Genomic DNA, 72,089 nt, shown 5'->3' on the forward strand with positions numbered 1-72,089 from the left:
ACATAAAAAGTAAGCTCATCTTAAGTGTACAGCTTAGTCATTTTAAAACACATTTATAGCCATGAATCATCACCTTGATTACGATGTGAAGCGAGTCTAGCACTGTAGACGTTTCTTTTATGTCTTTCCAGTCGGTACTAGTCCACTCCCACCCAGAGGCAACCACTAGTGGGGCTGGATAATTGTCACTTAGTGCTGTCTGTTCTGGAGCTTATAAATTCAATCATACAGTGTATATTCTTCTTTTTAAAAATCTGCTTCTCTGCTCAACATGATACTTGTGAAATTCATTCATGTTGTAACAGATCTTTTCCATCCTTGTGTTATAGTACATTGCTCTTCCTTTTTTAAATTGAAGTATAATGGACACGTAACAGTTTCACATGTGCTACATAATGATTTCATATGTATATGGCAAAATGATTACTATAATGAGTCTAGTTAACATCTGTCTCTATACATAGTTACAGGAAAGTTTTCTTATAATAAGAACTTTAATCTATTCTCTTAGCAACTTTCAAACATGCAGTATAGTATTATCAACGGTTACCATGCTATACATTACATCCCCATGACTTATTTTATAACTGGAAGTTTACCTTTTGACCCCATTCATCCATTTCTCCCGCCCCTTACCCCCTACTTCTGGCAACCACTATTCTGTTCTCTATGAGTTTGTAGGTATATGTGTGTTTTAAGATTCCATATAGAAGTGAGATTATACTGTATTTTGTCTTTCTTTCTTTGACTTATTTCACTTAATACAATGCCCTCGGGGTCCATCATGTTGTCACAAACGGCTGTATTTCCTTCTTTTTATGGCTGACTAATATTCCGTTGTGTGTGTATACCATACTTGGTTTATTCATTCATCCACCGAAAGACACTTAGGTTGCATTGCCGTTTTGGCTATTGTAAGAATGCTGCAGTGAACGTGGTGGTGAGGATGTGAAGATAGTGTTTTAATTTTCAAGTTAGTGTTTCAATTTTCTTCAGATCTACACCCATGGAATTTCTGGATTATATGGCAGCAGTAGTTCTAATTTTTTGAAGAACCTCCACATCCTGTTTTCCATAGTGGCTGCACAAATTTACACTTCCACCAACTGTTCATGGGCAATCTTTTCTTTCCACGTCATCGCCAACGTTTATTTCTTGTCGTTTTGGTAAGAGTCATTCTACCAGGAATGAAGTGATATCTCACCATGGGTTTGATTTGCACTTCCCTGACAATGAGTGTTGTTGAATACATTTTCATGTACCTGTTGGTCATTTGTCTATTTCCTTTGGGAAAATGTCTATGCAGATCCTCTGCCCGTCTTTATTTTTTTTAAATAATTTTTTATTACATTATATTAGTCACCATACAGTATATCCTTAGTTTTTGATGTAGTGTTCCATGATTCATTGTTTGCGTATAACACCCAGTGCACCATGCAATACGTGCCCTCCTTAATACCCATCACCAGCCTATCCCAATCCCCACCCCCCGCCACTCTGAAGCCCTCAGTTTGTTGCCCAGAGTCTATAGTCTCTTGTGGTTCATTCCCCCTTCTGTTTACCCCCCCTTCATTCTTCCCTTCCTTCTCCTACTGATCTCCCTGCTATTTCTTATGTTCCATAAATGAGTGAAACCATGTGATAATTGTCTTTCTCTGCTTGACTTATTTCACTTAGCATTATCTCCTCCAGTCCCATCCATGTTGCAGCAAATGTTGAGAACTCGTTCTTTCTGATAGCTGAGTAATATCCCATTGCATATATGGACCACATCTTCTTAATCCAGTCATCTGTTGAAGGGCATCTCGGCTCCTTCCACGATTTAGCTATTGTGGACAATGCTGCTATGAACATTGGGGTGCATATGGCCCTTCTCTTAACTACGTCTGTATCTTTGGGATATATACCCAGTAGTCTCTGCCTGTCTTTAAGTCAGATTGCTTTTATTCTATTGAATTGTATGAGTTCTTTATAGAGTTTGGATATTAACATTTTGTCTGATATAAGATTTGCAAATATTTTCTCTCAGTAGGTTGTATTTTCATTTTGTTGACGGTTACTCTGCTACGCAGAAGGTTTTCGGTTTGATGTAAACCTAGTTGTTTACTTTTGCTTTTTCTGCCTTTGCTTTTGGTGTCGAATCCAAAGAATCATTGCCAAAATTTATGTCAAGAAGCTTACCACCTTTTTTTCTAAGAGTTTTATAGTTTCGGGTTTAACATTCAAGTCTTTAAATCATTTTTAAAATTGGAGTTAACACACGAACGTTACATTAGTTTCAAGTGTACAACATAGAGATTTGACCACTCTGTATGTTATGCTATGCTGACCTCAAGCGTAGCTACCATCTGTCACCACACGATGCAGTACTACAATATAACTGACTATATCCTTGTACCTTATATCCCATGATTTAGTCATTCTATAACCGGGAGCCCAGTTTTCCCATCTCCCCACCCCTTCTCCTCTGGCAACCATTAGCTTGTTCTTTGTATTTATGGGTCTGTTTCTGCTTGTTTGTTGGCTCCACATATAAGTGGAATCAGATGGTATTTGTCTTTCTTTGCCCGATTTATTTCACTTAGCATCATACCCTCTAGATCCATCCATGTTCTTGCAAATGGCAAGATCTCATTCTTTTTGATGGCTGAGCAATATTTCAGTGTGTGTGTGTGTGTGTGTGTGTGTGTCCTGTATCCATGGACACATGGGTTGCTTACATATCTTGGCTGTTGTAAATAATGCTGTAATAACATAGAGGTCCATATATCTTTTCAAATTAATGTTTTCATTTTCTTTGAGTAAATACTCAGTAGTGGAATTCCTGGATCTTATGACATTTCTATTTTTAATTTTTTGAGGAAACACATACTGTTTTTCATGGTCACTACACCAATTTACATTCCTACCAACAGTGCACAAAGGTCCCTTTCCTGCACATTCTCGCCAACACTTGTTATTTCTTGTCTTTTTGAGTCTAGCCATGAAAACAGGAGTAAGGTGATAGCCCACTGCGGTTTTGATTTGCATTTCCCTGATGATGAGTGATGTTGAGCCTCTTTCTTGTGTCTGTTGGCCACCTGGATGTCTTCTTTGGAAAAGTGTCTATCCAGGTCCTCTGCCCATTTTTTAATCAAATTGGTTGTTTTCTTGGTGTTGAGTTGTATAAATTCTTAATATATGTTAGATAGTAACCTCTTGTCAGATATATCATTTGCAAATACCTTCTCCCATTCAGTAGGTTGCCTTTTTGTTTTGTTAATGGTTTCCTTCATTGTATAAAACCTTTTTATTTTGGTAAAGTCCCAAGGGTTTATTTTTGCTTTTGTTTCCCTTGCCTCTTCGAAGAGACATATCCATGAATATGTTTGCCAAGTTTGATGGTAAAGAGATTATTGCTTATGTTTTCTTCTAGGAGTTTTATGGTTTCCGGTCTCACATTTAGGTCCTTAATCCATTTTGAGTTTATTTTCTATATGGTATAAGAAAGTGGTCCAGTTTCATTCATTTGCATATGGGTGTCCAGCTTTCCCTTTCTTTATTGAAGAAACTTTTTCTCCATTGTATATTCTTGCCTCTTTTGTCATAGATTATATAAGAATGGATTTATTTCTGGACTTTCTATTCTGTTCCATTGACCTATAAGTCTGTATTTGTACCATACTGTTTTGATTATTATAGCTTTGTAGTATATCTTGAGATCTGGGATTGTGATACCTATAGCTTGTACTTCTTTCTCAAGATTGCTGTGGTTACTTGGCATCTTTTAGTATTTTTTGTTCTATTTCTGTGAAAAATGCTATTGGTATTGTGTTGAATCTATAGATTGCTTTGGGTGGTATGGACATTTAATGATAGTAATTTTTCCAAGCCATAAGCATGCTAGGTCTTCCCATTTGTTTGTGTCATCTTCAATTTCTTGCAACAGTGTTTTGTAGTTTTCAGAGTACAGGTTTTTTACCTCCTTGGTTAAGTTTATTCCTAGGTATTTTATTATTTTTGGTACAACTGTAAATGAGATTATTCTCTTGATTTCTCTACTTCATTGTTAGTGTATGGAAACACAACCTATTTCTGGGTATTAATTTTGTATTCTGCAACTTTACTGAGTTCATTTATTACTTTGAGTAGTTTTTTTGCGTGGAATCTTTAGGGTTTTCTATGTATGGTATCTGTCATCTGCAAATAGTGACAGTATTACTTCTTCCTTACTAATTTTGATTGTTTCTATTTCTTTTTCTTGTCTGATTGCTGTGACTAAGACTTCCAGTACTATGTTGAATAAAAGTGGTCGTTCCTGATCTTAGAGGAAAAGCCCTCAGTTTTTCCATCGAGTATGATGTTAGCTGTGGGTTTTTCACACATGGTCTTTACTTGTCGAGGCATGTTCTCTTTAAACCTGTTTTGTTAAGAGTTTTCATCATCAAAAGATGTTGAATTTTGTCAAGCTTTTTCAGCATCTGAGATGATCACATGATTTTTATTTGTTTTGTTAATGTGGTTAATTGATTTGAAAATATGAACCATTCTTGCATTCTTGGAATAAATTCCACTTGATTGTGGTGAATGATCCTTTTAAAGTATTTTTGAGTGCAGTTTGCTAATATTTTTGTTGAGGGTTTCTGCATCTATATTCATCATGGTTATTGGCCTGTAGTTTTCTTTTTCTTTTCTTTTTTTTTTTGTAGTGTCTTTGGCGTTTATATCAGGGTAATGTTGGCCTATAGAATATATTTAGAAGCTTTCTTTCCTCTTCTATTTTGGAACAGATTGAGAAGAATAGGTATTAACTCTTTTTCAAATGTTTGGTAGAATTCACTTGAAAAACCGTCTGGTCCTGGATTTTTGTTTGTTGGGAGTTTTTTATATACAAGTTCAATTTTGTTATTAGTAATTCGTTTATTTAGATTTTCTATTTCTTCCTGATTCAGTTTTGGAAGATTATACATTTCTAGGAATTTATCCATTTTTTCTTGGTTGTCCAATTTGGTGGCATATAGTTTTTTGTAGTATTCTCTAATAATCCTTTATAGCAATTGTTATCTGTGGTATCAATTGTTATTTCTCTTTCATTTATGATTTTATTTATATGAATCCTCCCTGTTTTTTTCTTGATGAGTCATCTAAAGATCTACCAATTTTCTTTATCTTTTCCAAGAGGTAGCCCTTGGTCTCATGGATCTTTTCCATTTCTTTTGAAAGTCTCTATGTCATATATTCCACTCTGTTTTTTATTATTTCCTTCCTTCTACTAATATTGGGTTTTGTTCTTGTTGTTGTAGCTCCTTTAAGTTTAGATTATTTGAGATTTTTGTTTCTCAAGGTGTGCTTGTATAAATTTTCCTCTTAGAACTGCTTTCACTGGATCCTAAAGATCTTTAGACTGCTGGGTGTTCGTTTTCCTTTGTCTTGATGAATTTTTAAATTTCCTTTTTGATTTCTTGGTTGACTTGTTGTTTAGTAGCATGTTGTTTAGCCTCCACGTTTGTGTTTTTTTCCAGTTTTTTTCTGTAATTGATTTCCTGTTTCATATCATTGTGCCATGAAAAGATGCTTGATATGATTTTAATCTCCTTAAATCTACTGAGACTTGTTTTGTGGCCTAACATGTGATCTCTCCTGGAGAATGTTCCATGAACTTGAAAAGAATGTATATGCTGTTATTTTTGGATGGAATATTCTGCATATATATGTTAAGTCCATCTGGTCTAATACGTTGTTTAAAAACACTGTTTCCTGGGGCGCCTGGGTGGCGCAGTCGTTAAGCGTCTGTCAGCCTTCGGCTCAGGGCGTGATCCTGGCGTTCCGGGATCAAGCCCCACATTGGGCTCCTCCGCTGGGAGCCTGCTTCTTCCTCTCCCACTCCCCCTGCTTGTGTTCCCTCTCTCGCTGGCTGTCTCTCTGTCACATAAATAAATAAAATCTTAAAAAAAAAAAAACACTGTTTCCTTCTTTATTATCTGGCTGGATGATCTTTTTTTTTTTTTCCTGTAGTAGTCTTGCAATCTAATATTTTTTTTAATATAATTTTTTATTATGTTATGTTAGTCACCATACAGTACATCCTAGGATGTTTTTGATACAGTGTTCCATGATTCATTGTTTGCCTATAACACCCAGTGCTCCATGCAATACATGCCCTCCTTAATAACCATCACTGGCCTATCCTAATCCCCCACTCCTTCCCCTCTGAAGCCCTCCGTTTGTTTCCCAGAGTCCATAGTCTCTCGTGGTTCATTCCCCTTTCTGTTTACCCCCCTCCTTCATTCCTCCCTTCCTTCTCCTACTGGTCTTCCTGCTATTTCTTATGTTCCATAAATGAGTGATCATATGGCTTCACTCATCTGTGGCTGGATGATCTATTCACTGATGTAAGTGGGATGTTGGAAAGTCCCCTACTATTATTGTATTACTGTCAATTTCTCCCTTTATGTCTATTAATATTTGGTTTCTGTATTTAGGTGCTCCCTCTTCTCTGATCAATCTCTTTATCCTTATGTAATGCCCTTCTTTGTATCTTGTTGCAATTATTGTTTTAAAGTCTATTTTGTCTAGGTATTGCTAACTGGTGTTTTTTCTTTCCCCTTCCATTTGCTTGGAACATCTTTCCCATCCCTTCACTTTCTGCTGCATTTGTCTTTCGGTTTGAAGTGACTCTCTTATAGGCAGCATATAAATGGGTCTTATTTTTTTATACATTAAGTCATCCCATGTCTTTTGATTGGAGCATTTAGGGCATTTACATTTAAAGTAATTATTGATAGGTATGTATTTAACTGCCATTTTGCTAATTGTTTCTGGTTATTTTTGCAGTTCTTCTCTGAATTTTTACTCCCCCTCTTGCATGCTTTATGTATGTTGTCATATTTTACATCTTTTAAAAATCCCCTTAACTAATGTTTAGATATAACTGATTTCACTACTTTGTCTTTTAACCTTCATACTACCTTTGTAAGTGATTGGTCTGTTACCTTTACTGTATGTTTGCTTTTACTCATGAATGTTTTTCCTTTCATAATTTTCTTCTAATCGTGGCTTTTTCTTTTCCACTTAAAAAGTCCCTTTAATATTTCTTGTAAGACTTGTTTCATAGTGATGAACCCTTTAAGTTTGTTTTGTTTTGTTTTGGTCTGGGAAACTCTTTATCCTCGCCTTCAATTCTGAATGATAATCTTGTCAGGTGGAGTATTCTTGGTTGTAGATTTTTTCCTTTAGTACTTTCAATATATTGTGCTATTTTCTCCTGGACTGCAAAGTTTCTGCCGAAAACTCAGTTGATAGCCCTATGGTATTTCCTTATATATATAACCAGTTGCTTTTCTCTTGTTGCTTTTTAAGTTGTTATCTTTAATCTCTGACATTTTAATTATCACGTATCATGGTGTGGGCCTGTTTGGAACTCTCTGTGCAACCTGGATGTCTATTTTCTTCCCCAGATTAAGGAATTCCCAAGCTATTATTTCTTTCAGTTTTCTGCTCCTTTCTTCCTCTCTCCTCTTTCTTGGACCCCCTATAATGCGAATGTTTGTGTTTGATGTTCAAGAGATCTCTTAACCTGTCTTCATTTTAAAAAATTCTTTTCTTTTTGCTCTTCAGTGTGGGTGCTTTTTATTACTCTTGTCTTCCGATTTGCCGACCCATTTTTCTGCATGCTCTGTGTTGATTCTGTGTAATATATTTTTATTTCAGTTTTGTATTCTTTCTTCAGCTGATTGGTTTTTTTAAAAAAAATATTTTCTATCTCTTATTGATGTTCTGAGTTCATCCACTCCTCTCCAGTCCAGTGAGCATCTTTATGATTACTTTAAACTCCTTATCAAGTCGATTATCTGTTTCATTTACTTCTTTTTCTGAGATTTTTGTCTTGTTCTCTCATTTGGAGCATATTCTTGTCTCATTTGGCTTTACTTCTTGTGTTTCTGTGGATTAGGTGGGAGAGCTACTTCTAAATGTGAAAGAATGGTCTTGTGCACGGTTGTCATCTGTGTAGATTGTGTGTGCTTGGTGACTTTGGCTGGCTGGAGGTGTGGATGGCAGGAATGGTGGCTGGCATGAGTAGGGGGTCCCAGGATATGCCGAGAGCTGAAGTGGGCACAGGCTGGGCAGTTTCAGGGCTCTCTGGAAAGAGTGTCCCCAACAGGATAGCTGAAGTGGGTGCAAGCTGGGGTATCTCCACCTCTTCCTCTTAGGAGGCATTCGGGTGGGTGCCTGGGGCCCAGGCAGGGCCCAGGCTGGAGGAATCCCAGAGCACTCCACACAGGGGGTGTGCTGGCCGGGCAGCTGGAGGCAAAGTGAATGCAGGTTAGGTGTCCTGGCAAGTTATGGGGAGCTGAAGTGGTGCATACCTGGAAGGTTTTAGGACGCTTTGTGCCCGTGTCACCTTTGTGAGATGGCTAGAGCTATGTGTGTTCACTGGTAGTGTCCTGGTGTGTGCCACCTTGGGGGCCACTTTGGTGGAAAGGCTCAATCTGGTATGGCCTAGGGGCTGGGGCTCCGAGGTGGTGGACTGGGTCTGGCCCTGCTCCCGCTCATACTATGTAGGTGGAAGGGGAATGTAAACCAGAGAGAGTTCCAGCAGCTCCCCCCAGCGTTTCTAGGGCTGGAGCCTTCATACTGCAGTTGTTCTTATAAACTGCAGCTTTTTTCCCTCTGCCCTAGAGCACCCAGGGCTGCTGGGGGCTAGGGTCCCAGGGCTCACTGAGGCAGTAGGCCGGCTCGGGCCTGGAACCCTGCTCCCATCCACACTATCAAGGTGGAGGGGTAATGTAAACTGTGCTGCTCACCAGCCTCCCACCCAGAGAGTTCCACAGCTCTCCTGTCATTTGGCAGGATTCTAGGGCTGGTTCCTTTATATTCTAGTTCCCTTTTCACACCAGTTTCTTTTCTGCCCTAGAGAAGATCAATCTGCCCCCGGTCCCTCAGTACTGTCCTTCCCCATTGCAGTTTGCAGCATCAGGGGTGGCCTTTCCCTTGTTACGGTGTCTCTGTTGCTCTTGCTGTTCTCCATGTGGCCTCCCTAGCTTTGGTGGTGCCACTGCTCAGTGAGCCCCCAGGTCTTCAGGGAGGAGTTGCTCTATAAATAGGTGTTGATTTGGTTGATTTCCTGGAGGAGGTAAGTTCAGGGTCTTCCATCACCATGCCGTCTTACACCAGAAATTGTCTAGTCTTTAATTCGAGTTAGTAATCTAGTTTCCTTCTTTTGCATGTGGCTGTTCAGTATTCCCAACACCATTTATTGAAGAGACTGTCCTTTCCCCATTGTATATTCTTGGCTCTTTTGTCATAAATTAACCAGATATGCATGGGTTAATTCCTGGCCTAGTCTGTTCCATTAATCTGTGTTTTTATGCCAATACCATACTGTCTGGATTCGCACAGCTTTGTTATATAGCTTGCAATCAAAACAAAGCTGGATGCACCATTGCCCTTTCTTAATCCATCTTCCATACTTAACTTTGTAATATTTCATTTTATAGAATGTTAAGAGTGAGTGGGGCTTCAGGCATTACCCAGCTAGTTTCAGCCTTCACTTACAACAAAAACACCATTAGTCTGAGGAGTGTATTCCTCCCAGCAAAGGTCACCTACCCACGTCTCTGCCTTTCCAACTCAGACCTCATCAGCTACCCTTGTAATTCACATTTTTCTAAGTATCTCTTGGCCTGTAAGTTCAGCACTGTTTACAAGGAGTGTTAAAACATTTACACAAAAGCATAATGGAAGAGAAAGCAGCCGGTAGAACTCAGTCGGCTTAAGGAAAGGGAAGGAAGCCTTAAAATAAATGAAAAGCTTATTAACAGCACCTATAAAAAAAACCTTGCAATTAAGCAGTCTATTTATAGCTCTGAAAGGGCCCCTTATCTAAGCCCACACCACATCCTGGATTTCCACACCTTTCGTGGTTCATGTTTGTGTAGGGGGGTGGTTTAGAAAGCAGTGGCCAAGGCAGGCTTTCTCCATTTTGAACAGAAAGGCTCACCAACAGCCTCAGGGATGAGCCAGATGGCAGGGTCAGAGGCATCCTGGGACCAGAAGCTGACCTCTTACTCATCCAGGAGACCTGACGGGTAGGAAAAGCCGCCTTTGGGTTAAGTAACAGCCAGCTGTATTCTAAGTGAGTGAGAGTCTGGGTTCGGCTGTAACTGTTTCCACCAGGGAGAAGGCCCTTCTTGCTCTTCTCGGTGCTTATAGTTCTATTCCTAAAACCCTGAATTCTGTTGTGCTCAGGTGGTAAAGCTCAGGGAAAGTGGTGGTCTGGTTTTCAGGAAGAGAAGAATCCAGCCACAACACATTAGAACTAAAGACAAGTGTCATTTGAGACTTAAATTGATTTGTCTGTAACTGAGGTACAGAAGAAATCTGGGCTAATTACAACAACCCCCACCACCCTCCTTGTAGCTGCGGAACTCACACATCCGAGAGTTGTCAGAATGCTAATTCCATTCGTTTATTTCCTCATACCACAAACATTTTAGTTCATCTGCCTTTTTACAATCTGATTTACACAAGCAAACTGCAAATGAAAAACAGGCATTCTTTAATCCCCCAAAATACATGTATGAAACATCGCACAAAGCGTAGTATTTATACACAAACAGGCTTAGCTGAAGCTTTATCGCGGCTTCTTAAAATTAGCATTACAGTTTAAATATTTATGCCTGTAGAAGTTTGCATAATCTACTATACATAGTTATTTCAGAAGCAGTTAGGACCTAACTAATTGGCGTGGAAAAAAAAAAACCTTCAACAGAAAGCGCTAACAATTATGTAAACTTAAATTATTTACAATTAAACATGGAGGGTCCTGATTCACAAAACTTAGTGCACATCATGATTCATTCATGGTTTTCATAGAGAAGGTAAGCACTATGTGGAATATTCCCCAGGTAAAATCTAGAATGGTTTTTAGGAGAATGTCAATCTGTTTACTGGAAACTAGAGAAAAAGTAAAACAAAGACTTCAGCAACTGCCTCTGATTTGAAAATTGAAGTATATATATATGGCAGCGATCAGCACCAACAGTGGCCACAAGAGAAGGGCTGGTGCCATTTCTGACCTTACTCTTACTATGTACAGGACGAGAAACAATTCTGCCCCTTTTTTTAAATAAAAAAATCACAGCCCCCTAATCACCACAGGTGAACTCAAAGAAATAGTCTTTCTTCCTACAGACTTCTCTTTAAACTTAAGGCCTAAATCAGCAAATTTAAACAAAGCAGTACCTTTTATAACAGCCTTCAGTTCAATGGATTTTATTTAGAGGTGAAAGCTTGAGGCAGGGTGACCAAGCTGGTAGCTATTCCAGTTACACAAGAAACATCATAGACAAGGTGCCAGAAACCCAAGGTTACCCTTGAAGCGTTTCAAGGGATTCAATAGTGATTTTAAGTATACGACAACGGAGGGGGCTCAGAAAATTAACGAGAACAACTGTTTTTAAAGTGATAAATTTCAGTGAATCAGGTCCCAGGTAAAGTCTTTTAAAAAACCAAACATTTACAGTAAACATCTTAAACTCTGGAATGCAGGTATAGTACAGTTACCAGTTCGTTACATTTACAAAACTGCTCGGACAGTAGGTATTCCAGAGTAAGAACTGAGAAATGTACACGCCGTTCACAATGACTTTAGATACAATGTTATTAAAATACGTTGTTAATCATAAAAATACTTTACTATGTACATGTACACTGTATAAACTCTAGCTCCACCTACCGAAGGAAAGCCCCTAAATCCATCTCTGGCCGACTGGCCCGACAGACAGTGCTGTTCTAGGTTTGGTCTTCATACCACACACGGGCTGAGGGGTACTGCAGTCAGTTCCTCAATGAAACAGTCATGTGCGTTTCCTTCTGCAGAAGGTCTAGTTGGAAGAGTCAGTTTTACTTCCACTATATTTTACTTTCCTAAATGCTGGTCCAAGTAACTCTGGGCATTCACATAATTCATTTGCGATTTGGTTACACTTTAAAATAAGGCTATAGTTCATTTCATCAGTTATAACACTGTCTTGCTTGTAGTCAGGATGGTTTGCAATAAACTCTCTCATCCACCTGGCAACTGTCATTAGTTCTCCTGGGGGAAAAAAAATTAAGACAACATAAGTTAATAGAAGTACCTTTTTTTTTTTTTTAAAGTTGACATTTAGTGACCAGCATAAACACAGTCCTGAAGAAAAATCAGTAGGACCTCCTGGTGTACCCACATGGCAGAGGCTGGGGGAAAGGTCTTCCAGGGTGTTGGAAGAATTCCTCCAGGGGAAGAATTTTAGGTTGCAGGCAGGCAACTAGAGCACACATCCCAAGGTTCGATGTTACCCACGCAGGGACACTGCCAGCTCTTCAGAAATGGGGAGCCGCTAAGGATGTCACGTACACGAGGACTAGAGCTAATACTGATGTGCGACGTGGAAGTTCGTAAGACAGTAGATCCTAGGAGTTCTCATCACAAGGAGAAATTTTCTTTTTCTTCTGTCTATACAACAAGAGGATCTTAACTGAGCCTACTGTGGTAATCACTTCACAATATGTGTCAATCAAACCGTCATGCTACATATAGGCCTTCCACTTCCACTTTGACGTATGTTAATTATTCTTCAACAAAACTGGAAAGAAACCCAAAACTGGGAGCTAACATGCGTACTAGAGCAGTGTCCTCCCATTTGGCCAAAAAAGCTGCAACTGATTCAGGAACTGTAGGGTCTGAAGTTCCCAGAACCATCTTTGATCAAAGAGGTGGAGAAAATAAGGACTAGTAAGTAGACTGAATGAAAGGAAGAACTGGCAGACACGCCATTTGGGGGTATATCCTTTGTGACTCCAGAAAGTTCATGAAAGTCTCAAGGGAAATGGTGACGCCATTACCATTACTCTTACAGCTGACGGCCCCCTTGTGCCAGGCCCTTGTTAGGCACCATCAATGTGATATCAAAAAAAGAGGGGTTCTGGAGCGCTCACTGGATGGGAAACAGGTTGAAGAGCCAGGCGTCCTAGCTGTGGCTCCTGTAACCTAGAGTTCCTTAGCCCCAAAGAGCAAGCCCAGGACGAGGTACAGCAAACACCGCCGCCCAAAGTGACTACCGGGCAATCTGCATACTCTAGTTCCTTGTCTGTGCACTTACTGATGGCTCGCTGCTTTATGAACCAGTAAGAGGAAAAGCACTGCTAATTAAACGGTCAATGATTTAAAGGTGTATTCCACTGCAGAGACCTCGAATGTGAAAAAGAATGCACTGATGAAATACGGTATACTTGAAAAGACTACGTCAAGAACCGTTAAGATGGTAAGATCGTACGGTTCTGCCTACTTTAAGATTTAAAACAAGAAAGCAAAGGATGCCATACCAGATGCTCTCTTCTTAATCAGCTTCAGGTAGTTCAGAATACTACATCTGGTGTCCACATCCACCTCCATGTTTTCAAGGTAAGAGTTCAGAATCGGGATCAGCCCAGGAAACACACCTTCCTACGAGAAGCAGGACACGTCGTTAGTGCTCCAGCCACGGGCGCAGCCAGTGGGGCGCGCAGCAGGCCCTACCTTCCCGTTGATGATGGTGTCTATGCTCATCAGGGCATACTCCTCCACCGCCAGCTCCGGGCTGTTCTGGGCCTTGCCGTAGCCATCCACCACGGTGTTGCCACCTGCCGAGGACAGGACAGAGGCGCTTGAGTGGCCTGTTGCAGCCCACAGGAAGTGACCGGAGAAATCCAAGAGAACGTAATACCTTTGCAAATATCTTTCCTGAAATAAAACATTCCCTGCAAGACAGCATCTCGCTTCTGTGCAACTTTCATGTTTTCATCAACCTAAGGGAGAAAAGTAATCATGGCAACGTCAGAACATTCTCGATCCAACACAGAAGGTGTGGTGCCATCCTCGCTTTTGCAATTAAGTCTCACCCCGTAAGAACCCTACTTTCCCCTTCGACGCTTTCTGTTGAAGGAACAGACTTTTCACTTTTATGTGGGGCCTGTGTCATCCGACCACAGATCAACATGGGCTTTTTAGTAAGAATGGGCGAATTCTAAGTTTACTTTAAAAAACACCACAAAAACTTACAGGCTGCCTGCACTCCAAAGCACCTTTGTGACTAAGCCTAGTAGGAAATCTCTGGAGGGCAAGGGGTTGGTTCTCTTCACACAGCACAATGACTCACCCAAGATGCCAGGTAACCAAAGGGAGAGAACCCAGAGAGAACTTCTGGTTCGCTGCTGTGCCCTCCCTACCACTGGGGTTTGGCTGCCTCACTGTGGTGAGGAGAGGAAAAGAGTCAACAGGTTGTCAGATACGGAATAAGGATAGCCCTCCAAGAACAGAAGATCCATCTGGTAGTTCTGGCCACATCAACTATACATGAGCCCAAAAAACGTTTTTAAAAACATATACCCAGGAGCGCCTGGGTGGCTCAGTTGGTTAAGCATCCAACTCTTGATCTCAGCTCCGGTCTTGACCTCAGGGTCATGAGTTCAAGCCCCATGTTGGGCTCCATGGTGGGCATGGAGCCTACTTAAAAAAGAAAAGAAGAAAAAGGGAAAAAAAAGAAAATATATATATATCTATATATATACTCAGCAGTAAGGCTGGATCATGTGGTATGCCCAGGCCACACAGCAGACCAGTTAAATCAGAGCCTGCGATTACGGGTCCCAGCTATCCGTATCTTTATTTTATATCAAAGCTTTGTTGACACACAATGTTATATTAGTTTCTGGTGTACAAAACAGTGATTCAACAACTCTATCCATTATGCTGTGCTTGCAACAAATGTACTCCCATCTGTCACCATACAGCGCCACTGCAGTACGACTATGTTCCCTATACTTCATGCTTTCTCTGTCCTCCCTAGGACTTAGTCACTGATGACTGGAAGACTGTGCCACCTGCTGCCCTTCCCCATTTTGCTCTCTCGCTCCCCCACTTCCTTCCCTCTGGCAACTATCAGTTTGTTCTCTGTATTTAAGGGTCTGATTCTGGTTTTTTTGTTCATTTTGCTTTTTTAGATGACACATAGAAGTGAAATCACAAGGAATTTGTCCTTCTCTGACTTGAATAATACTCTCTAGGTCCATCCATGCTGTTGCAAATGCCAAGATCTCATTCTTTTTTACGGCTGAGTACTATTCCATCGTATACATGCCACATCTTTTTTCTCCATCTATTGATGGACACTTGGATTGCTTCCGTGTCTTGGCTACTGTAAATAATCCTGCAGTAAACGTAATAGGGGTGTATGCCTTTCTGAATTAATGTTTTCATTTTCCTTGGGTAATACCCGAGTAGTGGAATTACTAAGTCATACGGTAATTCTATTTTTAATTTTTTTGAGGAAGCTCCATACAGTTTTCCTCAGTAGCTGCACTAACTTACACTCTGACCAACAATGTACAAGGGTTCCTTTTTTTCCACATCCTCGCCAACATTGTTATTTCTTGTCTTTTTCATTCTAGCCATTTTGATGGGTGTAAGGTGAACTCACTGTGGTTTTGATTTGCACTTCCCTGATGGTCAGTGATGTTGAACAACTTTTCATGTGTCTGTTGGCCATCGGAAGGTCTTCTGTGGAAAAATGTCTATTTGGGTCCTTTGTCCATTTTTAAATCAGATTTTTGTTTTTTTGTCTGTGTTTTTAAAATATATTTTGGATATTAACCCTTATCAGACATAACATTTGTAGAGATCTTCTCCTAGTCAGTACATTGCCTTTTTGTTTTGCTGATGGAGTTTCCTTTTCTGTGCAGCGGCTTTTTAGTTTAATGTGGTTCCTGTAGTTGATTTTTGCTCATTTCCCTTGCCAGAGGAGATGTATCTAGAAAAATATTGCTAAGGTACATGTCAAAGATTACTGCTTATGTTTTCTTCTAGGAGTTTTATGGTTTCAGGTCTCACATTAAGGTCTTCAATCCATTTGCAGTTGATTTCTGTGTACGGTGTAAGAAAGTGGTCCAGTCTCATCCTTTCGCATGTCGCTGTCCAGTTTTCCCAGCACCATTGAAGAGACTCTCCCCATTGTATATTCTTGCCTCCTTTGTCACAGATCAACCTCATAAGAGTGGATTTATTTTTCGGCTCTCTATTCTGTTCCACTGACGTGTGTGTCTACTTTTGGGCCAATACCTTACTGTTTCAATTACAATAGCTTTGTAATGTATCTTGAAATCTGGAACTGTGATACCTCCGGCTTTGTTCTTTCTCAAGATTGCTTTGGCTGGTTGGGGGAGGGGTTTGTTGTTGTTCTAAACAAATTTTAGGATTATGCTATGAAAAATACTATTGGTATTTTGATAGGGATAGCACTGAATCTGAAGGTTGCTTTGAGTAGTAAGGACATTTTAACAATATTCTTCCAGTTTAAAAGCAGGGTAGGTCTTTCCATTTGTTAGTGTCATCTTCATCAATGTTTTCTAGTTTTCAGAGTACAGGTTTTTCACTCCTTGGTTAAGTTTATTCCTAGGTATTTTATTCTTTTTGGCTTAATTTTATACAAAATTGTTTCCTTTCTGCTTTGTTATTAGTGTATAAAACTACAACAGATGTCTGTGAATTTCATATCCTGCGGCTTTACTGAGTTCAATTATTACCTCCGAGTTTCTGGTGTAGTCTTTAGAGTTTCCTACGTAGTATCAAGTCATCTGCAAATGAGTTTTATCTACTCCTTACCAATCTGGATGCCTTTTATTTTCTTGTCCGATTGCTAGGACTAGGATGACTTCCAGTACTATGCTGAATAAAAGCGGTAAGAGCGGACATCCTTGTCTTGTTCCTGATCTTAGAGGACAAGCTCTCAGGTTTTTCACCATTGAGTATGATGTTAGCCAGGGGTTTTCATACATGGCCTTTACTAAGTTGAGGTATGTTTCCTCTAAACCCACATTGTTGGGAGTATTCATGAATGGATGTTGAATTTTGCCAAATTTTTTTTTGCATCCACTGAAATAATTATCTTTCACTCCGTTAATGTGGCGTACCACATTGATTGATTCGCAAATCATCCCCAGAATAAATCTCACTTGGTCATGGGGAATGATCCTCTTAATGTGTCTGCTAATATCTTGTTGAGGATTTTGCATCTATGTTCATCAAAGATATTCTCCTACACTATCTTCATCCTCTTCTATTTTTTCCAACAGTTTTAGGGAAATAGGTATTAATTCTTCTTTAAATGTCTGGTAAATCCACCTGTAAATTCATCTAATCCTGGACTTTTGAGTTTTTGGATTATCAATTCATCTTCGTTACTAGTATTTGGTCTGTTCGGATTTTCTATTTCTTCCAGATTCAGTTTTGGAAGATTCTACTTCTACTTCTAGGAATTTATCCATTTCTTCTTGTTTGTCCAATTTGTTCGCATATAATTCTCCGTAGTAGTCGCTTATAATCCTTTGTATTTCTGTGGTGTCAGCTGTTACTTCCCTTTCATTTGATTTTACTTGTGTCCTCTTTTGCTTGAGGAATCTAACAGTGTTTCAATTTCATTTATCTTTTCAAAGAACCAGCTCTTGGTTTCATTATCATCTTTTCTATTTTTTAGTATCTGTTTCATTTATTCCTGTTCTGAGCTGTATTTCCTTCCTCCTACTAACTTTGGGCTTTGTTCTCCTTTCTGTAGTCCCTTTAGGCATAAGGCTCTTTGAATTTTTTTCTTGTGGTAGGCTTGTGTCGCTGTAAATTCCCACTTAGAACTGTTTTTTTCCCCACTCTGTCCCCCAAATTTGGACCATTGTGTTTTTATCTTCATTTATCTCCATGTACAAAAAACTCCTCTTGATTGTGAATTCTTTATTTTTCCAATGACTTCTTAAGACCCTTAAAGTAGAGCTTTTAACACTTTTTAGTCTGTTTCCCCTAATGAAATCTTAGGAGAATCTTAGCATGTATACACTAAAGGGTCATGCTGAACTAGGATGGATGGTGCGAAGTCTTTGATTACTGAGGCTGTCTCCCATACTCAATTTCTACTGTTATGGTTTTGTTTTTTTAAAGAAACACATGACCTCCTGAATAATCTAGACACTTCTAGGAACATATCCAAATAACAGTCTAAAATTCCATCATGGCTATCAATGGGTTTTCATTTCGAATATTTTTTTTCTTACTCTTGACAGAAGTTCATAAAGATCACTGTTTTAAAGAGAAATTCATAAAAGCAAAAATTAAAAGTATGTTTTACTACTGCACTGTAAATTCTCAGTTTGACTGCTACGGTTTACTTTAAAGCTATGATTTTCCCTTTAGAGACTAGCTTTGCCAGCATCCTAGTTTAGAGTTCCTCTAAAACCTATGAGGAAAGCAATTTTAAATTTCCAACAGTTAGATTTCTCTTGACCATCTTTTTGTTGAATTATGGCGGGAATGCATCCTGTTAACGGTGTTTACTTTTGAGAGGTGAAGATTTTCCTTAATTTTTGTAAAATCTTCCTCAGGGCACTTGGAAAAACATGTGCTGTGGTAGGAGATTTGTGACAAGGACTGTACAAACCAGCTTCTTAACCGTGCCGTTTAATTCCCCAAAGCCTTTCTCTTTGGTTATAGGGCCTGTCAGAGACTGAGTAACAGGCAAGGCCCTCTAAGTGATTTACCTCCAGGAATCCCACACGTTCTTACAACAGCCCACTTACCCCAATTCTACACATGCAAACAGAGGCACGGAGATGCTAAGTACCTTGGTCAGGTTAAAAAGCCAGTGAAGAGTGTAGGTGATTTATGAGCTGAATGCTCACACTGCAGCCATGTCAGAGCCACAATACTATAGTGCCTTGAATTCTTTCATGCTTCTAAAGAAGTTCTGCTACGCATTGAGGTACAAAACAGAAATCATGGCTCTGACATTATTTTGGAAGAATAGAGAAAACTGCTTTCTCTATTGAATAGTTTATCCTCACACTTTTGTGTCTGTTATCAATTTTGTCATTTCTGCTATCTCTTTAAAAGGTCATTATCCAGTTCTTTGTTTTCCATAGTTGTCCTTGTTTTAGGGATGCAAACACCCTACACCATTATGATGCTCTTTTTTATCATCTGTTTTAGCTTTGTAATAGGATAGTTTAGTCTGTTCAAATTTGTCTTCATCTTATTTTCACCATTTTATGTTCTCTGGGCTATACCATCGTACCACTCCCTTGCCCTACCCACAACTTTTGCAGCACTGGAAAGGTTCTGGGCTTTTTCCCCCACTCCTTTTAACATTTCTATTACCTTAGTCTACCATACATCTCCTTCCATTATCCCCTTGGTAGGTAAGAGTTCTGGCATACTTCCAGCACTAGTAATCTATTAAGTTTTGATAGAATCACCTGGAATTTCAAGTTTGGGAAGACAATTCTGTTTTCCTTACCCTTCAGGATTCTGTAGACTTTTGCATTCCCTCTTCCTCTCCAACATTAACTTTTTTTTTTTCCTCTCCCCTCTTGGTGCTATCTGATCTGAATTTTCTCTCCCATTTTCAGGTGGTTGATTTTTCTCTTTAAGATTCAGAAATTCCTAGATTTGGGTTCTTTAAATATTTCTGTCTCATCCTTAATAGAACTTTCTTGAGTGAGAGTCTATTTCTCAGATTACTGGATCTCATTTTTTATATAAAGATCATTCTCGTCTAAATGATTGTAAACATTGAACTTTTCAGAGGAATTCTCCATGTTTGTTTTTCCATGATTCCCATTTCCTTGTCATCCTGCTGAGCTCAATCTCAATTTGGTTCCTAAGTTATTAACTTGGATCTTTAATAACATTGGCTCTACTGGTGAATATAATGAGTTTTAGAAGCGTAGCTTTTTCTAAAACTCTTCTCCAAGAGCTCTCTCATCAATAATGCTTGTTTATTTTGTTTGTGACCTTTCTTTAGAATTTTTTCAAGGGCATTAAGAATTCTTTCCAGTTGCTTGAACTATATTTCACTGAGGGGAATGCCTTCTGTAAGCCCAGCTGGGCCCTTCCCTCAAGGCTATTAAAAGTCACCCATTTTCTACTGACTTTTAGACATCTATTCATATTTGTTAACAAAGGCTTAGATGGGTAACTTCCAGGGACTCTTCCTTACAGGGGCTGATCCCCCTAGCAGGTACACCCGTACGAGTAAATGGTCCGCAGAATCCTATGGGTTACTTTTGGCCTGGGTGTAAAGAGCAGGCAGAGGCAGGCTGACGAGTGCATCTTACCTCCATGGGTCGGAATTCTACTCTCCATCCAATATCGGAGTTTGGAGGAGGGGGGCTTAAATCGCATCGTCTGCGGGTGGGGCAGGTACAGGCTGGAGCTGCCCCTCATGGAGAAGGAGGGAGCCAGGTGGGGCAGCTGCTGCGGTAGGCGTTCCTTCCTTCCGCGCTCGCTCTGACAGGGCTGCTCCACCTCTCCTTCCTCGGCAGACCCCTCACTCAGCCGAGCAACCTCCTCCAGCCACCTGCTGTGCCTGGGGACCCACTGGCCCAGGAACCAAAGGGCTCCGCTTAGTTAGCTGCTGCCTCACAGTCTGAATTATTCCAGGGCTCCGCTGGGAAACTGCTTCCAGAGAACTCCTTTTTTGGTTGTTGTTGGGCTGGAGCTGATGTCCAATCTACCTTCTCTAGAAATATATCCAGTTCGGTTCCACGGAGGTGACCCTTCCCTGCATCCCCACAGTTACATCTGCCCCCTCCTCTTTACTTTTGCTATCATAACCAGAATGGCATTTGGGGGAGGATGAAATCAATCTGTGGATTCTCTCCAACCATCGTCTTGAAATGTAAGCCTCTAGAAATAGTGATTCAAAAGCAACCCTAAATCTCGTTCACATGGCCTGAGGAGCTACTGTTAGCACTTGTTGTTTTCCAGGAATCTCTACCAATGCTGTACCATAATCTACAGCGTAAGCTTTGGTGGAAAAGGGAAAAGAGAATGGGTACGGTATAGGAGAGGCATTTTATTCTAAATGGTGAAAATTCTCAATCAGGTCAGATCTAAAACAAATATTATAGGTAAATAAGCAACAGATAATCTGTAGATACCCAAACCCACTGCTATACTGAAACACATTCTTACCTTTGATAGTGGAATGAGAAAATCCAGTTTGTATGAAAGGATCACCCTGGTAAGCAGCACCACAAACACCACATAGGCAGAGTTCTCAAAGTCTGTTAACTGAACCTAGACAAGAGCAGGATCCCAGAGAAGTTATGGACCAATTACACAAACCGGCTCTTCCCCGACAGACCCCTCCTTAGATCTTGCCACGCCCAAGCCAGTGCCTACCTCACCATGTGGGGCTTGGAAGCCCTGTGTCCACAGTCTATTCTCAGTCCTAAGCTTTTGGACCTGCTTTTACCATGCACACGTTTGGTCTGTATTTGGAAAGCCTCTGAGAAGAGCACTAGAAGGGTAATGGGCAGAGCAGGGGCATGACTGAATCACTTTCCGCTGATGTGCGTCTTACCTCCATGGGTCGGAATTCTACTCTCCATCCAATATCGGAGTTTGGAGGAGGGGGCTTAAATCGCATCGTCTGCCAATTTGTGGACTGAATATTCTATAATAAAAAAGCAGAAAACCAACTTTCCACGTGTCCAGGAAAATATTAAGATGGTTTGATACTTGGTAAGGGAAGATTATACACTGTTGATACTCAATACTCTTTAATTTACAAATACCAAAAGGTACAATTTAAGATGTCCTCGACATGTGACCTGCTAGGAAAACAAACAAGTGTTTAACAGAAGTTGAGTGATAGGTTGGCAGCACAGAAATAATTGATGCCATTTTTTTATGCAGCATGTCTGAATTTTTCAACTTTCTGCAAGCAAGAGAAAATAGTGAAAAAATGCAGAATCAGATATATAACTAGTCAGAATTATAAAATAAGGTACGTTAAACCATTCCAAAATTTCTTAATTCTTTACTGCACCAGACAATGAAAGGCATCGGAATGCCAATTACTAACTGCTCACAGGTACAGAAAATGGCCTCCATCTTGGTTAGTGAAGTGAAATGCATTTAGAACAGAAGAGATACCTCAAAATGGTCAGATTCATTGGCATCATCCAAGTGTATTTTCTCTTCGAACAGAGTCAGGGGGTCTCTAATGAAGAGATGAGCAACATGCTGGGCCAGGAGACGATCGATGCCTGTCAAGAGAGGTTACACCAGACTCCTGTCAAGGTCCCGGGCTCCACTGTGTCTAAGTCCAGTAAGAAGACAAGACAGCTCAGCAAGTTTGAAGACAGGGCATCTAGAAGCTCAGGAAATGGCTGGTTTATTCAGTATCATCCTACAGACCCTGAGGAAGTGCCAGAGTTTTATTTGCTACTTACACAATGCCTGGTGGGGCACTGGTGTGGACCTAAATACAGACCTCCAGAGTAAGTTCCTTTGCTAAAAGTCAAGAAGATCTCACAAATATTTGGAACTTGAAACTTTAGGAACAAGCAGCGTCATAAGAAAAGTTAAGAGACTTCACACTAAAAATAGAAACCAGACCGGAAGTCAGCAAAAAGTTCTAAAGAGCTCTGAAGAACCAAAGGTGCACAATCAAACCTGGAGAAAAGGAGTGGCTGCTCACCTTCCTGCAGGAGTTGTTCGTAGATTTCCTTATCTATTGTCAAGTCGATGTCATTGTATTTCTCGCCACACTCAGATAAGTAACTGTCTATCGAATCGTATCGGGACTTACTGATCCTATAGTTATTGTTCTTCAGCGGCTAAAATTGAAAAAAAATACGCATGAATGCCATATAAAATGCTCCGGAAATAAACTAATGCCCCATATACTTCTACTTAAATGCTTTTATATTTTATATATAATAGTTATATAAAAATATCCAACCTTAAGATCCTGAAAAAAAGTTATTAGGGAAAATTATGTCTTTTAAAAATTTGGAAGTAACTTAAGTAGCTGTTCTCTGATATGATTTACATATCACTTTTTTTAAAAGGCAGTTTGCCTTCATTCTTACTAAGCCAGGAAAATATATGCCAAGGTTGAAAGCAAACCTATTAACATAAAAAAGAGCTGTTAACATCATTTCTCCTTTAAGGTTTAATTCTACTTAGGCAGCACGCTCGACAATTCATGAGCACTTACATGAAGACAAGAGCAGTGGCAGTGCAGCCCTGGTGAGAACATCAGAGGCACTTGAAAGAGCTCATTTAAAAACCACGTCCAGGTCTCGGTTCTGGAGACACTTGTTTATTCGATCTACCGTGGGCCGGTGTCTATTTTTAAAGCTCTCCATAGGCGGTTTTGATGCACACTCCAGGTTGGAGAGGTGCACGGTCACAGTTCAATATGCAAACAAGAGGCACTAATCTACCCTTATTAGGCAAACCTAACCCTTTATACGGGGCAAAATAATCTTTGACCACAGACTCCACAGCAGAAAGCACCATATACAAAGCGCCCGCGGGGTGCCAGAAAGCCTTTTGGTAACAACAGCCCATCGGCACTTACTTCCAAAATACAGGAAGAAAGCGCCACTAAGTTTTAGAAGAGGATGAAACAAATACAGATTTCAGCAAGTGATGAAAATTCCTTACCCCAACCAGATCATGCTTCCCATATATTCACCCCAAAACAAACACTAATGACATCAAAGACAGGCTTATAACCTGTGAATTTCTTCCCACATGCGACCAGCCCACTCAAGATAAAAATTTAAGGAAGACTTCAACATTGTAAGTAGTTACAATAACCCCATTTTACCCACTTCGTTTTTTAAAAAGGCTATTAAGGAAAATCACTCCCACCTCCAGTCCTCTCTCCTCCCGAGTTCTATCATCTACAGATGCGGAAATCACTCCCCAGCGACAATCAATGTCTGACACATAGCCTCGGTAGAAAGGAGACGCAGCGCTCAAAGCCATCTAAAAACAAACAAAAGTCAGCACCTGCAGGTTCGAAGTGTCACTCACATGCTGAGAAAAGCACCATGCAATTACCTCTGATCTAGAAGAATCGGTTTAGGTGAGCCCCATGGGAGTTCTAGTCCTCTGTGCCTACTTTTTTATAGTGAAAGACACCAGAAGGGACTCAAATCCCTCTACGGGATTCATTTAAATCACCCCCTCTGTCACGTGAATGGGAAGGATGGGAGAGCGGAAACAGCTACACTCCAACTTGACACTTGAACACCCAGATGTCTTACTAGCAACAGTAAACTTCCACAGCTTGGAGTCTTAGTCCAGTAGCTCTAAATGCATACTATTTATGTTAGTTCATTTCTGAATAAAGCCTTTACCGGACTTAAATGGCACAGAGTCAGCAAATGTTGCACAAGCACTCTCTCTACAAAGAAGTCTTTAAGATGTCGTTTCTACTTACGACAATTGGACAGATAGTGGCCAACTGATCATAAAGGTATCTGGCCTCAGATATGCTGCAGGCTTGGAACGTTACCTGTTTAAGAATTACAAGTTATTAACAACGACGAATCATCAACATCCTCCCCAAGGAGTCGAGTCTGAGAAGGATGGTGGCCGGGGAAGACAGAGGGCATGGTGTGCAATGGTCACTCTACGGCTAATAACACTTATTAACACAGTAGTTTTGCTTAAAAGTTGCCTTGGATGAATTTTGCCAAACAATGGTATTTGATCACACTCACATATAAATAGCCATTTCCTAAATTAAATAAGATTAAAATGTCAGGAAAGGAAAGGAAGACACTAGGTAAATGGCAAGTTCAGCAAGGCATCTCCTCTTCTGCTGGCTTATCTCCCTCGACAGCATGCCCCCACACTTCAGTTAGCTCAAGGGTTAGAGAAATTTTGGTACAGAAGGACAGAGATGCTCATGACTGGTTTCAAAGCTCACTGGTGGCAAGTACAAGGAATAGCCTGGGACAGAGCAAGCCTGGAGGAAGGGAGAACAGGTAAGATACTCAGCTGACAAGGATGTAACCCAAGAGGGCTGCAGGAGGAGGCATACCAAAGTGGCAGTCACTGGGGGCCAGTGGGTATAGTATAGAGAATGAAGGCGTGACTCAGGTTTTGGCTTGGGTGTTCCTGAGACAGACAGCAGAGGCACCAAGACACAATGGGCATATGAAGGAAAGGAGCAGGTAAAGAAGCCCTTTAAGTGGCTGGGTCTCCAGGGCTGATGACCAGAAGACAAGTCTGGGGTGAAGAAGTACTTAGGGAGTAGTAGGCTCAGATAATGTTCTGAAGATGGGCAGGATCACCCAGGAAGCCTGCACAAGAGGGGTAAAAGTAGCACATTTCAGAGTTAGGTAGAGAAAAAAAAATCATATTGTTCATTAGCACTAATGTTCTACAAACAATTACCCAAAAGAAACCAAAAAAGTCCTGCTTGCTTTGAGATGCGGAGCAGTGGAAGGGACTAGGAACACAAATCCTGGTTGTGTGAGCATATCCATATTAACTGCAAATAGGGAACAGTTTTCCGGTCCTCTGTTGTTATTTAATAATATTTTGAATTTAATGTTGGTGTAGAAAGTAATTTAAGGGCTTAATCCCTGAAAGAGTAGCCAAGTATGTTTATTGTTATAATCCCAACCTGTTATTTCCCATAGTTTTAGCCAGGTCTCAATTTTGCTTTTTTAACGAAGAACTTCTATGAGGAGACTCACTTGTCTACCTGGAGAATTATATTCATGTCGGTGTGGTCACTAACTACAGAAAAATACTTAGACAACTTGCTATAATTTCTGTTAATGATTCACTGCTCTATTTTAATTAAAATGTACTAGCAATTAACCAGCCATTATAAATTAATTCAACACAGAGAAGAGCTGTGTCGCAGACCTCAAGGAATAAGGGTATCAAAGGTTAAAATAAGAGCTCTTAAGAAGGGTTAGCAATTAGGTCACTCTACAGCAAAACAAGGGCAGTTTCTGCAAAGAGATGGAAACTCAGAAATCAGCTTGTGCAAGGCTAAGGATAAAATGGGAAGTGAGGAAACGTGAGACAGTAAGCCAAGTATTTACACACTTCTCTGCTGGGACAGATTGGCTTCTCTTAGATGACCTAGTATATATTAGACAATTCACAGGCAAATCCTGGAAGAAAGTATGCTTAAAATTCGCACCTGGAATTCCATAGTTAAGTTACAACAGCGAAGTGACTTAGTTATTCTAAATATATTCAGTAAGTGGCTTCAGCACTCTAGAACTAATGTAGCTACAAATCAAACAGGACAGGACTATGGTAATGGCTGGGGGCAGTGGCGGGGGGGGGAAGAGTTCTTATGCCTTAAAGTATGAACAGTTTTGGCTTCTGGTGTTCCGTTAAAGTATCTCATAAGAGGAGAAGCAGTGTCACTAGGAAACAGAGGGGAAAAAAGAGCAAGTATGAAAAATAGATGTTAGAAACTTAGATGTCTAATCTAAAATTTACCTAGAACCCACTTCTGAAGCCACCTGATTTTCTTACAGAGGGAAAAAAACCTATTACAACGTGCACGAACTTATGATTCCTGAAAAATTCCCCAAGAGTCAAGCATTCGAGTGTGGTTATGTGACTTTTTTGTTTTGTACAGTTAAGTCTTCCACTAACCTTAAGAAATTGTAACATTTTCTGCTTTAACAAGCAGTTTCTAGTTTTCTACTTGAGAGACGCAAAGTAGGGTGTTTTCTGTGCTTAGGTATGGAATTCATCTCCTTTCCCATACACTTTACGTGATTTGTGCTAATAATTTTTTGAGTATTCAAAGTAGGGTCTTGGACAACAGAAAGAAAACTTAATCCTGAACCCATGAAAAAGAGTAAATTTGGATGGAAAATTGTATCTACAGGTAATAAAAATGTTAACTACCCACCATTAGAACCCTTTGTATGGTGTTTCAAGGGAAAGACTGTCCCTTTGGAACGAAGTAACTGTACTGTCCCTGGCAGGGTACCCTGGTTTAATATTAAACCAAGAAAAGGCAATCAGTACTCCAATTACACTGATACAATTTTAAAGCCATGCACTGTAAGTTCTAGAGCTTAATGGTTCCTTTTAAAAACATTTGTAATTAAGATAGAAAAGCAGATATGCAAGTGAAAGTCGAAAGATCTCTTTTTTATGAAATGTGACCCTCTGTAACAAAACTTACTGGCCTATGTTTGTTTGGAAGACCACACACTTTATGCCGCCTGTGTATGTCAGGAAAACCAGAAAAAAAAACTATGGTTATATAAACACATTTAGCATGGAGAAATCTGACTCTGGCTTTCAATTTTCATTTTACAGAGTTGTAAAAATAAGCGCATCAGAGCTTTATGTGCAAGAAGGCATGTGTCTACACTGCAGCTGTCTGAGATGATGGGAATGCTGAGTTTTTTGGCCTCTGCCTGGACCCGAGGCCCCGGGCCTCACATGGGGGCCAGGTTTCACACCACTCCAGACCTCTGAGGACGTTACTTCTAATCTTCTGAAGTAATCAGAAATGGATACAATCACCTTAGACAATAACAAGTGACCTTTTTATCTGAAATTTGAAATTTTCACTTTATACTCTGTGCAACTCCTACTCCTGTTCTCACACGATTTTAAGCAAAGTAAAGGTTAAAACAAGCACTTCTGTTGATAAAAACAACGAAGTATAGCTTAGAGTCAGACCTAGAAGGGGACTTAATACAAACCTTCCGGTTAACTGGGGAGAAAATCAAGACGCCAAGAAGTGAGGGGAGCTACCCAAACCCCGAAGGAGCAGCAACAGCTGTGGCCCGAGCGCAGGCCCACCGCTGCCAGGTGGGTCCCGTGTCCGGCCACCCAGGTCCCTGCCAGGCGCACCAGCCATCTGACTAGATCCACGGGAAGTTTTAAAGGAGGAAACAGAGAAAGGCTGTACTGCCTCCTGTGTCACTTCGCCAGGGGCAAGGCAAACACGGGTTGCTCAGTAGTTCTTTTTATACCACTAGGCGGCCTTGCCTGAATATGAACGTTTGGAGTCCAAACAATCCTTCCCTTGGATCCCAAGGTCACGGGAGTACATCCAAAGTTCACTTTCAGAAACAGAGATCTGAATGGTATTATAAGCTCTAGGCCCGACCATCACTGGAAAGAACAGAGGCAGGGATCATGGAATATTTCACACTGTAAGTAACAACCACTTATCTTTGTAGTAAACTGGAGATTCCATGAACTCTCCATCAAGAGATAGCTACCAATGAATTTACTAAAAATCACTGGTTTTCAGAAAGGCACACTTTTAGCTTTCATTTAAACCTGATTACAATGTAATTGTAAAAAAATGCGTATTTATAAAGAAAAGAAGTTAGTGAGTAGAAATGGATGAAGGCACTCTGCCTCTCTGTATATTGGAATCAATACCTGAAGACAGCAATTGCCCATCCCAAAGCCCATGGCATCCATGTAAATATGATCAGGCTTAGAAGCTTTGGCCGCCTCCTCATCCTCAGGAAATGTTTCTATAAACGGAGACGGTGTATTCTTGTCCTTAAATACTGCAGGATTAAATTTAAAAAAAAAAGAGAGAGAAGGGTGACATTCAGGGATTCAACAGCGATTCCCCAAGTGTGTCTCCCATCCCGCCAACCACTGTGGACTTACTTGGTACATTGATGACAACCTTTTCTCCTCTCCTGTGTCGGATATTTCGTGTTAGGGTACTGAAACAGACAACCAAACGTCATAAATCGGCCACCTAAGAACCACCATGCAAAAGAAGAATTTGATCATATAACATGTAAATAGAATGAAATCCTACCTCAAACTAATTCTCTGAGGCAATCCTATAGAATATTGATGTGGATCAAGGTATTCTGAGGGAATATGCTGTGAGAAAGCTCTGTGTTACCACCACTTCCTCTGCCCCTTGCTCAAGAATGCCATGCTCTTCCCTGTTCAACCCCGGATACCCCAGCTCCCTGTAACTTCTCAAATCAAACTCAACTGTCTGGGGTCTGCCGTGGTCTGGTCTCACCGTGTTTCTAACACTCCCCATGTCTTCCAAAAACTTCAAGCTTTACTATTCACTTTCCCTAGGCATCTCTGGAGCCCCAATACCTTGTTACTATCCCTCCCAATTGGCAATATGAATACCTATCTTCTAGACCCACAGTGTCAAACCAGAAGCCACCAGGCACACTGTGGCTGCTGTGCACTTGAAATGGGGCTAATCCTAATTAAAATATGCTGTGATGATAACATACACACCAGATTTTGAAGACTACAAAATACAAAAATAAAGTACAATGTCTTATCGATAATTTTAAAATACTGATTACATGTTGAAGTAATTTTGGATAAACTGGATTAAATAAAATTATAAAATTCCATCTTTCTTTTTTACTTTTTTCATGTGACTGTTAGAAAATTTAAAACAACATCTGAGGCTAGCATGATTCTAGCAGACAGTGGTGATGCAGACTCCGATAGCAGACCAGCTCTTTCCCATGTCTGCCAGGATCTCCTCAGTCAGAAGCATCCTCTTTCTCCGAGGAGGGTCTCTGATCCTCCTTCCTACCTTTGGGAATCCGGCATAGTATCTTTCCTTGCAGCTGAATCTATTTTCCCCCTGGCACACTATAACATTTGAAGTTGGGGACTCCATCTATAAATCTGTTCCCCCCCCAGACTCTGCATATAGCAGATGTGCAGACCTGACAAAGGAATCAATACTGACAAGTCCCAAGGTCCCCACTTGCAGGTCGGGACCCTCAGTTTAGGATGACAGAGGAGACTCAAGGTACAAAGCAAGATCAGAGTGGTGTGGGCCCTGAAGCCACTTTAAACCCAGGAATGAAACTACAAACTACCAGAGCTAGAAGTTAATAGAACAGAAGGTAAAGAGTTGTACATATTTTGCCTTATTATGAAGGGTATATTGAGTAGAATGTGATCACATGGAGAGTGGGAAAAAAGGTAGGAGTAACTAAGAGGAAACATCCCCAAATAGATGTTTATACAACAGGGCTGAAAAAAATCTGTATTCTAAAGACAACAGTGGCTAAGCCAACAACTAAGATGATTTGTAAGACGGGCAAGTCAAGCCGTGCTCTAAGAAGCAACGTTCATTACAAAAGGAGCCTGAATTCAGTAAGCGCTCAACAAGGATTCTAGAAAGAGGAGCGCCTTACTCTCAGCAGGCAGGGTAAGAGTGAGGGACATCTGCGTTTAAAGGCGCAGCCATACTCACCTGAAGCGGGGGTGCTTATTTATGGCTTCATCAGGAAAGAAGAGGGACTTGGAAGCTCCTCCTTCAACCGGATTGGGTTTGAACTCTGGCAGCGTGAACCCAGGACAGCCTAATCTACAACAAATTGAAGAACTAAGTAGGTAGGATTTGTTTTCAAAAGTTAATAATGTCTCGCCATCACCGCACCTTAAGAACCACCCACACCTGTCTAGCTTCCCCCCTACAGGGGGTCTAGCACATGAATGCTGTGTGAATACTGTGCTCTACAAACACCCCCTTGTACTTGGTCTTCCCCACCAACATCTTTTGCGATTGCAGCCTGTGAGAGACTTTACCAGAGACCCTCCATCCACTCAGGATCTCCAGAGTGCTGTTCACGTCCTAGCCATCTCTTCATTTAACAGCGAGGACCAACAGCACAGAAGTCCCTCAGCTAGGTCACATCAATGGTCACAGGCTATGGGTTCCCCCTACATGGGGTCTGCTGGTCTTCCTTTACCAGCTCTCATTTCTGATTGTATTTGACCCCTGCACATCCCTACTGCCCCCCACCTGTCGATAAGCTTTGTTCAAGTATCTAAGGGCTCTCCTGCTTTCTGCCTCTACAGATCACCTCAGGAGTCCCTCAGGATTAGGTAGCGTCTCTGCAGGTGTCCCCATCCGCCCCTGAGATCTCCCTCTGATGTTTGAAACCCAACCCCATTCTCTTACTTGACCTAACCAAGAGCTTTAATTCCAACACAGAAAAAGGAACCTCTGTCTTCATCCCTAAACGTAAAGCTCAAATTCCACATCTAGCTCTTCAAGTTAAGAATTTTAAGGTCATTGTTAAATGCGCTGTGAGAGAGGACAAAGACCGACAAAGTTCGTGAATGCAAAACAAGGGAGGCTCTTGTCAGGGCTTTAGATCAGTGGTAGGAAACTCTGGGCTTAAGAGCCAAGACTACCCATGCCTTATGGTTCAGCCCCTACCTTTTATAAAATAAAGCACCTGTTGGCTGCCCATATCCGTCTTGTGAACAACAATGGAATTTGCTGATCTTATCTGGAAAACCATTTCCAGCTATAATGAGGGTTCCTGAGAATTCTTGCAGCTGTGTGCATTATTTACTAGGAGCCTGCAAACTTTGGGGAAGTCCTGTAAGAGTGGCAGACTTCAGTCTTGGGGACTCGGAGGCAACCAGAATTAGGCTGAATGGAGGGAGAACGAAAATGTGTTTGGCAGGACAAAGACAGTCAGAACTCCGATCCTCAAACTCCGACAGCCCTGCTTTCCTCGCAGACCGGCACCATCCGACAGAAGCTTTGCAGCACGGGAAGGTCTCATGTCCACACTGTCCAATCCAGTGCGTCCAATACATGCACCTAGCGAGCACTTGAACTGAGCCCCGTGTGACTGAGGAACTAAAATTTCCACTTCAGTGTCATTAATTTAAATTTAAACATTCACTTGGCCACTGTTTTGGATTATAGCTCCATGACAGAGTTTTGTCTCTTCACAGAGAAAAATCGCAGTTTACACTTAAGAAACCAAGTACTCCTTTCTCTCTTGACACCACAACAAAACTTTCCTTATCATTTACCACTGATAGAAGGTGAGGCTTCTTCAACTAAATAATAATTATTCTTGTTTTGTTTACAAGCCCAAAAATACCCTCCCATCAAAAAATATGAGTAAGCTTTTTAAAAAAATTAGATTTGTAGAATAAAATTTATTCCTCTGTCTTAGCTCTCCCTTTATAATAACTCCTACTGCTTTTAGGATAGCAACCTAAATTCTCAGCTAACAGGATCTGGCCCAACAACCACCTGCCCAGCCTCCCCTTCCCTCTCAAGGTCCCGGCCCCAGCGGCCAGCCTTCTTCTGGTTCTCATGAGGCTCTGCGCTCTCCCTGTTCATCCTGGGACGTCTGCCCACTCTGCTCACCCTCCCTAGGCTGTCCCTCCCCTCCCCAGGCTGTCCCTCCCCTCCCCACTCCCAGTAAACTCCTACCGGGACTCTGGACATCACCCCAATCATCTTCCCCACTTCGCAGAGTCCACCTGACAACCACGTCCCACTCTCTGCTCCGCATCTTTCCCTCACAGCACGTCCTCAACTTCATATTCCCCGGATCTGTGGCCATCTGGTCCCTCAGTCTCGGCAGTGGCAGAGACTGTGTCTGTCTCTATTCATGCCTGCATCCTCGCACTGCATGGGTCTGGCATGCAGCAGGCACTCAATTATCTGAGTGAAAGGCAGAGTCATGATTTTTTTTTTTTTTTTACCTTCTCCTTAAAACACTAGGGCAAAGGACTATGCCAACTCTCTTCCAAGCAAACCTGCCCACCCTCATCCGGCTGGGGCCTTTCTTCTGCAGGGAAAGGGGAGTGGCCTGCATAAAGGAATGAAGCAATCACAGAAAATATGACATGTATCTCTAAATGTCTGAGTTGCTTAAATAGGGTTTCAACCATTTAGATGTTACACTGAAGATTTTTAAAAAAGAAAATCCCAAGTGTCCTTCCAAGACCAGTGGTAGGTCTCCAAATGCCTGTGTTTATTATGGACATTTATCAGAAAAAAAGAGGGAGGGTATAAAAATAGTTCTAAGTGTTTCAGTCTATGGATACCAATCCCCAAAGAGTTTGAACCTTGAGGAGGTAAGCATACTTTGCCGTAATCTGACAGATATCTAGCACAGATAAGTCAGATTTACAAATTTGGTAGAACTGCATTCCTATGCAGAGCTCCTATGTATGACTGTACAATATTTACGTACTTAATTCTAAGCTAAGAGCATAGCTTCACTATTTATGTTTTCTTTATATTTACTTCTAGGAACTTTTGGCCATAACTAGATTTGATGACAACCCGTAAGTTTCCTTTTCAACACAAGACTCAAACATGGCCTAATGACCCCCTCATTCATAGTTAGGATGTATCAACAGTGGACTGGGAGCACTGATGCCAGCTCTCCACCAGGTGACCCTCCCATCGGCCACCAATACCAGCATTCGCCAGCAGGCAAACAGGCACACGGAAGCAACAGAGTCGAGCGAGAAGAGCACCATCAGGCTCAGCTACGCCTTACGGGGTTAGAACCGCTTGGCAGACGCACTGCTCCCTCCACCCCAGCCTCGGGTGGATGCCGCCACGATGCTAGCAGTCACGGTGGTCCTCACGGTCTCGCCCAGAGGCCAGATGAATGCTCTCACGGCAGTGCTCCGGGCCACCTCCCACCCGCTGGAACTGGCACGCAAGTTTGCCTGAGGCCATAACATCACAGGTTCTATCAAATGCAGCACATAAAGCATGAACTGTCTGTAAAGTATGTGAACTATACGGTCAAATGCTTGGGTCATGATCTGCTCTTTTAGAACCCAAAGCTCTGAACGATCTGCTGGGGCAGGTTCAGATAGGAACTAACCTGGGAAATGAAGTTATTGTGCAGAGAGCCTGGTTTTCTCCTAATAAAGAAGTTGCTTCCTTCCGGCGTTTCCTCATGTTGTCTTCGACTGTGTTGAACTCGGACATCGTTCCTCCGTACGGCTGTCCAGGTGTGCCTTCAATCATGTAACTGCCATACTCTGGTCTCCACAGGGTAGGATGGCTACAGAGGAGAAAAAATTCCATTCCACCACATTTTGCTGCCGTCTATTCAATTTTTACAAGTTTTTAAAAAGTCACTTCCAAAAACTGAGACACCATTCCATGTAAGTGAAGCTAAGAACTTTACTGTTCCCAAAGGCTGGTCATTCTCCAGAGCTCTTCAACCAGGTGAGGGTTAGAAGTACAGGGTCCAGAATACTTGTAAGTAACTGAAAACCACACACAGGGCACTCGCTGTCCAAGACAAGCTAGTCCACTTTGTGAGAAAGGAGAGGAGGCCATAAGGGCTCTTTCAGTTCACTGCTGGCCTCCAAACTCAAATGCCGTCTCCAAAACTCAAGGGAGTAGGAAAATGGAACTGGAAAGTACTTGCCCCTTCGCCTTTTTGTCTACTTGAAGAAATATTAAAAAACACCCTGCCAACCAAACAAACTCAGTCTAAGCTTCATCTGGTTCATCTGGCACCATGGTTTGGGATCTCAGTAACACTCTGTCCATGGTTTTGGTTTTTCTTTTCTTTTCTTTTTCTTTTCTTTTTTTTTTTTTTTTTTTAACATTTAGTCATGGTAAACAGGCTTTATGTTGTGTTTATAGTTCTAAGTGCTTAAATACATTCACGTATTTAAAATGTCAACACCCTATTCAGGAGGTATTATTATCCCTACTTTACAGATGAGGAAAGGGAGGCACAGAGACGTTAAGTAACTTGCCCAAGGTTACACGCAGCTATGAAGCAGGGGAACCAGAGCATGTGCTCTCAACTACGATGCCAGCCTGCCTCCTATACATCTGCAGTTCCAGCAAGTTCAGAAATGCTAAAGCAACCTTTGGTATTTCAGCTTACTTTGGGTTTGTCCTTTCCCCCTTTTCTTGCAGAGTTTCAAGAACTTCCTCTCCAGACAGGACCAACCGAACTTTTTTATTTTCATGATCAAAAGACACCAACATGTATTCCACCTATTGAAAGTTAAAAAAAAAAAAAAAATTAACCTTCCAGACTCGTGTTCAGTGTAACCTTCAAGAGGAGGAGGCAGGGAAATGTGAGGGTTGGAAAGGACCCACAGTAACTCAAGACAGTCACATCTGCTTACGCTACATGGCACACAATGAGCGTTCTTTTGCATAATATGAAAGACTGGAGAAAATGATCAGTCAACAGCGCCAGTGTTTGAGGACCAGAACTTATTCCTTTGTTACTTCTTTCTCCTGCTCTACTTAATATCCCAAAGAAAAGTCAAGATGTCCACTCTGACAGATTGTACTTCAAAAGAGAAACATTTCAAAGCTAAAAATCTGTAAATTGCAGTTACAAAATGAAGTTGCATTTTTAACTTTATTTCCTCAACTGGCTTATTGTAGTTTACGAAAGTGGTTATCTGGGCAGATTATCATGGCAGATTATCCTTATTTACTGGCAGGTTATTAAATGCCATTGTAAGTCTCACTGTTGGGAGAGTTAAGTCATAATCATAAACACACCAGTATGCGGAAGTTATTTTAGGAGTTTCAACAATTGAGTCTTGGTTTTTCAAGAGTAACTTAAGACAACTTCCCCACCCTGAAACCGTGTATGATTTACTATGCAAGGTGCCCTAGCGCATTTATAACAATACCTGGTGGAATTCTGATAAAAATCAGGAGTTAAATACCAAAGAAAGACTTTTCTGGGCAGAGTACAAACAGAGCCTGCTTTTGTTTTCCATGAAATCACATAGTTTAAATCATGATGGTTGGTATCAACAGTGAAGACTATGAATCCCGATTTGTGGCTGAAATAAAACATTATCCATCAGTAAGTGAAAAGGTATGGAATCAGATCATTCAGGAGAACACTCAAGAGTACCCTTTGGACAAGATACCAAGACAGAGAAAAGAAGGTGATAAACTGGTGCCCCATGAAGCTGACCACTCAGCGGAAGTATTTTGTTTGGCTTATCATAAAAAAAAAAAAAAGAAAGAAAAAAGCAGCAATACAGCAATAAATCCAGATTTCCAGACTTAGAAACAAATACCCAGAAGCCCATTCCTACTGGGTGGGGTATGAGCTGCTCTCCTCTGAGAGGTCATGCTCTGGTCTGCAGTGGCCTATTCTTCTCTGTACCTGGCTGGTCTTGGAAGGCATTTCAGTCAGCCATCCATTACCACAGACACAGTCATGTTCAACAAGAGAGTTTCGCACCTCCGCTAAGAAATGGAATTATAAAGGGGAAAAAAATGTTAGTAACCACAGAAGAGAGCCTGGCAGGTTTAAAAAAACAAATGAAACTTTCAACTACCTTTTACTACTAGTTGTTGCTATGGACTGAATGTTTGTGCCCCACTTCCCCACATTCATATGTTGAAGCCCTTAATCCCCTACGGGATGGGATTAGTGCCCTTATTAGAAGAAATGAGAAAAATAATCTCTCTTGCCACCACATGAGGACACAGCAAGAAGGCAGCTGTTTATAAGCCAGGAAGAGGACCCTCATCTGGAAACGAATCTCTCTCCACCTTTGACCTTGGACTTCCCAACCTCCAGAACCTCCAGAACCATGAGAAATATGCCTGTTGTTTAAGCCACCTAATCTATGGTATATGTTATAATAGCCTGAACTAAAATGTCTTACTGATAAGTTTAAGTTCCCACTCTTGCTTTTCTATTAGAATATTGCATGTTCAAGAAATAGGTAAGACTACTTGGGTTAGCCTACGTGAACCAGAAATGTGAAATTTGTATTTGTACAATCAACTCAATATCAAATGCCTGAAAACTGGGCTGCAGAATCTGGATTTGCTCCCAAATTTAAATACAGGTTTCCAGATAGCTATTCAGGAGACCTAAATCTGGATAGAGACGCTAAGAGCTGATGGAATAGGAAACCTTATTAAGTCTCAGGATAGATATATAAAAATATCGTAAGTATGAGAAACAAGTTTTCTCTTAAATGAGAATAAGAAAGATGGTATGCTGTGAATTTTCTTATGTGGATCCTAATCTCCAAATCCATCATTTGAAAGTAGGCACGATCACCTATTTTACAGATGTGCAAAGACGCTCAGAGAGGCTGAGTAAGCTGCCCAAGGCCACAGTGTCAGGCATGGGTGTGAACCGAGCCTGTCTGGCCTCAAAGCACAGCACGCCTTGCTACTAGGACTCTAAAAGGATGCCAATCTTGGTTAGTAATGATAAGCTTTTAGAAAAATTGTTATAGGGGCGCCTGGGTGGCTCAGCTGGTGAAGCATCTGCCTTCAGCTCAGGTCAAGATGCCAGAGTCCAGGATCGAGCCCCGAGTTGGGCTCCCTGCTCACCAGGGAGCGTGCTTCTCCCTCTCTGCCCAGCTTGTGCTCTATCTCTTTTTCTCAAATAAAATCCTTAAAAAAGAATTGTTAGAAGCTCTATGAGGCAGGGACAGTATATAATACTGGCTGAAAACCTCACAAATTGATTATGCCTCAATTTTAAGAAGTGGGCCTGACATTAATATATTACAGAAGTTGAGACACAGCAGTTACAGTTACAGATCTAAACGGATGCCTTAGCTCATCCTAGGCCCAGGACAGAGCTGCGGGCTCTACGACCCCTGCTAGCTCTCAGGAGGAATCTTCCTACTTCAGTACTTCCTCCTTTGATCACGGGCTCCAACACATCTGCAGGGCATCGTCAATTATCTGTGTTCTCTTCTTAGACAGCATGTTTCCTGCAAGACAGATGAAGAGATACTCCCTAGCTTACTGGGTTCCCATCATTTATCTATTATCAAAATGAGCAAGAATTTTTGTACCACTTATATAAGCCGAAGTGCAATAACTCTTGTTGGTTTCCTAGTTTTGAAATAATTGAAATCCTTAGTTTTCAAAATCACTCTGAGACCACGAGTTTAAAGCATGGGAAGGGCAGGAGAACAAAACGCTCAAACTCAGCCTGCGTTTTAAATATCAGCCAAGCGGATGACATTTAAAATGCTTACAAACCAAACTCTCCTTAATTAAAAAATAATCATCCATGATCTCATTAAGCAAATGTGACAGAAACACATCAGAATATTTACTCAAGGAGACAAAAAAAAAAAACCAAATAAATGCACTTACTTTCGGATAAAATGAAAGTTCAGTTAGAAGCCTTTAAGAACCCCCTGAACATTTTGCAAACTCAAATTGAAGGTGCTTGGAAGTAATCTCCCCGCCGCCCCGCCCCAGTCACTTTGCTTTTCTGCCTCCGTGCTCAGGATGGTTCTTTCAGCTCTTGGCTTTTTTGTTATCTTTTTAAACCCCCTCAATACATTTATGTTTATTTCTAATGCTACATCACACAAGCAACAAATAAGTAACTCGATCTTTCCTAAGAGCCAAGCGAGAGCCAAAATGGAGTTTGGTTCAGTGAGCTAGCTGTTGAGTGATAATGAAGTGACACGTTAAGGCAATGTTCTCCCCATGCAGACTACCCTAAAGCCACAGTGATTTTATTGTATCTGGATTTTGTCCCCATCTTAAGCTTCCTTTTTGCATCCAAAGGATGAGAGGAAAAGACAAAATAAAAAAAATAACAGAAGACGGCACAGAGGCCCTTCTGAACACAACAGATTCCAAGGATTAAACATACTAGCTTTCCTAACTTCGAAGAGCATGTGGGCTGTGTGTTCTGAGATACAGCGACATCTACGTACACGGAGCACATACACAATCCCGAAGGCATTATCAGTGCACTGCAGAGTGACTAATTCAAATGTGTGTAATCAACATAGTACTTGGAAGTAGCATAAACAGCCAATGGGCTCTCTTCTCGGTACACAGATCGTAACTCCCTAAATGTAACTTAGGGACACTGCTACGTAGTACCCATCAGGGATCTTTTAGACACACTAAAAATAATGAAGCACTATGTGAGACACTCATTTTAAAATGTGTACTTTTTCTACAAATGAAAATTAAAATTAGGTTTCATTGCTAAAAAGGCTAAATTTTATCCCACTAGGGTAAAAAGCCACTAATATCTCAGAGCTGTTGAATCAAAGCCGAAGGCCCATTCAGTAGACTACTATGTGTTAGTATATAGCGTTGCTAGGGATGACCTGAGCAATAACTCACTAGTCATTCAGTGCAGGTTTACACAAGGATGAGGTGCTTTATGTTCATCCGAAATTAGGCCAACAGAAGTAAAGAATCTTAATTGAGGGTGATGTAAGTACTCCGGACAACGCTGGATATGTTGTAGACAGGAAAATATTCATGGCATCAGAGTTCAAGATAACAAGAGTAACTGTTAATATCAAAGTGTGTTTTAGGATTTATGTTGTCTTTAAATGGCATTTACCACTAGTTTAAAATAAATTTCCTTTTTTTGATACACTACCATGAAGGTAAGGGTTTCAAGGAGCTTAGACTTTGAGGAAAGGTTGGACATTTTATAAAACATGAGTGTTTACATTTCTACTCCCTGGAGGTAAAAACGGTGATTAGGAAAGCAATCTAGTTCTATAAGGCTCATAAGCAGTTAGAAGCAGTTCCTTGTTCAGGGAGGTTCGACTTCGAGAAATTCTTTTGTCTCCAGCCATCCTACTGGAATTCAAAATTTGGGGTTCAGGGCCAACGCCTCCACTCCACTGTTGGTGTTCTTCCAGTGGCCCAAGCAATAGGCTTGACTCCTGCTAGAACTACCTGTCGCTCCTCAGAGACCCAGTTTTCTCTTTACGCTAACTCCAAAACAAGCCCACAGCCACTTTGAGGGTTAGGATCCAGTTAAAGTTCATGACCCATCAGTACCCAAACCCATGGTCTTGCTGTCTGGCCCCACCCCTCTGTCCTTTCACTCACTCAACAAGGCCCAATACTGGGTAAGTGCTGGCAATATGGTGAAGAGTCAGGCTGGTGCGGCTCCTGTTCTCAAGCTTCCATTGCTGCTACAGCCACAGCCAGTAACTCAACGGAGCAAAATGATCTCGGGGAACGCTTGGGATGACCAAGCAGAACTGCGGCCTCTGCAGAACGGATTCAGTCTAGGGGATCAGAAGGCTTCCTGGAGGAAAGGGACTAGCCAGACGAAGGGGAGGGTCTACTGATGTTTCAACAACCTCCCAGAGGATTCCCACGCTTTTCCCAACCCCCATTCTGACTGCAGCATAATCACAGGTCTGGCTGGTCAGAGATGCAGATAAACTGGGTCCACCCCATAGAGATCACGCCAAAGAAATGCTTTTGTAGTTGAGTCTAAAGTCATATCAAATTCTTAAATTGTTGGATGTATTTTGACTTTCTCTCCTACTGTGAAATGTCATTTCATACCACAGGAATACACAGGGTGTACTCTAGGAAAGTTTACACTTTTGGAAACTAAAATAAATGTGGCCTCACCCTGACCTGGTCTTCTGCTGGCATCCTAGATTAGGACTGCAGCTTACAGAGTACGCAGCTTTTTATTTATAATATGTTAATCTCAATTTTAACAACACATAACATCAGTGAATTTCCTGTATGATTCAGTGAAGTAACTTCCTTGAATCATTACCTTGGCCCACACAGAGAAAAATTTTTCACATGCCAAGATTAGTAATTTGAAGCCTAAGTGAAAAAATTGAAGACTTAAGAGGGAAAGAAGGGGCACCTGGGTGGCTCAGGTGGTTAAGCGCCTGCCTTCAGCCAGGTCATGATCGAGTCCTGCATTGGGCTCCTTGCTCAGCAAGGAGCCTGCTTCTCCCTCTGCCTCCCACTGCCCCTATTTGTACTCTCTTCTCTGACAAATAAAATCTTAAGGAAAAAAAAAAAAAAGACTATGTTAAGGCATTCTTACCTTCTTTCTAATCAAATCTAGCAGAACCCAACCAGTCTCCTCACACAAATTAACCTCACAAAAGGTAGTTCCATCAAGTAAAGTTACCAATGAATGGTGAGGTTTCCTATGGCCACCAACTTAAGACAACCCGAAACCTAAACCAGAAGACAATTCCTTCTGAAGAAACAATATTGTAAATATAGTTTTTATTTACCTCAGAACATCTGTACTTTAGACCTATGGTTTCTGGGTTCTAAGGACAAGTGAATTCCTTGGCTCTTTCCTGTGGACATACTCCTCTCAGAGTCCTGGTCACCACGTGGCTAACAAGAAAGCAGGTAACCTGGTCCCCACGCAGAGAGAGGCTGCTTTGGATCGGCTGCTCTGCAGTGCTTGGTGCTGAGGGAGGGTGTGCATCGAGAACGTCTGGGGCGGCACACGCCAGGTATGGGCGAGCCTAGGGCTTTAGCACGGGGCACGCAGGTGCTGGCGAGAACACCCACTCTCCATGGTGGTACCCAGCTCTGCCCAAATGCACTCCTAGAGCTGGGCAAGCAAGAGAACATCCTTTAAGGTCTAAGTTAGGTTGGCCTAAATTCAAGGACTGCCCGAGAAACAGAAATTTGGAGTTTTAGTTTTTAGAACTAGTGGTAGACTAACCCACCAAAGGGGTTTTTAAAAAAAAAGAAAAAAAAGTTCTAAAGAGTGAGAGCCAATGTTAAAACAGAAATTCCACCTTCAAAGTGAATGCTGTGTCCAGAGGGGCTCACCTCTGCCCCCAGTGACAGGGCAGGGGGTGGGGGGCAGGGATTCAACACCTCCAAGTTTAATGCTATATTCCGCCATCACAAGAATCTGAGCACAGACACTCTTTCATAATCACATCTCATAAAGGCAGCATCAGGGCTCCCCCTCAGGCCCGACACCTGGATGTTTGGGCAGACCCCACTGAGAGAGCAATTTTAACTTTCAGTTGGGATGTGGAAGACGGAGACTCCTGTTACTATAAACTCCTTTCCTGCCATATTTGAAGTTCGTGTTAAAGAGGTAAGACAAAGCTCCTGATTTGGGCCCACTACCTGCTGCCCTGGGCCGAGGCTGGCACGGGCTGCATAACTATCGAGTGAGGTCAGCCTGACGTTCGTATAAAGGGCTCACCCGCCTCTGCCCTTTCACAGGGCTCCGCTGCCAGCCGAAGATTAGCTGGGAAGGCTGCAGTCACATTACTGAACCCGTTCGCATTTGTCCTGCAGACCGAGAAATTACCAAGCAGATTCAATATTATAGTTTTGAAAAGATGTTGGCATTTCTCTAGAAGGGAATCACTGGCCATCTGGTAACAAGAAATACTGAAGCAACTGTGGCTCTGAGACATTCATATTTTCACTCAAACAAAAAGCCTACTTCCTTTATCACTACCATCCCCTCGCTGTTTTCTTTTTCTGTCCACCTTCACTCTCATCTTGGGTTGGAGCCCATGAAAATTGTCAGAGCGCTTTTCCTCCTGCTTATTTGGGAGCTGCTATACGGGGGGAGCAGGCTTTGGAGTCCCTCAGCTTCTGGGAAGTACATAAAAACTGCGTGTAAACTGCCTGAGGCAGTGGTAAGCACGCAGCACCACGCAGATGCTAGTGGCTACGGTTTTCTGGCTCGTGGGCGGGGGTACGTTTATGGAGGCAGCATAGTGTCTTAGAGCTGTTTTCCAAATGCCGGTTACAAGCTCCGTCGTGAGCCAAAGTCGGCTGTCATTAACATTACATAAAAATCTTGAAATAGAGACGCTCAGAATATGTCACTCGTGGGAAGGCAAGTTCCATTTCACCAAAGTATTGCATCTGGCAGTTGTTTCAGGTACTACTGGTCTCAGTCAAAAGTGAAAGCTGGTAGTGTCGACCACCACCTAATTCTACAGTTAAGTAGTCCTGGGTTTCTGCACCAAGCTGATCAAGTCATTCCCCTCTTTGAAACTTTCGAGCGGCTCACACTGAGCAAAAACCCCACCCCCTCACCAAGAGCATTAGGACCGGTCTTCTGGCTCTGCCTCCTTCATTTCAAACCTCCCTCCTCCCCACCATGTTGTGGCCATACCTATGTTTTTCCAACAACCAAGTCAGGGCCTGGACAGCACTTCTATTCTCTCTGCTTGGGAAGATTTCACCTTAGCCCTTCAAATAGCTGGCTCCTGTGGGTCTCAATAACTTAAGTGCTACCTTTCCAGAGAAACCTTTGCTGACCATGCCACTCCCCCAGCACTAGGACCTCCTTGCTCCTATCCCCAAGGGGACACCACCCTGCTCAGAACAGTCTTAATTTTCCCTCTTTTCTTAGAAATATTACAATTACAGACATTTGGCATTTGTCTTAGACTCTGGGACTTAGTTTCATCATTTGGAAAAACAGGAGGGGGAAAAAAAAGTCCCTTCCTGCTCTAAAGCAATACAAGTATCCCCCTGCTTTTCAAAAATTTGAACCAAGCCACTTCGTTTGTATGAAAGACCTACATTAGCACAGGTTTCCCTGTTATCAGAAAGTACGGTGTTCTATAAAAAGTTTTGTAAGCAGTAAGAAGTGGTGTAGAGAGAAGAGTGTTCCCTGTTTTCCAGAAGTTTGCTATAGGCCACTTGCTTTTACAAGACCTACATTAGCATAGTAACTTGCTCCCCCCCCCAAAAGCAAAAATCCTCTTTGGAAAAACATACTAACGTAGGTCTTTCATAAAAACAAAACGCCATATTGCAAAACTTTCATAAAGTGGGGGATAACTGTACCTGTTTTTGCTAAATGAAAGAAATCTGAAGGGGATTTTTCCCCCCTTTACGGAAAAAGGCAAAAATAACGTCCCCCCACCAGGACCTTATAGAGACAATGGGCACTCCGAACAGTGAGAGGGTAGCCAAGTCCCTTCCTTGGGACCCACAGCCAGCATGTCAGCCTAAAGCAGGCAGAGTTCTGACCTGTGTCAGTGAGCACCTGGGCTTTATCCTGGTTTATTTTGTGCATCGAAGATATGTCCTAAAGTATCAAAAAAGTCTAAGGTGATTTTTGGGGTCCAGGAACACTCAAAAATTCTTCTATATATTAATGGTAATTGCTGCTTCTCTTAATTCTATTTTGGGTTACAAAAGGTTTCATAGGGATGCTCTACTTGCGGTTGGTGGCGGAAATCTATATTTCTGTATTTCTATTAAGCTCTTCTAGAAATTCTTCGTATATGATCATCCACTTTTCTTTCACTTTCAAATACGTTACTCACTGCACAGCCAGGAAGGTAATTTTATTCAAATGCATTGTCTTGCCCAAAGCTTACCCTTTTAAGCATATGATCTCTTAAAAATTTTTATGTATATATCAGTGGAAGTCTTTCTAAAATTGATCACATCCTCTTCTGCTATCAATAGGAAGATCCTAAACACATTTTCATTTTTTATTAAGGCTTCAGACTTCATTAGCAATTCATTTAACTAGAATCACAGCAGAGCAACTTGGAAGTACAATGGGCTGCAACGTCTAGATGTGCTTTTCACAGCTGCTCTCGGAATCAGGCTCTCTTGCTTCTGCCTCGATTGATTTGTTTATATTTCCTTCTGAGCTGAGAAACCAGATGCCAAGCTTTCAGGAATTGTGTATTAAGGGCTTAAGACGCCTTTAGGAGTAAAGTGCATAAACTTTGTAATTAGAAGCCTTTTGTTTACTTCCTAGTCCTCTGAGTACTAAAGCCCCCAGGATCAGGACCCCCTAGATATGGTTTAATACAGCAGTGGCAGCCTTGGGGGGCCAAGAGGAAAGGACTACCATACTTAAGCACAGGCAGGGCTGTCTAAAGCATGCTAGATAAAAAGGTACCTTTCAAGGGCCCAACTTGTGTAAATATGTGAACGTTTCCAGATGGAAATGAAGGACACACTCCTCAATAACCTCTTCAGGTTTGTGTAAGGTTTAAAGTGCTCAGAGCATATCCTTTCAAACAAAAACTTTTTTTTTTTATTAAAAAATATTAACTTTCTAGGGTTGCAAGTCACTGCTGCAACCCTTAACTCTTGAAAACAGCTCAGACAAGTGCCAGACAGCTTTTTACAGGTACTTCAAGATCTTTACTATATCTCTGGAGCATTAAAATATGTGAAGCCCTGTGTACCCCAGCCCATGACCCCTGCAGGTAATCCAAACGGGGCAGAGTCACAGCCCGGATTCTTACTAGCTTCCAGGAGAAGGGTCATGGAGTCTCTTGCCTAACAGTTCAACTCCGCTACATCAGCATCCAGGAAGGGGGAAAAAAAAAGCATTAACCAAATCCAAAGGACCTCAAGGGAAGGGAGACAAGACCAGTGGATCTGTGTGAACATTTATGTAATGAGGAACATCTGGTTTGGGGTTCTTTTGTAATCTTGTTCTGGAAATAAGTTTAACTACCAAACCCCAAATGGTCTGACCATGACAGACACGGAAAACCTAAGCATACAGAAAGCTCTCCAAAGAGCGTCCAACAGTACAAACATAGCCATATAAACTCTCCAAGGATACACCAATCCAGATAACCAAGGTTTCTGAATACCTATCAAGATGCATCCAAAATGAGCTCTTCTGGCCAGAAGTCTGAGCTTTAATCATGTTTCCCTAATGTCTTAAACAATGTCTGAGAAACCTAATCTTTAAGTGGAGACTCAGGGTCATCACTCTAATATACTCAATCCATTACAATCATTTTCAATATACTACAGAAAACTTAATAGCCACGGAGGTATTGCTTAAGTGATACCCAAACTCACATGCTATCCAGTTCAACTAGAATAGTTCAGTTTTGCTTCTTTCTAAAATTATAATCAAGATTTCAAGGACCCTATGAGCTGTGAAAACATCCGTGGGCTCTGTGCCATTTATTTTGGCCAGAAACCAACTTTTGCTTTTCTCCCAAATTCTTAATATGTTCCAGATAGGCTGTTGCCAAAGCCTTCAGACCCTCCCTAACCAGCAAATCCAGTGGCTTCACTTCAGTTCCCATCCTTCCACAGCTCTCGAAAGTGTGCTCTCCTTCTTCCCATGCAGGACAGGGCTACCAACCCTCACACACTTTCCTCTCAGGATCCCACGAGTCTTCATCAGAGTTCTGAGGCGCCACCAATGTTTCTTCTCCCTGGGCTAGCTCGCTCTCCACTTTGGTTTTAACCACCATCTTTAGGCCTATGGCTGCCCCGCCATACATACAGTCAGCTCAGATGTTGCTCCAGCTTTCTCCTGTCTACCTGGTTATTTCTACTGAATGAGTACAGGGCTCCTTAAATAAAAGGGTTCCAGACCTGAATATCCAACCAACAGTTCCCTGAAGAACCATCCTTACAGGGAGTCTTATTCACTTGGTCATCTTTGCAGGAACAGATATGAGAGACATGACCTAACCACTTATGTGCTAGGTCCTTTCACTCCTTCTCTAAAGTATCTTTTTTTTTTTTTTAATGATTTTATTTGTCAGAGAGTGAAAGAGCGCACACAAGCAAAGGAAAGGCAGGCAGAAGGAGAAGCAGGCTCCCCGCTAAGCAAGGAGCCTGACGTAGGACTCGATCCCAGAACCCTGGGATCATGACCTGAGTTGAAGGCAGGCACTTAACTGACTGAGCCACCCAGGTGTCCCTAAAGTATCTCTTTAATGTACACAAATCGATCCCCAGAGTTCTAGGCTACACTCTCCTCTCTCTCCTAGCAATGACATGTCCTCTGTAGTGTGGGCTCCTTGTCTCTAGTTATTCCACCCAACCCATTACATTTCCCGCTATGACCAAAAGGACCTAGAAGAAATACTCTTGTACCAGTCTTGGACTTAACAATACTACATCTCCTGACATGGCCTATTACAAAGGACCTTTGACAGCCTGAACCCAACCCACCTTTCTAGCCTCAACTTCTAGCCATTCCCTTTTCCCTGCTTTGGTCCTGTGTTTCAGCAATATTCCCTCAACAACAGGCACCTCCATAATCTCACATTTGTGCATTCCCTTTCCTTTCTTCTCCATCTCCCTTTGAGACCTACCAGACGGTTCACTCCCCACCTTCCATCCCTAAGACTCCCAGGATCTCTAGATACACAACCAACTCCTCCTCTCCTCCCTCCCCTGCACCCACCCACCTGTGTACCACTGGAGTTCAAGGGCAGAGAGCTGCTCACTTTTCTTGATTATGCTCTTCAACCCCATGACCTAACACAGGAAGTCCTTGACATACAGGAAGTACACAATAAATACTTAATTTAACAATTATCCATCATGGAAATAAAGCCTTTAGTGTTTTGCCATATGTAAGTAAAACTTAAATATCAGCTATTTTCAAGAAAACATTTTTGCAATACCATCTTGCTTTTAACAAAAAAGTTGTGAGGCTCAAATAGGCTTAAGACATTAAAAAATTTCTAGAAACCTAGTATCTATGGCTTTATAATTAGATTACTTTGTCAGCAGCCAGTGAAGTATATTATCCTAGACCAATGCTAAAACCCAAAAGATGACAGGGTAAGGAAATAGATTCTCCCATTTCTTGTATACATTTCCCGATTTTAATAAGTTGTATGGAATTTAGAGTACTCTGAAACAGTTAAATTGTTAAATACAATTAGAAACTATATATATGTAAACATGCAATTCGAAACTAAATGGTAGTTTGTGTTTTTATTAGTCTTATAGATGAGATTGTGGTCTTAAGAATTTAAGTTCTGGATTAAGATAACACAATCATTCGGGGGAAGACTTGGGGCTTAGCCTTGCCTCTTCAAATTAAAATCTTTCATAAAATGTATGCAAACTTTTCAAAGAATTGTGTTTTCCGCAAATACCCAGTCATAGGATGAAAATGGTGATACTAAGTGATGAACGTCACAGCATAAAGGCAAAGAAAATCCTGACTTTAAAAAAAAAAAAAAAACTTGGCTAGGGGAACCTGGCTGGCTCAGCTGGAAGAGCATGCAACTCAATCTTAGGGTCATCAGTTCAAGCCCCACGAGCGGTGAAGAGATTACTTACAAATAATACAAATAATAAAGAAAAAAGAAAAACTTGGCTAAATGTTGGTTGCTGGAGATATCATATAACCACATGGGCAGCCAGCCTTTGGACAAAGTTTACAGAGAAAGGGGAACAGAGCTGAAAGGATAATAGAACAAATGGGAAAGACTTCTACTTCTGCTCAAGATGGAGTAAAAGCAACCAATTTTACCTTCCCACCTGAAACAGCCAAAATGAGAGAGAGTATATGAAATAGCTTTTTCAAGACACTGGATGGCAGGTAACACAAGGCAGAGATTCCGGAGATGTGGGGGAGAAAAAGCGAAGTGAGCCCTCCAATTGCCCCAACTTACTGCCTGGAAGAGAGGCTCCAGATCACGGGCAGGAAGGTGAAACAGAACCTGGAGTACTCCCTGAACTGAAGAGAGAGAGCTGAAGGCCTGAGGAAACCAAATCAATTAGAGTTCACAGGACCAAGTACCACAGAGAAGAGAGCTGTACAGAGAACCCTGGAGATCTGCAGAGGGTTCCCCCTCAAGGATTCAGTAGTACATCAACCCATAAGAAGGCAAGTACCCAAAGCTGGGACCGAGTGTGTTCCCACAAGCCCAAATAGAGTAACTCCTAATTCAGGGGCACTGGGGAAAATATTCATAAAGGTCTTGCCTCAGTAGAAGGATTAAACTAGAGACTTCTCCAGATCTGCCTAATTATAAAATCGAGACCTCAAAGGACTGAACTACCTCCAAACAATTACATTGTAGAACAAGGCTTAAAGAATACGGTTAGAAATATACAAATAACAAGCACCCAAAAGGTAAAATTCATAATATCTGACATCCAATCAAAGATTACCAGGCATGCAAAGAAGCAGGGAAACATTCAGAAAAGAATAAACCTGAACTTAATCTTAAATAACAAAGATGTTAGAATTAGCTGAGACATTAAAACAGTTATTAGAACTGTATCCCACATGTTCAAGGAGTTTAGTAAGGTTGCAGAAGATCAATGAACAGTCAGAAACTGCAACATAATACCATTTACAATAGGAAAAAAATATGAAACTGTGATATATCTAACAAAAGATGGGAAAGACTTGGACGTTAAAAACTAAAAAAACCATGGAGGAGAGAAATTAAAGATCTCCTTGTTCATGGGTCAGAAGACTCATTAAGATGTCAATTCTTCCCAAACTGATCTACAGATTCAGTGCAATTGCAGTCAAAATCCCAGGACGGTTTTGTTTTTGGCAGAAATTGCCAAGCTGGTTCTAAAAACCAAGTAGAAATTCAAAGGGCCTAGAAAAGTCAAAACAAGTTGAAAAAGAAGAAAGCTGGAGAGCTAACACTGCCTGATCTCACAACATATTATAAAGCTATAGTATAGCTAAGTATAGACGGATCAATGGAACAGTACAAAGAATCCAGAAATAAAGCCACACACACAGACAGACTACTGGAATTAGACAAGCTACAGAGGCCATGTACCTCTGGCAGTGGAGAAAGGATAGTCTTTTCAACAAATGGTACTGGGGCAACCAAAATCAAAAATGCATCCCTTATACCATCGGTAAAGCTAACTCAAAATGGATCACAGACCTAAATGTCAAGTGTAAGGTTATAAAACTTCTAGAAGAAAATATGGGAGAAACCGTTTGTGGTCTTGGATTAAGGAAAGATTTCTTAAATAACCACACCAAAAGTATGATCCATAAAAGAACAAGTGAACAAACTGACTTCATTAAAATGAACTTCTCTGGTCTTCAAAAGACACCCTTATTAAGAGAATGAAAACGGACTGGGAGAACATATGTGCAATGTAAATTATCTGGTAAGAACTATATCTAGAATATATAAAGAACTCTCAAAACTCAGCTAGGCAAATGACCTTAAGCACACTTCACAAAAAAGACATACAGATGGCAAATAATCACATGAAAGGATACTCATCACCACTGGTCTTAAGGGAAATGCATACTAAAAACACAACAAAAAAGTACCATCGCGTACTTATTAGAATGGCTAAAATTAAAGAAACTGACTATACCAAGTGTAGACACAGATGTGGACAAACAGAAACTGGTATACGCTGCTCCTCGGAATGTAAAATGGTTCAGCCACTTTTAAAAACTTTAATAGTTTCCTTAAAAAGTTAAAACAAATCACTCATATGGAATAATCAAGGTAGACAAAAGCATAAATCCATACAAAGACTTACACATTAATCTTCATACAAGTTTTGTTTGTAATAGCTAAAAATTGGATACAATCCAAATAATGGATAAATTGTAGTATATCCATGCAATGGAATATTGCTCAGTAATTCAAAGGAATGAACTACTGATACATGCAATAAAATGAATGAATCTCAAAATATACAAGCGGCTTAAAAAGCCAGACCAGAAAAGTACAGGCTTTATGATTTCCTAGATGATAAACTCTAGGAAATGCAGTCTACTACGGTGCCAGATCAGTGGTTGCCTATGGAAGTGGGGAGGGAAGAGGAGAATTACAAAGGGGCACGACGACATTTTTAGAGATGATGTATGTTATTTTGATTGTGCTGGTAGTTTCACAGGTGTATACATATATCAAAACTTATCAAACTATATTTTAAATATGTGCAGTTTACTGTATGTCAATTATATCAAAATAAATGTGTCGAAGAGTTTATAAAAACCCACCTAACTTGGTTAAAGTATGTATAAAGAATATTAATTAGCAAGCTTATTAGAATATGGTCCATCCAATACCAGCAACATCAGTAATGCCCCAAATTTAGTTTTCTAAATTTAACAACACATTCAGATGCCTTGAGTATATAAAAAGTTCAGAAACACAAATGTATTTTTCCTTGATTTCACCACTGTGCTTTAGAGACAGGTGAACAATAAATACTGTTAAAACAACGTCCACAGTGATAGCAAAGTGACAGAAAGATAAAACTTTGCTTTATAGGTCACAAAATACTCAATGACCTATGTAAGAAACCTGAACATTCCTAATGACTATCAAGAAATATTTGTGCTCAATATCTAATTCTAGTCAGTGTCCAATAATGCATTTTTAAGACACAATTTAGATTTCTAAATGCAATTTAGAAATACTATAGTTATCAAATACCATCAATACCATCGAAAATAACCAAGCTAATGGTTAATAACTGGCTAAAAAAACACCCACACACATGGAATGCCTCATTCCCCAACGACCATAGCCATTTATTTTTTAAATTATTTTTTTCAAGTTTTTATTTAAATTCCAGTTAGTTAATAGTAGTATTAGTTTCTGGTGTAGAATTCAGTGATTCATCATCTACAAACACCCGGCACTCATCACAAGTGCCCTCCTTAATCCCCATCACCTGTTTAACCCATGGCCCCCACCTCCCTCCCAGCAACCCTCAGTTTATGTTCTATCGTTAAGAGTCTGCTTGACCAGGGCTTTTTAAATGAGATATAGCAGATATTTAAAAACTTCCAAGTGAATATTTTAAGTTACTATTTATGAGTCTTCACTCAAAAGGCAAAGTACTTACTTGTAAACCATTTCATCATTATCTCATTTAATCTTAATAACCCTATAGGGCATTATCATCTCTATTTTATAGATTAAAAAAACTGAGGTTTAGATAAAGCAATTTGTCCAAAGCTACACGTTCATTTACACTCAAATGAAAATGCTTTTGTCCATTCTAGATTTATGGCTCAGAGTTGTTATTTTTTTATAGGATTATAAGCTTATTAACAAGCTATGCATTTTCTAAATAGTCACTTAAGCATTCTTAACCTACACAGGCAAGTTTGTCCTTCCAACTCAATGGATGACATATCAGCCCTTAACAAATCCCATCCTGGTTTTATTGGCTTTATGCATGTTAAGAACACACTCAAATATTAAGAACGTATTATATTTTCCTAAGTTCACGTGCACTTCTCTGCTAAGTAGAGAACAGTTTACCTTAACTTGAGAGCCACTACACTGGGTTAAAAAAATTAGAAAACCTATACATTTGCTTTTAAATGTTGTTTTCTGACACCTCTACAACCTGTAGTGTTAACTCTGTAAAAGGAGATTTGATGAAATCTCATACTTTGTAAATAATCCAAAACCTGGTATTATGTGTTTGAGAAATGGACCTGAAGGCAGACAGATTTCAATTCTGATAACGCCTCTGCTGGTTAGTAGCTGAAAAGGCCTGGCAGGCGTTAACATCAGAGTGGACTCAGAAGTTGTACTTACTGCCACATTTGCAGCATACGTTTCCTAAGTCTGTCCTTTAATGGACACACTCCAGTTAAAAACAAAATCTGCGCCTCCAAAGTTTGTGTCAGCTGTGAAAAGGTAAGTGCTTTCTTTTTTTTTTTTGCACACGTAGAATGCCTGGCAGGCAAAAGAGAACCCAGGAACCTCCATCTTACCTCTCCCCCTCCAGGCCCCATCCTGGGGCAAAATGAAGTGCTTCTCCCGGCAACCCAGGAGTTAGAACTTCTATCTCCTATAGAAACAATAAATGGTGGCCAGGGTTAGGACCCTGTTACACCAAAGGCAAAATATACATCTGTAAATGGATCTGGAAATCTACGCATTCATAAGATTGTCACACGAAAATACTTCTGATTTCCAAAAAGCCAGCAGACACACATCTTTAGAATACAACCCATTTTTACTGCAGCAATTGGTGGCAGCCCTCGCTTTACTCAACAGTCTAAAGACTATCTTCAGGTGAATTTCAAAAAGTAACATTCTGGTTTGAAACATGTACATTTAAAAATCTGATTCAATGCTGTTCTTACACTATAAAAGCTAGGACAGAGTCCAACCCTGTCACTTTCTACAAGAGGAAAATGAGGCTCACAATCACACAGGGAGTTTGGCAGGCCCTGGAATATGACACAAGTGTTCAAATCCAGGGTTCTTTCTGATAAACACTACCAGATGTAAATACTGTCCTAGTAACTAGGGCTAGGCATTTCCAAAAGTGGCAGGGTCTCCTAACCATGGTTTTAATGTTTTTTTTTTGGGGGGGGGGGGACAGGGAAGCTTATAAGACCAAAACTTCCCACAAAAAGCAGTACTTTGGTATCACGCCAAGCAGTCCAACATATCACATCTCAAACACCTTTTCTGTCTGGCAAGGCCATCCTCCATCTCCAGGGCCACACCACCCACCACGCCCTTCTCCACTTTTATCTGCCCAGCCTGTTTCTCAGTTACTTCTCAGGCTTCTGCATACAATGCATGTTTGCTTGCTGCCTGATCCTGCCTGCAGACTTCTACTTCAGTAGACGTGATCCCTGAGCTCCTATGCGCAAGGAATGGCGCCAACACTGGAGTCGTTAACTTCTCTCCTGCTCTTTTCGAAAAGCTCATCTCATCAAGGAAGCCTCCCACGATAAATGTGAGAGTCTGGCTTTCAAACTCCTCAAGTGGCAACCATACTAAGAAATAATTTACATACGACTCAATATAGACCTGCTCACAGGGACCCTCAAATAACTCAAAAGTTTGACATGCTACGCTTGCTATTTATGACAAAGTGGTCCTCTTCATCCGATTCCCCCCCCCCCTTTTTTTTTTAAGTTCCAGAGAGAAAAAAAGTCTAGGAGAACCTAAATTTGTTTCTCAACCCGCTAATGGATCATGACCTGCAGTCTGAAAACAATGTTCTGTAACATAAAAGAGTGATTACTTTGACATGGTACCAGAGGCATCAGCCAATATTTAGGCACGAGACTCCCCACCCTCCTCCAGAACCTCACCTTCTCCCTGCCCAGTCCTAGAGACACCACAATGGAGAATTCGTTCCTACAATACCACAGGTCAAGGATCAGAGAGAGAACGAACTTCATGCGACAAAGCTTTTACTTAAGTGCCATTTCAGAAATAGAAAATAGAGTGAGGTGTTTTTTTTTTTTTTTTTCTTTAACCATCTGAGCAGCCTTCACAATCTCAATTCTTCCCCATGTGTCAGGCTGCCTATTTCTGCCTGGACCGTCAACACTTGGGCAGGAATTCCACTCTTCTTGAAAATCCTACGCTCCACCCCGACACATATGACTGGAGCAGAATTTAAAACTATGAGAAGTGTGTTATTTTTAATATCTAAAATAACTTTTCTACTTCATGGATACAGATTTCTACTACACATACAAATTCCCCACTCCAAAAGACGCTGGTTTATTAAGGAGAAAAGCAGCGAAGAGGTGTGGGAGAGAAAACAAAATCAGGAGGGACAGAGGACAGATCATTAAATGCACACAATACACAAATGAACACACACAATGTCAGATGCTGTGAAGCAACAAGGAACTTTGGAATAAAATTGAAGCATTATCACCAAACACAATACCGTACCCCTTTTCTGTCCAAAGTATGACAAACCCCTTCTCGTATAAACGTGAATTACTATTATACTTTTCTAACTTAAAATACCACAATTCAACTGTAAAAAGAATTATCTTCCAGCTTTAGAAACAGACAAACTAATTTTGCAAGGAAACAGATTCTGCACCACCCTGACGCTTAGGTCAAGAGTAATAACATCAACTGAAAGATACATTTACACCTGAGCAAGCCATGGAACACAAATGGTTAAAAAAAAAACGGATGCACTTTTCAAAAAAGCACTTAATTATTTGAATGTTATCTACACGTGACTTTTAAAAACGGGAAGGGAGAGCATAAAACAGCTTTGGCAGAAGAAAACTAAATCTAAAGGGGGCAATGCTTTCCAGATCATTCCAATAAACAATGGTTCAACAAATTGAAAATGCAAAGACATTTCAGCTGTAGGCAGAACGTATGTTGAAACACTGATTTGCACAGTTTAGACACTGGACGCAGGCCATGGAAAGGCACTAACAAACCCCAACTGCGAAGCTTCAAGAGTTCCCATTTAGAATTAAACAGGAACAAGAAGTTTCCTCCCCTTTAGGAAAACCGAGGTATAATTTCTGTTCTATGCCTGTAAAGTGGTGGTGAAGCGGGGAGGGTGAGGAAAGGTGTGTGAAGAGAGTGCGAGGGAGCTGATGAGCAGCACCTGGAGGTTTAAAAAGTAACCTGCTGGAGATGGGGCGGAAGCGAACATCCCGAAGACCTGACTCCTAGCAGCAACGGCCCTTCTAGGACAACTTGGTCCCTTTCTCGCTGATCGCAAAAGCGCATTTTGACACCGGACGCCAGATCGCGATACTGTGCCGGCAGATATACCAGACGAAAAACTCCTGGAAGCACAAATGTCACACTTGCTCACGCTCGCGCCCTCCCAGCGCCTAACCCATTTGTTGAATGAAGGAGAAAACCCTAAGAATGAATGAATGGGATAGAGAAGTCTAGTGAGAAGACTCTGGGCAGGGCCCCACGCGCTAGAGCGCCCCGGACACCCGCCGGGCGAGGGCAGGGGCAGCGCGCCAGGGCGGGGACGCGTCCGGGGACCCTCGGGGCGCACCGCAGGACGCGGACCGCTGTGGGGGCGCGGGGCACGCCTCGCCGAACAAAGGAGACACGGGGTGGCCTGACAGGGCCGCCTGGCGGGGGCGGAGGCCGCGGGCGCTCACCTCATCGCCCCACTTGAGCACGTCCTTGTGCCGGTCCTTGACGGCGTGGTAGATGTGCAGGAACTGGAGAATCCCGTGCCGCCGCACGTGGTCGGCGTGGCGCTTGGTCTCCTCCCAGCTCAGCGGCGAGCCCTGGGACAGCAGCCCCATGGCTGCCCCCTCCTCCTCCTCGGGGCTGACGGCGACCGCCCGCTCAGGGCGCGGGGCGCGAGCCGGACACTCAGCTGCCCGCAGAAAGCGGCGGCGGCGGCTGCAGCTCCGCCCCGCGGGGGCGCCCTCGGGCCGCAGCCGGCGGAGGGAAGGTCCGCTCCGCTCCCCTGCGCGGGGTCCTTGCCGCCCAGGTGACCGACTCAGGGGTCCGGCGCGCCGTGCGGACACAGAGGCAGAGGACGGGAGGGCAGGCTGGGCGGCTCTCGGCCCGGCGGCCTCGCCCGTCGCCCGCTCCGGCTCCCACCCCGCTCCTGCTCCGAGGCGGCGGCGACGGACCCCACAGCCACGGTGCGGCAGCGGCTCTGGCTTCTCTTTACCGGTGTCGTGCACTGGCTTCTTCCTACTTGTCACCAAGACCTGCGCCGCCACAGAGCATGCCCAGTCCCCCTATCGGCTCACTCGCGGCTCCGGGGCGCGATCCGTCGCTCCGGATTTTATAGGCTACGGGCGGAGGCGGGGAAAGAAGGCGGTGCAGGAGAGGAGGCGTGGCCGAGCGCCCAAAGAGGCTCCAAAGAGGCCTCGGAGGAGGCGTGCGCAGGCGTGGTTGGGGCGGAGTCAAAGGGAAGGGGCGGGGCTGAGGGGGGAGAGTGAGGTCTGGCATGCTTTCAGCAAATGAGATACGTAAAAACCTGTGTTCTCTAGTCCAAAGAGATAAACTTTAGGTTGCGGAAAGAATTTGGTTATTTGAATTAATGAACAACCCACTATATTCTTTTTGAGGTGAGAAAAGGCCTCACGCTTATAAAAAGCAGGGGAGAGCTGCAGGGTATGGTAATAACTACATAGTTTGGGAGTCAGATGAAACACCCATTCAATTCTAGTTTCCACTATTTACTGACTGTGAGAGCTTGGGCACGTTATGTCCATACCGTGTATAATTATATTAATTCTATCTTTTATGGATGTTGTAAGAGTGTGCATGATGGAGACATGCATAGAGTCGCTGGCCAATAAATTACCTGGTTATTAAAGAGGAATCAATTTGTCTACAAGTTTTCTGTACATACAATGTGTATGTATTACAAGTATTTGTGTATTCTCTAAATTATTTGGTGACATAAAGTCTTTGGAGGGCCCAGACACCATTCATCACAACAAAAAGGACTTTGTCAACATCTCTAGATGAATTTTTTGAAGGAATCATCTCCAAAAGCTTATCTCTCATTCAAACCTAATATTCATACATTATGTGACTACAATGATGTTCACATGAGCTTACCAAGGAGAAGATATTAGAAACAACTGGGGTTGATAGTATTCTGGTGGGAAAGAGAAAGGAGGAGGGACCTGACCCCCATAAGTCTGTGTTGACAGAATGATATGTCAAGGAGGGAAAGAGTGACAGCAACTAGATCACACATGCAGTGAGGCCAGAAAGTCTGCATTTATTGTGCCCACTTCCATCAACTACGAAGTTAAAATTTACTAAGCACGTATTAACTGCTGAATGGATATATAGGGTAGTAGGAGTCTCTTCTCCCATACCCCTTCATAGTGGATGTGCCCCTGTCAGGGATTGGGGAGGAGGATACCCAAGGTCTGGCTGTAATTTCCACAGTGGAGTGCTTGTATGTGTGGGGTGTGGATGGCGGCGGGGCTGTGGGGGTGTTTGAAGCTCAGGAGATGTTTCAATCCCCAGTGTACAGCAAGAATAAAAACCAAGCCTCATTCTAATTTGTTCACGGCTGACTCAGCAACCTCAGCTCCTGCACCCACTCTTGCTTGTACCCTCTGCACCAATATCACTAAGCTTGTTTGGTCCTGGCTTCCCACTGATTTTTTTTCTGCTTGGAATTCTCCACCTGACACATTCCTGTTTATCGGTTGAGTCCCAGTTTTTCCTCTCCTTAGTTTGGTTGCATTTGTACAAGAATGAAATCATTTAAAAAATACCTCCACACTAGTGACTTCCTCTGGGATAGAGATGATTTATACCTTTTGATCTTTTTATTTCTTTTTTAAGAAAAGTGCGTGTATGAATCTTAGCTTCCTATGGAAGGCAGGGAGTGTGGGGAGCTGGGGGAGGGCAGTGGTTGCTCATGTTTCACATGCAAATGAGGCTTCTAAAAGATCATTTTTTATTCTCAAAATCTCACCTCACTTTCATAGGCCTGCATTGTTCAACACAACAGCCATCAACCACAGGTGGCTACTGAGCATTTGAAACATGGCTAATTTGACCGTAAAACTGAATTTTAGTTTTATTTTAATCCACTTAAATATAAATTTCAAAACTGCTATTCCATTTCATTACTGGAAAACTTTTACATAAATTTGGAGCAGGTTGGGAATGTGAATTTACTTTTTTGTCTGTTAATTTTATGACATGGAAATATTGAGATACAATATAGTGCTTAAATTAGTTCACCTGCTTTTTAGTTTTAAAGGTGGTTAATGGGAAATTTAAGATTATCTCTGCGGCTTGCATTCCATTTAATTGAAACAGAGCAGGTGTAGACATTTACACTTTGCAACGCACACACTTTTCTCCTACACCTGCTGGATTTCCTCACAATACCTGAACCTGGGCTCTTGGGACAATATCAGTTTCGTTTTAATGAAGAATACAGGGACAAGGGTGGTTCAGTAAGAGACTAAGTTCAAGTCTAGCCAAAGCTCTACAGGGTGCTGATCTTAATGAGAGTTAACACACTGTAATTTGAGTCATTCAGCCCCAGATTCCGGTTGACACACAAGGGGGCCTCTCGTACCCAATTCTGAGCCAGCACCCCGAAGATCACCCCCCCCCCCCGGGCTCTGTTCAATCTCAAATCGGGTGCAGCATGGTGGCACTATAGGGCAGTTGTGTCAAAGTTAAACCATCGCCGCCAGTGCCTTTACCAATTGCTGTTACAAGGGACGGGGGAACCCACCATAGATCAACACAAGTCACATTCAAGACCAATCCATCCCCTCTATTTGACAGTGTTTTTCATTTTTAGGTTTACTTCTTCTTCTGTACTTCTATGAGCAGGTTTTCAGCGACCAGTCCCGGACAGATCTTTTACGGTTTTAATGATCGCTAAGGGGGGAAAGGCGCTCGTAGACTGCAAAATCAGCTCTTCTCCAGGCCTTGCCCAGCGGCGGATTCCTGTTCATATCTTCCGCGGAAAAAACCCGGACTCACTCAGCCTGAGTCGACCTTTGCCAGCGGCGATACAGACAACGCTTCCCCGCCTTCTACCCCGGGTACAGCCGCAAGCCCCGCCTCCAGGACCGCCCGGAAAACCCGGACCGTGGAGCCAGGAGGCTGGCGACTCGGCGCAACCGCGGGGCCGAGCTGAGCATGCTCGGAGAGCGGCTCAGTCGCGGTAGGAAGCGGCGCGGGCCGAGGGCGCTGCACGCCGCGTCGTTGTTGTGATACAGCCCCCGCCACGTGACTGCGCCGGGCCCGCCTCCAGGCGCGCGGTGCCGCCTCCCAGTGACTCAGCACTTTGTGCGGGTTCCGTGCTAGAGGTCATTGCCGGGGATGCTGCTGGGGGCAAAGTCTCTGCGCTCCGCTCTTGACACTCCCCCCACCCGCACCCCGGCTGCTGCTCATAGTGTTGCAGCAGCCATTTCAGACTCGGTGGTTTTCGGGCCTCCCCGCAAAGAGGAAAAAATATATTTCCCTGTGGTTGCGCCGAGTCCAATTTTCCCTGAGTCAGCAGCTCCGCTGAGATCACGGAGATGGCCTCGCAGAGATCAAATGGGGAAAGCAGAGGGGCTCTGCCTAAGGGTCTCTGGGCGGGATGTTTTGCAGGTTCAGGATACTTGCGGTCATCTGCTCCAGGCCTTACTGTTCTGTTTGGCTTGAGCATCCCTTAGATGCTCTCTCGGGGGTCTCAGTAATTTACTCTTCATGGTGCACCTGCTTTATGCCAAGCACTTTGATCTAGAATCCATGGAACAATTCCGATTGTTGCCGTATTTTATAAATAAGGCAACTGAGATCCAGTAATAGTAAATAACAGGTAGTGGTGACGCAGGGATCCGAACTCCGGTTTAGTTTCTACTATACCGCACTACCTGGCTGAAGTTGAGGGCCTCTTTCTGGGGGCTCTTTCTGGCTCTTGTTTCTGCCTCCCCTAAGCCTCCTCTCCTTTGACACTCCCTTGCCCCCCAAAAGAACTCTATTCAATGAGGTGTTTAAGATTTTCTTGCTTTGTATTTTAATTCATTGGTAGAAACAAACGGCTATCTCTTAAGTGTACACAGTACAAAATGGGGAAGATGCAGAAAGGATTTTTCCCTACCATTGCATTATACTTGGAATTTGATTTGACTACATTGAAGAAGTACCCCAGGGCTTTATCATAGAAGTGCAGTACCCGAAAGACTGTGGTCTTCCCTCTAGTTCAGGGTAACCTGCCCAATCTAAGTAAAGTTGTCTTCCTTATCATCAGGGACTCTTTCTTCTTCCCCTGTTCAAATAAGGTTTCCCTTCCAACCTAAACATTCTTTGATGTCAATGCTACTAAATTAGTTGGAAAAGTGCAAATCTTTTTGTATCACGTAGTATTTCCAACACATGTTGAGATGGGCTATTGTCATTCCAAGTCAACGAAACACAGAACCTCTGTCAACTTGGTTTTTAAAGCTGACTTGTAGTTCATGGAGGTTTTTCAAAAGTATAAAATGCTTATTTTCATGTAGAGTTGCAAAAGGTCTGCTCTGTCAAGTGAAGGCCTTTATTAAGACAGGGAAAGCTTGAGTGTGTAAAGAAGATGGGTGGGAATCAATGGGGTGAGATTAAAGATGTGGGAAAGAGAGAGGATGCCTTTAGAAGCAAGATCTCTCAGGAGGCATGATAGAATCCAGAACATATGTCAAGTGGTGACATTTTTCATAACAGTATCATGGCCTTTTTACGAGATGCTAGGAAAGAAGATGAGGATGCTGAGATTGATGTGTTGGGACAGGAAAGGTAATAGCTGAGTCCAGGAGACTCCCTCTTTTTCACTGGAATATGGATAAAGAAATACAACCTTTTATTACAGACATTTCCAAACAAGCACGGAAGTACAGAGGACATGGTGTAATATACCTATCGTAACTGTTACCCATCTTCAGTATCGCCACATGGCTCATCTCATTTCAGGTATTCACTCCCTCCCAGTAATTTAAAGCAAATCTCGCTGGTGTATGATCTCAGGTAGTTAGCTCCAAGTGAGGAATGTCAAAGGCAATTTGAGCAATTGGTATGAGGGGTGATCCAAGAAGATGAAAAGGAGTGAGCACTAGGCTAATTCCTTACTGGAAATCAATTTCCTTTGTCCTGAAATTGGAGACAGTTGGTGTTAACCAATGGTTTTTTATTCCAAGTTTTCTAGCTATCATTCTACCTTATGTGACCTTGCATTTAAAAACAAAACTGAAAATCCCTCCCTGTCACATGTAGTGTAAACTGTTTCACAACGGCTGGCAGGGATGATTATTATTGTCAGAGTAGGCCCACTGTCAAACCTGAGTATGGTCTTTAAGGTATGTGTTTACGTGTTTTAAGATCCTAATTTTAGTCTCTACCTCTTTCTTCCCATTTCACTCACCTTCGTTCCCATAAATGTATGTGAACTTTATTCATGGTTAGATAATGCTAAATTGAACTTTGGCCATGGCACCCCATCATTTGTGGACAATGGAATGTACAAAAGTACTTATCATATTCATAGCATTTAGAAAGGCAGTGGTACTGGATATCATGCAATTTTGCTTCGATAAGACTAGTTCCTAAAAACAAAAACAAAGGAGTAACATAATTGTACTTCCGGAAGGTATTTTTCTACAGACAATACCCCCTACTGTTTATTTTAGTACTTAGGCTAAAATTTAATAGGTATTTTGAGGGGAAAAATCAACTCATCTAAAAACAACCTATCCTGCAATACACAGGACAGCCCCACACAAAGAATCATTCATCCCCAAATGTCAGCAATAGGAAGGTTAAGAAACCTTGGTTTACACGTATCATGATTAACTCTAAATATTACGTGGGTACGTTTCCTTATTTTAAAAAAATTTTTTATATTTTTTATTTGTCAGAGAGAGAGCAAGCACAAGCAGGGGAAGAAGCAGGCTCCCCATTGAACAAGGAACCCGATGTGGGACTCGATCCTAGGACCCTGGGATCATCACCTGACCCAAAGGCAGACACTTAAGCAACTGAGCCACCCAGGCGTCACAATAGGCACCTTTCTTTAAATATTTTCAAGGGTTTCTAAGGTCATCAAAATGACTAATTGGAAAGCACTGATATATACAACGATTAGTATCATTTTATTTGCAGTCATGATGTGCACAAATATATACAGCTATTGAATATTCTACTAGTCTCCAGTGTGTTGATGGAGCCCATGATAAGAGGGGATAGGGCCCCTTCTTTATCCTGTTTCTCTTTTCCTTGTGGCTACTTACTGATCCAGCTTTGGTCTACTCTCCTGGTCTTATTTCCTGTCCGTGTGAGACCAGTTATATACATATACCAATATTAATATTAAACTGCAGAGTTCTTAGTCCCCTGCCTACATTTTATAAAAACTCAGTTTTAAACAATGAAAACTCATTAGATCTCTTAGAAGCTCTGTTACTACTGGGCAGAGAACATGGAATACTAGAAAAGTCTTGGCTTGGGTGTTAGAACTGGTTTGGAAATCCAGCTCTGGCCCCTTCTAGCTCTGTGACCTTGGGCAAGCTCCCGTGCTTGAGTTTCATCATCTGCATAATGGGGGGAAATTGATGCTTCTCTGAGTGCTTGTAGAGACTGAAAATAACATGCAGAGCATCTGACATAGATGGGGAGGGGGAACTCCATGAATGATACTTGTTTTGCATCAATTAAGGCAAGTAGGAATTTTAGGAGGCACATTACTACACTCAAGTAGCAGTAAGCTCAGAAAAGATCTTCCTGCCATGGATGTTTTCTGCTGTTGCGATGGTAAGATGTTTTAGACTTTCCTGGAAAGACACACCCCTATTATTCAAAAGCCCAGCCCCTGTAAAAGCCAGGGTTAAAAGCTCTCTCCTGGCCACGAAAATCCTCTCTGGCACTTTCATTTTTAAGGTTTTGCGACTACTGCCAGTGTTTTCCCTGCAAGAGTAGTTCAGGCAAACCTTCACTGGCTATTCACCAAGTAGAGCCCTGCACAAAGAGAACTGCTTGCTGGTCACCAGCTGCCTGCATGGCCTTGGAGGAACACTGTGGAGCTATGCTTAAGGGGGGCAGGCCACGGCTCACACAGAAGGGTGTGCCAGTAAATTTAGAAAGAGAGTTGCCACAAAGCATCACTTGGTGTGGACAGCTGTGTTCTAGCACAATCCAGCCGTCCCCTTCAGAGGAGTGTGCAGCCAGGGAGATGGGCCCCAGCTAAGCAGGTTGCTCTGTTTGTCCTTGATCCAGGGAAGGAAGGGGAACTAAGAAATCCTTTACTTATTATGACCAGGAAGATTCACATTTATTCCTCCCCCCAAAACAAATAAGGCGGAGTTTTCCAAAGAGCATGCCTTGGATAAATGAAATGACAAAATGACATTCCCTTCAGCCTGTGTGATGGCAAAGCAGGACCCGATTTCGGTGAGCAGAGTCTCCTGGTCTGGTCACATCTCACCGCGGGCAACAACATCCTTTGCAGTAAAAATATTCTCATTTTCAAGGTGTGTAGTGTTATCAAAAGGGTTGGGAACGATTTCTATGAGGTGTTGGCCCATTTTCCAGAGGAGGAAGCTGAGGCACACAGATTAGGAAGAACACCCAAGGCCAGACAGATTAGGAAGCACACTCAAAAGCCACACTTGTAAATAGCAAGAAAACATAGGAACTTGGATTTGATCCCTGGTCCGTTAGCTTTCAGAGCCCACATTTATTCCACTTTACTCTCATTGCTGAAAACAGACCACAGTCATATCAACAGTAATAGCTGAATTTCGAGTAGGCCTTTACGCTCTATGATGTACTTTGACAGAAGAAAAGAGGAATTAAGGAGTGAACAAACGAACATTTCTCTTATACCTACGCTGAATTTTGTGCTTTACGTCAACAGACTTATTTAAGCTTCTTAACAGTTTTAATTTCTGAACCATAAACTTACAGTAGAGAGCTTGGATGTATTTTATAAATTTAATTTGTTCTTTCATAATTTTCTTTCTATGTCTCACTACTTCTAGGAACTGGACTCAAAGAATGAGTACACTAATAGCCCATATTTATGTATGATACATAGCTTTTACGTATTTTTTATCTTGTTTGATTCTTATAACACATCAGTAGAGTAGGGCAATTTTACAGGGGAGGAAACAGGCTGCAAGGTGATTTGTCTTGCCCAAAGCATTCAGCTTTTCAAAAGTACCCACTACACTGGTAGTGGCCAAGCTAGTGGCCCTTTAGAGGCCAAGCTAGGATCAGAGCACATCTTTTTTTCTTTCTTTTTAAGATTTTATATATTTGTTTATGAGAGAGAGAGAGAGGGAGAGAGAGAACAAGGACGAACAGGGGGAGGCGCAAAAGGAGAAGCATACTCTCCACTGAGCAGAGAGCCTGATGCAGGACTCGATCCCAGGACCCTGGGATCATGACCTGAGCCGGAGGCAGACACTTAACCGACTGAGCCACCCAGGCTCCCAAAACATGTCATTATTGCTCCAACCTTGCCAGCTCTTGGCAGTGGACACTGATTAGTGAATATTTCATCACAAACTGAGGTCCTCAAGAGTTGAAGTTTAGCAGATAGTTTCCCCCCTGCTTTTCCGTATAAAAAATATTCTCAGTCAACTGTCTTCTAAGAATACAATACAAAAGGAAGGCTAGTCCAGGAAATGACTCTCTTCTCGGGGTAGAGGAACCACTGGCTTGGGACAGGTGGTGAGGTCCCTCCTCATCAGGGTGATGGCTTGAGTGCTCACATTCACCCCATCTCCTGCTCACAGAGTCTTTCCTGACGATACCCTCATATGACCTCCTGCCTTCAAGGGGTCTTAATATGTAGGCTGCATTAATATAACACATAATGTAATATATGATAGGCTGCCTTAATATATATGTCCCATTTTCACACTTTACAAAATTTTAATGCACTTTTATTTTAGATAGGAAAAACTGAGCTAAAGAAAAGTTGAATGCTAGAACCTATACTTAAATCCAGGACTTTCAACCACAAATCCAGGACCCAACTTTCCCCAAGAGTGATGGTGTAATTTCATTCAGTAGAGAGTTTCAAAATTATTGTCATCTTTACTCTGTTGAGACTATACAAAAGAAACTCTTCAATTTAATATTTTAAGTCTTTTCTTTATATATTTCTATTTCTCTTTCTATGCCTTTTGACTTCTTTGTTCATAATTTTTGGGTTTTAGAATAATAGCTATGTCTTGGGCTCATGGAGGAAAATATAAAGAAGAATCAAAGAGCAGATGAGGGGTTGAATCACCCATCACTCAAAGAATAGCTTTGAGAGGTGAGAATACCAAAGGAGCTACTTAGCTACCCTCAAAAAATGGCCTCTTTTTAAAGAAAAATCCCAAGGATGATCCATAAAGTAAATCCATGGATGTAAAAGAGCCCACCTTTTTAGTATCATATAACCGTATCCTTCACTAAAATTCACGGTATTGAAAATGAAAATTCTCTGTCCAGAAATGTCTCTCAAGCACATATCAAAGCCCTTTTTCCTGTCCAGGAAACCAAACATAACTTATGTGAGAGATCATGAACCACTTCCACGTACAGGGAGCTAAACAGGATTCACCTTGCCCTCAGTCAGGTCAGGGGCATCGTCCTGTGGTTGTGGGCATGCGTGATAGGGAAATTCACTAGGTGTTTTGAGTCCTAATTAGATTGCAGTGGTTATAACAATAGCTAAAAACTCGAAGGTGAGAATTTGTCCATGAAGATAGTATTATTATTGAACTTAGAGTTAGGTACTATCTTCTCATTTTCACTATGCAAAACAAATAACTAAGAATTTGTTTAAGGAGGGCACGTATTGCGTGGTACACTGGGTGTTATACGCAACTAATGAATCATAGAACTTTACATCGGAAACCGGGGATGTACTGTATGGTGACTAATGTAATATAATAAAAAAACATTAAAAAAAAAAAGAACATGGGTTAAATATGTCCATAAACGAGCTGCAAAATTAGTACCAGTGTCGATCTGGACTCCAAAGAACATCTGGGAGTTTGGACAGTATATAAAGTTCCATGATTATGTAACTAAGGCAATTCTCTTCCAGTTGGATTAAATTTGTGTTTGTTTATTTAACAAGTATATACAAGGTACCCAGTCTGCATGGGTCCTGCTCTTGGTGCTGAAGATCCTGGGTGAATGGGAAAGGCAATATTTCTGTTCTCATGGAGCTTTCCTTCTAGAGGGAGAGGACAATCAACAAAAAAATAAACTCAATAATTTTAGGTGCCATTTTAGAAAATAGTAGACAGTACCTATTGTTATCGCGATGATTTGTGTGTGTCAAACTGTCTTCTGGTTAGTTTTACTGATGACTTAGCCACCAGTGCTCTTATATTGCACACTGGAAAAGACAGCAGCTCTGGAGAATTTCCCTTTGCTCTAGCTGGGGATAAAATCTCTCAGTTGAAGAATTTCTCCCCCCTTTATCTTCAGGTAGGGCATATAGCTTCCTCCTTAGATTCCTTCAAAATGAGATAATCAGTAGGAAATGTTGTGGAAAGACAGATGCTTTAGTTACCTTTGATAGTCCCTGGTTTCTGTTATGAATCTATAGGCCTTAGAAGCATAATATTTAAACAGTATCTAAAGCCTGAAGGGTTTACAAGAGATTTATGACGGGACTTATTTAGGAAGTCAAAATAGTGTCAAAAGGTCAAGGAGTATTTGATTTGATGTTTATTACATTGACTGGACTTGTTACATGATTAAGGTTTTTATTTTTTTGAACATTACTCAGGATGAAGACGATAATTAATAGCATGCCTTTGTTAACATTACACTATACTATTCTGCAAGCAAACCACGTTGATACAAAGTTCCTAGCACAGATGGTGGAAGGCATCTAGAATGTAGAACTAGAGAGGAAAAGTACCAATAATTACATTTTTCAGAAATTTGGTACGTTTGACGATGTCAGGTTTGTAAAATGTGAACGAGCTAATCCCTGCTCATTGTATTACACGCAAGGTTGCTTATAAATCCTCCTTTTTCCTTGTAAGAAAACAACATAAATTCTGCTCGAAGACGGAATCCTCAACAAGAGTCATCTCTCTCTTAACTATTTAAAAATCTTAGATGGGGGCACCTGGCTGGCTCGGTCGGTACAGCATGAGACTCTTGATCTCAGGGTTGTCTGTTCGAGCCCCACATTGGGTGTAGGGATTACTTTAAAAAAATATTTTTTAAAAATTTCTAGATGTAAAAAAGGAGGTTGAGGGTCATCACTTTTTAACGAAAGTAATATGCCTTGAGGTTTCCAAGTTTTAGTTTTCAAGTTATGGCTAGTTTAAACAGTTTCAGGCTGTTTGTTTTATATTCAGATGATTATATGGTAGTTTATTTAAAAGGCAGAAACATGACAACGTAAGTCGGCAAGTATTCACTTCAACGTTTTAAGTCTGTTAACAGCTCAGTTCAGTTAACGTGTCGTTGCATGATTCATGAGTGCTGGATTTCTTGTAACTGTACTTAGCACTCTGCCGAAATAATAAAAAACAATGGCTATTATGTTTTGTTTTCTCTGAGGCTTGTCGTTTAGGGATCACATTAGTATTGCATTCCAGAGTCCCAGGGGAAGGACATAAAGGCGGGTGCAGATTAGGAGAAGTTACCAGAAAATGGAAGGAAAGAAGATAGGAATAGTGTTTTAGATTCCTGACCTACCAGCTCAGTATAAAGCACCCGTTCTTCCTTTCAAATATTCATGTGCTGGTGATATTACTTTGGACAAATAAATTCATGTCTTAGCCTGGATTCTGGGGACGGGGTGAAGATTAAGAAAAAAAAGTAAGAGAAGAAACTAGTGGGAATGATAATAATTCTGGCCCCAGTTCATCATCATCGTGAGGGTTTGAACATCATAACATATATGAAAGTGCTTTGAAAAAAGTCTCTACAGAAAAATGTTCTCTATAGATAGTATTAATTAAGGCACAGGCCCACTTACCATCCTATTTCTAAAACTACACTGGAGGTATTGCAAGTGGCCTTCAAGCGGGGCTCTGGCCCCATCGCACAGACAGTAAGATGAACAGCCTTTATCTTGTGAGAAAGCTTGCAGAGTGCCCAGGACTCCAGTGGAGAGTATGAGGGTACAGTAGGAGCAGAACAACATGTCTTTCATTAGTGCCTATGGTAAAATTAAAAAAAAAAAAAAAAAACTATAGTTTTGCATATTTAAGATATGATATCTCAGTTTTGGGGAAGAAATTGGGTAGATGATTCATTCAACAAAACAGGAAAAGATCAAGGAGGCTGATTCATCTCATTCATCCATCGAATTCAAGGCCAGGATCAGATCATTATGGAGGCTGTGTTCCATTAACTGAGGCCACAGTGTGGGTCTGTCACTGTGTTCAAACTCTCGAGCATGCTCACATTTAATTCTCAACAATACGAGGTGTACAACGATATCTCCATTTGCCAGTTGAATAAAGAAAGCAACCCTTTGAGGATTTAAGCCTACTTGTAAAGTTACGTATCTAGTAAAGGGCAGAATCTAAATTCAAATTCAGGTGTTTGCCACCTTGCTTCTCCACTTCCGGTTCTCCAGGCATCCCTATGCCCCACGCTCTTTCCCAATACCACAGGAGAGCAAAGGTCCCAGGCCCAGGGCTCTCCTGCAAAGTCAGCTGTTGGCTCTGAGGACACTGAGGTCAATGACCTTTCTTTCCCTGACCTTTCCCAATTTTCTCTAGCATTTCTGGGGAGGGTGGGCCTTTCCTCCTCTCTTCGTGTGGTGGTGGCACCATCTTGGAGGGCAGCTCTCCATCTGGTTGCATCGTTTCTTCTCCTGCTTCTCAGTGATATCCTTCTAGTTCCTGTATTCAGTGAATACTTTGCAGGGGTTAATGGAAGTGCTGGGAAGGTGGGAGTCAATAAAGAGAGGTAGCCAGAGGAGTAAAGTAAGGGTACTGGGGAAATATGAATAGATCTAATGCATATTTATTAAGTTCCTACTAGGTGCCACATATGTGCTAGATGCTGGGACAAAAAAGTGAGCAAAAGGCCTGGTATTTCTCTCACAGTTTGCAGCTAAGCTACACAGCTTAGCTGTGTAGAGACTGGTGTTCAATAAAGAGCCATATGAATTAATGCATAATTTAAAATTATTATGCTTTATGACAATAAAAGAATGAGGGGAGGAGAACATAGTTTAGATGGGACAGGACGTGGCTGTTCCAGGTCTCAGGAAAGGCTCCTCTGGGAAAATGGTGTTCAAAACAACATATTTATCAACAGTTTGAATCCTGAAATACTTGTATTATTGAGGATTCCAGAATGATAAAATAATTAACTTCTGATGAAAGTTATAGGTAATAGTAGGAAATACATTTATTTTTATTACACACGCATACTTTTCCGACAGCTTTTAAAAGTAAATTGCAGCTTGAGGCAAATATTTCTACATACGCTATAATTATACATTTTAAGAAACTATTATTGTCTTTGTATCTCCTGGAATAAACCATGATAACCACCAATTTTTACAGATAAAATAACTATTGGGGTGCCTGGATGGCTCAGTAGGTTAAGCGTCTGCCTTTGGTTCAGGTCATGATCCCAGGGTTGTGGGATCAAGCCCCAAGTCAGGCTCCCTGCTCAGTAGGGAGCCTGCTTTCTCTCTCTCCCTCTGCCTCTTTCCCCCCTTGTGCTCTCTCTCTCTCTCTTGCTCACTCTCTCTCTCAAAAAAATAAATAAAATCTTAGAAAAAAATTACTATTATGTTGTGAAGGGATTTCTTTTTTCCTCATATCCCCCAACTAACCAAAGTTGACTCCTTTTTATACATACACATGTATATACATATATGTACATATACATATACATACTTTCTACACATATACATTCTCTTCTCACCATTTAATGTCTGTTTTAATGTTAATATTCTACAGTATGTGGGCAATATCTCATTTTTAAGTCTCAGGTAAGCACACAGTGTTTTGCGCCCAGTAAAATGTTACTTAAGTACTTATTTACGATATACCTACATTTCCACAGAGAATAAATTGATGAAATTTTGGCAACCTCTAATGGTGACCAAATGAAACACACCAAAAGCTTTTAGAAAGTATTTAATAAAATAGGTACTTTCTCCCCTTTTTGGGGGGTATAAATTAGCACCTTGTTTTCTACTGAAAGTTACTGTTTAAATAGCTTACATTAAAAAAAATGAAGTTATCTTAATTAGTGGGAAAGAATATTGACAAAAATATTCTACATTCCATTCTTCTATACGAAAACTTTAGGTAAAACTGTATATGCCTATTTCAAAATGTCAAAGGAATGTTTGTAAGGAATCTCACCATCATCAAAGCATTAAAAGTAGTTAATTTTTTACTTGCTGAATAACAGACAAGTTTGTTAAGTAGTATAAATACCATATTTCCTCGGTTCTGATTCTTCTTTGTTATAGTTTATGATATCTGAATTCAAGATTTATTTTATAATCATTGTTTATGATTGATGTTATGGGCAAAATTCTCCCAAAAAAAACCCCTCTTATTTAAATGCATGGTGCAGTTTACAACTAATGGAATCTTAGAACTGGCAAAATACAGGGTGACGTACATACCATTATCAGCAGCATGTCTTGACTTCATCCATCTGAGGTATATACAAAATGAAATACCAGGGATGCCAGGGTGGCTCCGTCGGTTAAGCATCTGCCTTTGGCTCAGGTCATGATCCCAGGCTCCTGGGATCGAGTCCCGCATCGGGCTCCTAGCTCCTGCTTCTCCCTCTGCCTGCCGCTCCCCCTGTTTATGTGCTCCCTCTCTCTGACAAATAAACAAATAAAATCTTTTTTAAAAAAATGAAATACTGTTAAATTTTAATACCCAATTTACCACGGTTCTTCTGCCCAGAATGGTATCGCTTGACCTCAGTCCTGCCCGTCAGCTCCCCACTTTCCATGCATCTGCTAGGTATTTCTGTGAGTCCTGGAAGGGATGCCTTCCACCAGGTGTGTAAGCTGGCTCTCTGGCATCCCCATAAAGGACCTATGTGCTCTCATTCCTGCTCTGGTTCCTGCAGCAGGAAGCAGGATTACAGGAGATTTCCCAGGTCTGCACAGAGAGCGAAGAGGTCCCCTGATGCTGCCCACCCGGTACTGATTAGTTGTCCCAGCCTCTATAGCTTCAGCGTGCAGAGGCCAGAAGGCACTGGGCCTCAATGCCAAACTGCGCTTGGTCTGGAAGCAGCTCTGCTCAGAGCCGGATGGTCTCCAAGTCTCTCTGGGAAACTTCTGCTGCATCTCGTTACCTTATTGCCTGTCTGGACCCTTTAACCTTCTTTTTGGTCGACCTTCCTCCCAGATGCTGGGCCCCACAGTATGTCCAGGTGATTCCAACCCATTCATTACCTTCTCAACAAGAAAACTCTGCAACAGCCTCCCTTTTCCCCACAAAGCATCAAGTCACTTAAAGGAAAATTGAGACAGGGCAGTCAGCAACAGACCACAATAGCTGTTACCCCATTTTTAGGTTAGGAAACTCAACAGAGAAAATCAGAGCTTGAAAATCTTGCCCAACATCACCGACCTCTGAAGAGCGTTCTCAGAATTTGCACTGAGGACAGCCTCTTCAAAGCCGGCTATGCCACCTCCCATAAAAGGTTCTGAGTTTCTTCTGTCCCCATGGCTGTTTTTGCTTCTTGCTGGGCATATCAGCTGAGGTAAACAGATACTTTAAAAAAAAAAAAAAAAAGAAGCTCCAGATAGCTGAGAAATAAAAATTATAAAATTGATGACATCTTTTGTTACTAAATTGTTATTTATGGTTTTAAGTGAGCTTGGATGCTTTGTTGACCAGTTTTCACCGTTAAGAGAACCACGAATTGAAATTCAATTTATTCATTCAGTCCAGCATTTCCTTTCTTCTTTCCTTTTCTCCTCCCTCCACCCCGCCCCTATCATTTTAGGAAACACTTCCAAGATTTCAGACACAGGTGCTAAGCATTATGGGATATACAGATGAACACAACCGATATGTTTCCTAGGATACTACACTGCAAAGAACTGGATTTTTAGAACAGAAGGTAAATACAAAAACAAAACCCCAGACAAACAAAAACTTCTAATACATATTAGAAAAGGACGAATATTTAAGCAAAATTCTGATAAAGTGCTATTTTGTCTGTCTCGTACATTAATTTCTCTCTACTCTAAGGTGGGCATTGGGGAAAACATCTTGCAGAGGCGGGATACGGGCTAGACTCTGACAGGTGAAAAGTCGTTACATAGAGATGGGACCTGGACATAGAATTTTAGGCAGTAGGACATTAAGGAACTACATCGTGGAATCAGAAAATGGGCTGTTCATAGTCAACAGTATTTTGTTTTGATGAAATGTTAGATTTTGAAGGTGAATGATAAAAAATAAGTTTTATGAAGGCTGAGCCAACTGCACTCCTTAGTTTATAGCAGATTGGCCACTGGTCTGTGCTGGACTCTTCTGTTTCATTCATTCATTCATTTATTCATTCATTTTTATTTCCTTTTACTTTCACTTTCTGATTTCTATCCCCATCTCCACCAACAGCAACCCCTCCCCATTGAGCTAGGAGCCCGATGTGAGACTCGATCCCAGGACCCTGGGATCATGACCTGAGCCGAAGGCAGATGCTTAACCAACTGAGCCACCCAGGTGCCCCATTCCTTTTTAATTTTTTAGTTCTTTTAAACCTGGCTAGCAGTTCCTGAATTACGTTAAATTCTCTCTGTCAACAATAGCGTGTGTTTCTGCCTTTTGACTAGACTCCAACTGATAAACAT

General features: G+C 41.6%; 1 protein-coding gene across 1 annotated transcript; it reads right to left on the reverse strand.

Annotated features, from left to right (window-relative positions):
- Positions 1 to 10,425: 10,425 nt before the first annotated feature.
- GCLC (glutamate-cysteine ligase catalytic subunit) lies at positions 10,426 to 55,572 on the reverse strand. Its single transcript, XM_026507222.4, has 16 exons — positions 54,946 to 55,572; positions 34,498 to 34,610; positions 33,472 to 33,654; positions 30,063 to 30,176; positions 28,475 to 28,533; positions 28,235 to 28,368; positions 24,282 to 24,356; positions 23,708 to 23,824; positions 22,524 to 22,662; positions 21,977 to 22,089; positions 21,402 to 21,494; positions 21,011 to 21,115; positions 13,725 to 13,806; positions 13,538 to 13,641; positions 13,345 to 13,465; positions 10,426 to 12,076 (listed from the first exon to the last, which is right to left on the reverse strand). Exons 1-16 carry the CDS (start codon positions 55,093 to 55,095, stop codon positions 11,865 to 11,867), a joined length of 1,914 nt encoding a protein of 637 aa, XP_026363007.3. The 5' UTR covers positions 55,096 to 55,572; the 3' UTR covers positions 10,426 to 11,864.
- Positions 55,573 to 72,089: the final 16,517 nt, after the last annotated feature.

Source organism: Ursus arctos, unplaced genomic scaffold, assembly GCF_023065955.2.
Source record: "Ursus arctos isolate Adak ecotype North America unplaced genomic scaffold, UrsArc2.0 scaffold_29, whole genome shotgun sequence".
Classification (NCBI taxonomy): Eukaryota; Metazoa; Chordata; class Mammalia; order Carnivora; family Ursidae; genus Ursus; species Ursus arctos.

Bases quoted from the DNA above. Each gene is read 5' to 3' on its own strand.
- GCLC (XM_026507222.4), bottom strand. From the start codon at position 55,095: ATGGGGCTGCTGTCCCAGGGCTCGCCGCTGAGCTGGGAGGAGACCAAG. The intron at 22,663-23,707 runs GTGGGAGTGATT...TTTCAATTTTAG, and splicing joins GGGAGGAGAGAGGACTGGAG to CCGCTGAAGAACAATAACTA. The intron at 12,077-13,344 runs GTATGGCATCCT...TTTTTCCCCCAG, and splicing joins GATTAAGAAGAGAGCATCTG to GAGAACTAATGACAGTTGCC.